At 36.0% G+C, this 72,089-nt stretch overlaps 4 protein-coding genes and 1 long non-coding RNA gene across 17 annotated transcripts in view; all 5 read left to right on the top strand.

Moving 5' to 3' along the window:
- The window catches only part of LOC103955879, an 8,149-nt gene extending 2,500 nt beyond the window's left edge, over nucleotides 1-5,649 (top strand). The window contains exons 5-8 of the mRNA XM_048584381.1: nucleotides 211-342; nucleotides 3,908-3,955; nucleotides 4,062-4,531; nucleotides 4,937-5,649. Of these exons, the coding sequence (XP_048440338.1) occupies nucleotides 211-342; nucleotides 3,908-3,955; nucleotides 4,062-4,531; nucleotides 4,937-5,143 (857 nt within the window). The 3' untranslated portion in view covers nucleotides 5,144-5,649. The remainder of the gene's footprint in view (nucleotides 1-210; nucleotides 343-3,907; nucleotides 3,956-4,061; nucleotides 4,532-4,936) is intronic.
- A 17,320-nt stretch (nucleotides 5,650-22,969) lies between these two features.
- LOC103955814 (protein tas) lies at nucleotides 22,970-27,160 on the top strand. Its single transcript, XM_009367711.3, has 7 exons — nucleotides 22,970-23,340; nucleotides 23,446-23,529; nucleotides 23,676-23,836; nucleotides 24,664-24,781; nucleotides 25,169-25,304; nucleotides 25,848-26,026; nucleotides 26,627-27,160. Exons 1-7 carry the CDS (start codon nucleotides 23,023-23,025, stop codon nucleotides 26,861-26,863), a joined length of 1,233 nt encoding a protein of 410 aa, XP_009365986.2. The 5' UTR covers nucleotides 22,970-23,022; the 3' UTR covers nucleotides 26,864-27,160.
- Nucleotides 27,161-27,225: 65 nt separating this feature from the next.
- On the top strand, nucleotides 27,226-34,128 carry LOC125467846 (PH, RCC1 and FYVE domains-containing protein 1-like). 2 transcript variants are annotated; one of them, XM_048584483.1, is made up of 10 exons: nucleotides 27,226-27,617; nucleotides 27,710-28,122; nucleotides 28,844-28,930; nucleotides 29,074-29,163; nucleotides 29,296-29,382; nucleotides 29,468-29,572; nucleotides 30,145-32,196; nucleotides 32,318-32,464; nucleotides 32,652-33,109; nucleotides 33,720-34,128. In XM_048584483.1, exons 2-10 carry the CDS (start codon nucleotides 28,075-28,077, stop codon nucleotides 33,907-33,909), a joined length of 3,264 nt encoding a protein of 1,087 aa, XP_048440440.1. In that variant the 5' UTR covers nucleotides 27,226-27,617; nucleotides 27,710-28,074; the 3' UTR covers nucleotides 33,910-34,128. The 2 variants fall into 2 exon arrangements, with proteins under 2 accessions (XP_048440440.1, XP_018505087.2); XM_018649571.2 differs by lacking the exon at nucleotides 27,226-27,617 and having other exon boundaries at nucleotides 27,638-28,122.
- An 8,659-nt stretch (nucleotides 34,129-42,787) lies between these two features.
- LOC103955811 (putative E3 ubiquitin-protein ligase XBAT35) lies at nucleotides 42,788-48,546 on the top strand. Its single transcript, XM_009367708.3, is given in 11 exon segments — nucleotides 42,788-43,217; nucleotides 43,393-43,507; nucleotides 44,115-44,195; nucleotides 44,333-44,421; nucleotides 44,558-44,649; nucleotides 44,931-45,012; nucleotides 46,753-46,855; nucleotides 47,026-47,100; nucleotides 47,355-47,440; nucleotides 47,574-47,807; nucleotides 47,809-48,546. Coding segments are annotated over 11 exon segments (1,527 nt in total). The 5' UTR covers nucleotides 42,788-43,115; the 3' UTR covers nucleotides 48,277-48,546.
- Nucleotides 48,547-56,279: 7,733 nt separating this feature from the next.
- Nucleotides 56,280-60,290, top strand: LOC103955809. Of its 12 annotated transcripts, none has more exons than XR_007258452.1 (9): nucleotides 56,281-56,692; nucleotides 57,147-57,179; nucleotides 57,489-58,386; nucleotides 58,594-58,668; nucleotides 58,764-58,841; nucleotides 58,987-59,148; nucleotides 59,237-59,323; nucleotides 59,405-59,502; nucleotides 59,809-60,290. It is a non-coding gene; the product is annotated as an uncharacterized LOC103955809 (long non-coding RNA). The 12 variants fall into 12 exon arrangements; XR_007258444.1 differs by having other exon boundaries at nucleotides 56,285-56,692; nucleotides 57,489-57,580; nucleotides 57,657-57,718; nucleotides 58,230-58,841; XR_007258448.1 differs by having other exon boundaries at nucleotides 56,285-56,692; nucleotides 57,489-57,580; nucleotides 57,654-57,718; nucleotides 58,230-58,841.
- The last annotated feature ends 11,799 nt before the right edge of the window (nucleotides 60,291-72,089 follow it).

Raw genomic sequence — 72,089 nt, 5'->3', positions numbered from 1 at the left:
ATACTCATGTAAACGTTCGAAAAAATGAAGGTGATCATAATGAATCAAATTAATTGTCATTTAGTCATTTATGTGTACAGAACAAAACAATGATTTGATAACAATTAATATGAGACACTAACATTAAAATAAATAAATAAATAATAAAAACTTGCTTCAAAAGAGTATTTACTTGATTAATGATTGGGCTTGTGTTCTTTATCTTGATAGGTATACACATAAAACGTCTTCCTTTGGTCAACAAGGATAATCATATAAACGTTGAAAAACATGAAAGCGACCAAAGTGATGAAGGGCATCTCTCAGACCAAAATGAGAATCAAAGGCATCTCATTTCCTTAGGTATTTTACATATCTGCAATCCAATTTGCTTTTTGTTAATGCCACGGTAAATTGTTCCATAATGCTACTACAAAAATATATGAACATCTTTATTCCATAGTTCCTTCTTAGGGTTATAAATAAGTCGATCCAAACAAAATATTATGCTGCTCAGGCCTGATTTATTGGCTTGCTTATGATACAAGCCTAGCTAGAGTGAGCTTAGAAAATTCAGGATTGATACCAAGCTCAAGTTGTTTGGAGTCATTTACTAGACACATCAATTTTTACCCCTTTTTGTTTTAAAGAAAACAAAAGCATAGGTTTTATTAAATCAATACAGTACATTAATTTGAAAATACTTTTAAAATGACTGAAAGTGCTTTTGGTGAAAATATTTTTAAAATCAATATTTAGTAAAAATCCAAGTGGATCTTGGAAAAGCACTTTAAGTGCTTCCTGCAAAAAGCATATATTTAGTGCTTCTTCTAAAGTGCTTTTGGAACCCAAAATTAATACCACCGAAAGTGTTTTCAGTCATTTTAAAGGCATTTCCAAATGAGTCCAAAAACTTTTTGAACTTATTCTACATCAATTACAATTTGGAAGCCATTGTACACGTTACAAGCAAGTAAAGAAACTTTCAATTTTAATTTCGATATCAGCATAAAATGCTATAGTGACTTAATTGAGGGTAATTTGGGGAACCCGAAAAATGTTAAATATGACACAATCTCATTTAGGTAATTTGCTTAGGGAGAGTCTAGTCATTGGGTTTTCATTAGAAAAATAGTTTATGGTGGGTTTCATGTAAAGAAAATTGAGTTTGAAGGGTTTTTAGTGATTTTATTTTAACATTTAGCATATGAACAGTGACTATAAATTTAAAAGCAACTGTTGACTTTGCTATTATATAGAGTCCTTCATAGAGTCGCTTAGAGATGAGTTTTTCATATTTCACTCTTTAAAATAGAGTTTTAAAGGTTTTACAGTTTCTCTTGGAGATGCTATAAGGGGTAGGGCCGGCCAAGGCTCAGTGCAGGCAAGGCAATCATCCAAGGCCCAAAAAAAATGGGGGCACCAAAATTATTAGGGTGATATATTTATATATGTTTTCATAAGAGTATAAATTTATAAAATTTGGTTCAATCACACAGAAACTTAACTAAAAGTGATGGTTTTGTCATTTGAAAATAAGGAGGAGGTCTTGAGTTCAAAACACCATATGTGCTTATTTACTTTCCAATTTTTACAAATTTCTTTTCATAAGAGTATAAATTTATAAAATTTGGTTAAAGGATTAAGAAGTTTAATTAGAAGCAATGGTTTTTGTTGTTTAAAATTGACGAGAGGTCCTAAGTTCGAAATGCTATGTGCATGTTTATTTTTTTCAATTTTTACAAATTTTTGTTTGGTTGTTAACTTATTTTTAGTTATTAGCTAGTAGCTATGTGGGTTGTTATTTTTAAATATTTGTTTCAATTCAAATCTAATCTTCAACAATGAGTAATACGTAGACCAAATTTTTAGAGCAAATTTGCAAATTATATGATGTGTCATCAAAATGTTTAATTTAGTGACTATTCATTACTAATACATATCAATTAAAGACTCGAAAACATCATTATTTTTTTAAGTCCCATATTGACAAGGTTAGTAAATAAGAAAAAACGCCTCACGATTTGTACAAAAACAGATGGAAAACAAAAGTCATTGAGTTTGAAGTACTTTTCTAAGTATAATTAGTCTTTCTATGTTTCTAAATTATTGAGTTTGAAGTGCTTTTCTAAGTATAATTTTATTGATGTCTTACGTGTAAAAATAAATAATTTTCTTATATAAAATTAGGGCACTTTTTTTGGCGTTGCCCTGGGCCTCAAAAATCTCTGAATCAGCCCTGATAAGGGGTAGGGTAGTGGCTAAACCTTACAATGGATAGTCATAATAATTTGGTTCAAATTTGCCTTTGACAAGAATCAAATCGAAGACCTTTCACTTACAAGTGAAGATGAATATCACTAAACCTTAGTACTATGTGATTCCACCAATATAATTTTAAAGGTTAAAAAAGGCAAGAATTGAGGAACATAATAAAAAAAAATTAAATAAAAAAGTACTTTGGATGCAGTCCCTAGTCTTAATACTCTTTGATTAAAACCTTAATGGTATTCAAAGTTTGATCAAAGCTCTTTGACTTTGTACACCTCATTATATTACTATTAATATTTATATTTCTATAATCTTGACATTAATTGTTTGATATTTTATGAAATTTATAATCATAAAAATTTAAAATCCCTTATTATAATACTATTAGAAATGGCTACAATAAAAAATTCAAACACTTTGATTGAATAAATAGTTAAAAACTACGTAACAATATGAAATAATAAATGGTAAAAGAATGTATCCATTGTGTTAAATAAAAAATTGGTACATTTTACAAAAAGAATTGGTACATTTTACATATAACAAAGTGGTACATTAATAAAGAAGAATGGGTATATTATAAATAAATTACAGTACAAATAAAAGATTAAACAAATGAAATTTTAAAAAAAATATGGGAACAAAAAGAAATTAATACATGGGTACAAATTAAAACTAAAAAAACATAGTACAAATTAAAAAAAAAAAGGTTGCAAATTCAAAGTGGGTATAAACTAAAAGTATAAATATATGATACAAATTTTAGCCATAAAATATAGATATACCATATGTAATTTTTGTAACAATAAATGAATATTTTAGAAATTTAATGTAATTATGTTGTATATTGAAATAATGACATTCAGTAAAACCTAAGGACCTTGATAAAAAATTACAAAGAAATAAGGTTTCAATCAATAGAATAGAAAAAAGAGGAATGAAAATCTAATTTTCTCTACCGAGAGATAGGATAAACTGTAAATTGAAAGACTGAAATATGAACCTGACTTGCAAATTACAAAGATGTTAATGCAATTACCACTCACTTAGCTCTGATACCAAATGGGGGGCGGAAGCTTACAGTCTATTGGTAAAAATCCAACAAGAAGTTGGAGCACCACCGCACAGGAAAACCAAATAAAAAATCGTTTTCCAATTTTTACTTGCTTCAGGATTTTGAATTGGTAAGATGAACTTAGTCCTTTCGGGGAAATCCAATAAAACTGGTCAGATGAATTTAAATTCTTATAATTTTTTGCCTTTGCATTGTTAAAACATTAATTAAGTTTGAAGTTTCAATGACTATGGATTATATGTTTGGTACCTAAAATATGATTTTTGTTTTTTTTCTTCATAATATAGAATATGAATTTTTATCTTCCATAAAATACAAGTTTATGATTTTCTTTTTTTTTAGATGGTTAAAATGTTGGAGCTTTTTTTGTCTCTTTAGTTAGTTTATATATCGGCCCTGCACATTTCTCTAATAAATGTAGGTTCATTGATTCAAGTGTGTCTCATCTTAATTAGAAAGATAGTACAAATATGATACAACAAATGTGATAAAAATAACATTTTTGTAAGGAGAAAAAAAATAAAAAATAAAAGGCAAAGTAATACACATAGGTGGGTTTGATAAAATTAACTTATAATGCAGGAATGGGTTTATTCCGAGGACTACTGACGAATCTCCAAACACTTTTGGGTAGGCCACATACACATTCCTATCATTAACTTTTATGATTGTTTTATTAATAGTCAATATTATATTAAAATGATTGTAACTTTGTATTTACTTTTAATGAACCTAGGAATCAATCATATATATCAGATGAAATTGATGCATGAGCGGGTCAAGCAGTTTTTACCTTTCATGTGTAAAGCAGTGAAAGCACAAGGTATGAGTTATTATAAAAGAAAGAAATTGAACGAAGCACTGTGCGTGGCAGCAGAACGAGGGCATGTGGAGTATATTACTCATTTTTTTATAGATTCCTCATATCCTGTAGATGACGTTAAGAACGAAAAAGGCCAAACCTTGTTGCAAATTGCAACTGAATGCCGTCACCACAAAGTTTATAATTTTATATATGATCAGTTACTTAAAAAAGAAAATATACTTGGCCTTGATCCATCCGATGAAATACGGGAAAGAGTGGGGTGGAGAGATTACTTTGGCAATAATCTGCTACATACGATAGCAAGAATTACCCCATTGTCACAAATTGATCACATTCAAGGTGCAGCTTTGCAAATGCAAAGAGAACTACAATGGTTCAAGGTGATTATTTATCTATATATGCTTATATTTATGAAATACTTAGCCTATATGTTGTTTATATATATTTTTGTGCCTATAACTTTACTCTCATTTTCTCCTACTGCTTCACATATTTTTGTTATTCTATTTATTCAATTTCAAAGAAAAAAAAGAGAATGCAAAAATTATTCTCTTTAAAAATTAAAAATAAAAACAAAAGGTTTGTCGACATACACAAGCATTATGGGAAAAAATTGAATTAAAGGAAAACATTATTATTTAACTACGTACTGTACTATCATCCTACATGCTTAACTAATGATTTTGGGTTATGTGGTGTCTCAAATGTCAAAAGTTGAGGGATTTATACGAAGGATAAAGATTTCAGAGTCACATCCATAAACAATTTTGTCAACAAAAATGCAGGAGGTGGAGAGCATAGTGGATCCCAAGGATTGTGAATCTGTAAACAAAGATAATAAGACACCACGAAAGTATTTACGGAGAATCACAAAGAATTGGGGAGAGAGCAGAAAAATCAATGAAGGAAACATCAACTTCTTGTACAGTTGTAGGTGCTCTTATTGTCACCATAATGTTTGCTGCAGCATTCACAGTTCCTGGTGGAAATGATGAAAAGACAGGTCTTCCTACATTCTTAACCAAAAAGGTGTTCACAACATTTATAGTGTCAGATGCAATCTCACTCTTTTCTTCTACAACTTCAGTTATCATGTTTTTGGGAATTCTCACATCACGTTACTCTGAAGATGATTTTCACAAATTTTTGCCAACAAAAATGATAGCAGGCCTTTTCACCCTCTTTTTATCTATTGTCACCATGATGATTGTCTTTTCTTGTGCCCTTTACATTATGCTTGACGGGAAATCATCAATTGTTGTTCCAAGCATGCTACTTGCCAGTGTTCCAGTTACCTCTTTCATATGGATGCAATTTCCGTTACTTGTTGAGTTATTCATTTCTACTTTTGGACGAGGAATATTTGATAGGAACCAGAAAACTTTGTTTTGAATTCTTAGGTTATCTTTAGTTAGATTCGGATTTGCTACTTTCTATCAAACTTGTAAAGAGAAGCCAATGTAAGTGCTTTTATTTGAGAATTATGCGTGCGCTTTCTATTTAACAGTTGTGTATTCACTTTCGATCCTAAAAGAAAGTTCCAACTTCAAATTATTCTTTTCAGTTTTCTTTTTTGATGAATTTCTGTTTTGAGTTAGTTACTAAGACAAGCTCTTTAGAAAGGCTTTGTTTTTAATCGATAAATCGAATTCATTGTAGCAAGATCAAAAGGGGGAAAAGTACAACAATCTTACCTCAAGTATGGAAAAACATAACCCAGCAAGTTGAGACTAACAAAACTAAGCCATGCATACAAAATGAGGGTAGTAGAAGTCACTGCCTAGCCATAACAGTTAAAATACTGGAGGACATGGTAATCCATCGCATGACAGGAGTACAAGACCAAGACCAAAGACATCATATTTTGAAAATTACACATACATCCAAAAATGTTTGAACTTTGAGAAGATAATTCACGTTTTAGTAGTTTAAAAAGTATTTGGAACATGAGAAACCCTTCCACAACTATTATTAACATTGGCAGCGATGAATGCACTAGAACATTGTATCGGTTCATATTTCGAATACACTAAAAAGTCTATCCCCACGAGGGCCGCAATACATACATTAACCACCATCCACAATTGGACCTAGCAAGACATTTAAAATTCCTTGATAGAATTCTCTACCAACTTCCAATTTCAATGTCTGTTTTAAATTTAGGTTTGGAAAGAAGTTCTGAATTTACTTCAATTGCATTAATTAAATTGCACAATACTACATCTATATATAATTACAAATGATTTCTATAAACTAGCTATTTGTTATAAAGAAGGAACATGAACAATTCCTTTATATTTTTTGACTAATTCACGTTGATTAAGGATTGAATTGTGAAAGAGTGGATGACTACTCAACACTCCCCCCTCAAGTTGGAGAGTGAATATCATGAACACCCAACTTATATAACAAAGAACGAAATCGTCCCTTGCCCAAAGCTTTGGTAAAGATGTTGGCAAGCTGTAACATGGATGGAACAAATCCCGTGATGATTTTTCCTTCTATGATTTTATCTCAAACAAAGTGACAGTCAATTTCAATGTGTTGTGTTCTCTTATGAAACATTAGATTAGCCACAATACGAAGAGCAGCCTGATTGTCACAAAATAAGGTAGTCGCCCCTTTGTTGTGCATTTGTAAATCACAAAATAAATTCAGTAATCATGCCAATTCACAACATGTTGCTGCCATGGACTTTTACTTCGCTTCGGTGGAGGAAAGAGAAACGGTTTTCTGACATTTGCTTTTCCATGAAACAAGAGTCTCCAAGGAAAATAAAATAGCCAGGTGCACCTTTCAAATATTTTAAGATACATAAGACAGCTTCATAATGCGGCTTTCGAGGAGCTTGCATAAATCTATTAACAAGTGGACTTAATATGTGATGTCTGGCCGGGTAATAGTGAGGTAAATTAGACGACAAATCAATCTCCTATACTTGGCCAGATCATTGATCTCACCTTCATCAGGAAGTAATTTTAGATTTTGCTCCATAGGAAAATTAGTATACATAGATCCTAGAAATCCCACATCATCAAGAATATCCAATAAATATTTCCTTTGTGAAATAAAAATCTCTTTCTTGGAGCGTGCCACTTCTAAACCCAAAAAATATGTTAAATTACCAAGATCTTTGACATGGAACTTAGTATTTAAAAACATTTTTGTGCTATTAATGGTGGTCAAGTCATTCCCAGTAATTAGAATGTCATCAACGTAAATAAGAAGAACAATAAATGACTTGCCTTCTCGTTTGTTGAAAATTGAATAGTCAACTTATGGTTGAACATAGCCAGCAGACTTAATGGCTTGGGAGAACTTGAAAAGCTATGGTAGAGAGGCTTGTTTCAAACAATAAAGTGACTTGTTTAGGTGACATACCAAATTCTCTCCTGGGCACTGAAGACCAAAAGGTAGATTTATGTAAATTTCCTCTATGAGATCATCATGGAGAAAATGCATTATGAATGTCAAGTTGATGAAGAGGCCAAGAATAGGTGGAAGCAAGAGTGAGAATGCAACGGCAAGTGACTAGTTTGGTAGTGCGAGATACCTTCGTGTTGAGTATACCCTTAGCAACCAAACGAGTTTTGTAACACTTAATAATACCACCGGTTTTGTATTTAAACCAAACGAGCTTTGTAACGTTCAATAATACCACCATATTTGTATTTAATTTTGTATAACCATTTAAATCCAATGAGTTCCTTACCATGCCCCAAAAGAGTAATGCTTCATGTGCAATTAGCTTCTAAAGCCTTGATTTCCTCGTTTATGGCCTGCTACCACTTAGGATCTTGATTAGTTTCGACATAATTGGTAGGCTCAATATGGGTGAAATACTTACAAGAAAAGCCAAATGAGTGGGTACCGTGTATTAAGACTGACAGACGAGAACTGAGCAGGGGCAACGTAATATTGGAGAAAACATAATTTTGGAGTTTTATTGGTGAAACCATAACAAGACCAAATTATCACAAATGAGTAACAGGTGTAAGTTCATTTGCAGAATGTGCTGATGGCTCATCATGGCCTATATGAGTGTCATATGGACTTGAAGCAACTACTACCAAGTCATCTCGGGGTAGTTGTAGGCTTAAGGACAGGTTGTTTTGAGTGTGGTGAAGTGGAATAGGCCATTTTGTGAAATTGTGGTATTTGTGTTATGATGTCTGATAATGGTAAAGTGTTTGGAAGCTCAGCAGATGCTACTAGGACTGGGGATGATTAAGTGTTGGGTTATGACAAGGAAAAATAACGTCGTGAAATACAACATCCCAACTGTGGGACCATGATTTTACAGGCCGAAGTAAGGCTGATCTGAATACTGTTACCTCAAAAGGCCAATCATAAAATCACCAGCTTCAAGTGGAGATGTATTAGACAGAGTAGGGTGCCACCATCACTCTACTCCGGGGCAATAGGGGGAGCCTTAACGACTCCGTTGGATGACCATCCTTGTTCTGTAAGATAACGACTTGATCCGGATATGGGCACAATTAAATCTTATAAGTCTTGGAGTCCCTACAATCTATAGATATACGTGTGCCACAAGTATTCACACTCCTAAGAGGATGCAATATCTACTTACTAGATATCCTCTACGATTCTCCCGACTAAGAACAAGGATTCTATCCTAAAAATGCCTTTCTCCCACGGTATAAATACACCCATGAAGGTTTATCTACGGTCACACAATCTATACACATGAATTCTCTTGCCCACTGCTTAAGTCTAAAATCATTCGCTAACTTGATTGTCAAAGAGCATTTGCCAGCACACACACACCCCCCTCCCGGCCTAAGGTTTGTTTACGGTTGTTTTACTATTTTCCAAGTTACTCAGGATTACACGAATTTGTGCTTAACCGCCGCTCATGAAGGTGCGGGGATTTGGTTTCAACAATTGGTCCTTTTATTGAGAGAGAATTCATATTTCTCTCGACCAAACCATTATATTCCATGAAGACCACGTTGAGGAAATCGCTATTTTAACAAACCATAAACCAAAATGAAGAAAAGACTTATTTCACCAACGAGGTTTGGAACAACATCCTAAAGGTACATATGTCGGTGAAAGACCTCAAAAAGAATTTACAAATCAGAGAAAGAATGAAGCTTGCCATTCTGAATGAGACTATAAAAACTATAAAGGAGGACCTCACCCGATTAGAGAGTCATATTCCAAAACGATTGATCTCTGAGCCCTTCCTAGTAGCACATCCAACAAGGCTACAAGAAACTCTAGGATTGCCACTTCACCAACACTCAAGTAAGAAGTTTTTCCCATACATCAATCGCATAATAAGAAAACAGGAATATTTCAAGAAAGTAAAAAGGAAAAAGAAGATGACCCAGGGAAAACCTTAGGCGAAAAATCCTTTAACCAGGCTAGGAACTGCTTGCCCGCATTCTAATGGCACCCTCATCGTCAGGTTACAAATCCAGCACGCCATCGTCGGAAAGGTTTTAATTGATAACGGGCCAGAAGTCAACATCCTCTTTGGAGGGGCAACTATAAAGATAGGCATCATGGACGAAGTTAACTCGAGAAGATCTACTATCCAGACACTTAAAGGGACTCTACTCAACACTCTAGGCACAATACATCTCATGTTTCGAGCACAACCATCTGAGTATATGATAACTTTCCATGTGATGGATAACCCGTCTCCATAAAATGTTGTCCTTGGTTGAGAATGGTTACATGTCATGGGAAAAGTTCCCTTTAAAGATAGAATTTCGCTCGCTATCCCACAATGTTACCAAGCAATGAAAGATTCAACAACAAAGAAATTGCCTATGCTAAAAGATGGAGTCCCCACTATAGACAATCAAAGCCATTATATACTGCGCCAGGTGGCCTGAAACAAAGCTAATCACAGCATGAACTACACGTGATTTGATTCCCTTCTCATGATTTGTAAGCAGTCATTTCCGGACTCAATCACAACCCCGCCATCTGTGCGAAGACAAGTCCACGGAGAACTCATCTCCTAACACCCTACCATATGCTTATCTTCAAAAGTGATCCCTAATGTAATTTTTATGCCATATCATATTTTCCTTATAACTACACTAGTGGTTGGATTCTCCATCCCGAATACGAAGGCAATCATTTTCAGATTCAATCACACGCCCCCTCATAAACCAACTTTACTTGGATCATGAATAAATAACATATGTTTGTCTTAAATACGTGTTCTTTCTTTATTTTTTCGATGATGCAAAGAGTACCCTACTCATTCAAAATAGGGCACAAACTTTGTAAACTTCACAGTAATGCAAGTTTACAAACGTTCAAAGTTCCACTGTCAAATGAGCCTCCTTTATCCCAATCCGTCTAGAATGGTTAGCAACTTGGAAGACTCAAACCATAATAAGCGCGGTAACGATTAACGGGTTACGGCCACGAGCACATGGCGCCTTAACCTAGAAGTCCAATACATCATCTGGCCTCTGTAAAGTTTATGTAACCAGCAAGGTTGTAGGTTATAACATTTAAACCCATACTCTATGCCATTCGAGGGAATAGTCGAAGGGGTAACCCAGAACTCATTCGAATGTCGCTCTAAAATTTGACCCCAAGTACAACTACTTCTATCTCAGACCAACTTACTATATCAAGTGAGCTCCGCAACACCAAGTGTTAGCATGTCTAAATAGGGCATCCAGACTAGGCAATGCCCAAGAAGAATTTATTCCAACATAGCTCCAATACACATAAATGCTTTGGCTAAGCCAACCAAAGTAATCTGATCGGAAACGCTCAGGTCCGAATCAACAAAAGGATTCAAAAGTGTTTTCGACCCACATGTTGATGTCCAAGTTTCCAAAAGAACTTTCACTTAAGATTCACAGGGAACGAACATGTAATCCAAACTAAGGGAAACCCTATTGGCACCACATTGCGAGAATTGAGGTCCTTGCCCCAAGAGTCGAGCATGGCTTGAAGAAAAAAATCCCCATTTGTACAACATTATTAGGTAAACTTTGAAACTCTTACATCCGATGGACGCATTACAATAAGTGCGGGAGCAAGGTGTTCTCGAGGGTTTAATATATAATTCTTGGTATGGGAACAATGTGGTGTTTCGGGTATCGCGATGAGAATACTCTATGAATACTAAGTTTGGGAGGCAACATTCCCCCCAAATCAACATTGCCAAGGGAAGCTGATGAGCTCTATCATGGGCCCACAAACTTATTCGTATGCAGCTCTACCACTCATTTCTCACACGAAGTTTGTTTACTTTAGAGAAATTCATCGGGTCGTGATTTCTCCCAAACAAATTAAGGAGCGAAAGAAAGAGACTTGTATTACAACAAAAAAATTGGGAAATGGACATGCCCTCTTTCTGACCATAAGTAAGTTCAAATCAGTCTCTTATTGAAGCGTCTTTCTCTTTAAGGGTAGCAGAAGACTAGCCAACGACATCAGGTGCCAGGTAACTCTCAAGGTCGCACTTCCCTTGCTCCGCCTCAAACTCTGCCTCTAAGTCTGACCTCTCATCCAACAAGTGCTGAGGAGAAGGAAAGTCCATGTGCTTAATCTCCTCGTAAATTCTGAAAATGCTCCAACCCCTAGTCTAAAGCCCCGCCCCAAAAATTTACTTATTTTTGGGAAATAATTTTGGTGATAGGCCAAATTAAACTCTTATTGCTTTAACTACTGTCACATCCCCGCCCGGGACGGACACTTCCCGGGCCCACTCCACCACCGTAGCACGATATTGTCCGCTTTGGGCTTACCATTCCCTCACGGTTTTGTTTTTGGGAACTCACGAGCAACTTCCCAGTGGGTCACCCATCATGGGATAACTCCAGCCCCCTTCTCACTTAACTTCGGAGTTCCTACGGAACCCGAAGCCAATGAGCTCCCAAAAGGCCTCGTGCTAGGTAGAGATGAGAATATACATTTAAGGATCACTCCCCTGGGCAATGTGGGATGTCACAATCCACCCCCCCTTAGGGGCCCGACGTCCTCGTCGGCACACACGCGACCAAGGTTAGGCTCTGATACCAAATTGTCACATCCCGGCCCGGGACGGATCACTTCCAGGGCCCGCTCCACCACTGTAGCACGATATTGTCCGCTTTGGGCTTACCATTCCCTCACGGTTTTGTTTTTGGGAACTCACGAGCAACTTCCCAGTGGGTCACCCATCATGGGATTGCTCCAGCCCCCTTCTCGCTTAACTTTGGAGTTCCCACGGAACTCGAAGCCAGTGAGCTCCCAAAAGGCCTCGTGCTAGGTAGAGATGGGAATATACATTTAAGGATCGCTCCCCTGGGCGATGTGGGATGTCACAACTACCATTAATCGCAATTCTTTATCTAAATTCCTTAATTCCTCACATTTCTATAACTATATTTTAAAACTTCTAAAACATATGATTCAATTATGAATTTTATCCTCAATTTCTTCTATTAAAATCACTTCTCAACAAAAGATTAATTTTCGAGTATTTAAGGCTACATTTAACTCTGTTAGACTACCTACGTACCCTTGAATGAGATCAAGCCTTTCGTAGTTCACAATTCAATAACCAAACTCATTCCGAAAAATATTCAATTAATCAAAATATCCAACATTTGTGTTAATAACCAAAACACGTCAAATAGATACCAAAAACATAATTGGAATAACAAAATTCACATAAAAACGCAATGTCAGCTCATTGACCATGCGCTGCCGCACGAGCCACCATGGGTGGTGGTCGACCGCCCCGACTCGCCAGAAAATTTCACAATTTCTAAAAATTTTCAAATTTTACAGAAATATAGAGCAAGTTAAGGGGAACAACTTTTATACCTAGGCCGAAGTCCAATTCGGTTGGGAAAAGCCTCAAATCATCGTGAACCCATCAGAACCCTAGAATTTGGGTAGTGATCGAAGGAATTTGTTTCAGATTCAGTAGATCGTCATCTATGAACTTGTGCACCCACCGATGCGGTTTGCACAATTTCAAGGCAAATTTTCATCTAATTTATGGCGGAATAGGTAGAGGGAAGGTCATAGAATGTTTTTCAGGTGATGAAGGGCTTCAATTCACCAGAAATTGACCGGGAAACGGCCAGAGTTCATGGCCTCCGCCAGTCGAGTCGAACAGGTCCAGAGACTCGATTTTCGCCCCCTTTTCTCTTTTTCTCCTTTCCCTCATTTTCCTCCCTTCTGATTAGTCCCTCTCTCTACCTTTCTTCCTTCCTTTTCCATCACAGCCATCCATCTTTTCCTTTCTCTTTTTTTTTCTCATCTCAGCCACCCACGTGGCATAATCTCAGTGCTCCAGAAAATCTGGAGCCTTCTAAAAGGGATTAAATTTACAAAAATGTCCCTAACTTTAAATGCTAATAACTATTTCGTTATAACTCCGTTTCACGAACGATTTTCGCTTACTCGCTCATAGGATCATCCTTTATCCAAATATGTCAAGAAATACAATAAAATATATAAGAATAAAATACCTCCTCGTATAATTACATTAAGCCAACTATGAGCATTTCCATCTTTTCAACCTAACGATAAATTTCAAAACATAATTTATAATAATTTCCAGAAAAAAAAAACTTTAAAAGTTCTCAATTCAATTTTTCATACCCATAAATCGATTTATTTTTTATTTTTCTCCGCATATTCATATATTTAAATTTTCAGGGTATTACACAATTAGGGTGATCTTGCTGGACGTATGTACTAAAGAATCCGACATCAAACTCCTCTTCAAGCAATTTCTTATGGTCTTCTCAAAGTGCATACTCCTCAGAATAGTATCTGTCAGTGAGCTGTTGAAGGTCCTCGATGTGCTTGTCGTCTTTACAACCGACCTCATAACGAAGATCATCAACCTTCTTTAAAAGAGTTTCTTGCTCTGTAGCCCAAGCGTTTTGCTCCGAAGTTAGCACACGCTCTAACTTTTCTTTTAAGATAATAAGAGCTTGGTTCGTTTCCACATTGGCCTGCTTCTTGAGCCTCAATTCCTCTCTAATTACCTCAAATATTTCTCCATAATCCTTGACCTCACCTCTTCAAAAGTAGCGAGGTCGATATACCAAACTATCTCTACCTCATGGGTAGAGTCTGAGGCTTACTGCTTGGCGTGTGCATTCTTAAGTTCTTCAAATTGGGTTAATAACTGCCGTTTTACCTTAATCCTTACAGCTATATCAAAGCCTGCAATTCCCTCAAACTCTTGGATTCGCCTTGCTTATTGGAATAAGGCGACCTTCGTCCACATGTTGGCCTATCACAAGGGCTATATTAAAAGAAGATTCGTGAATATCAATGAAGTAAAATGGGGGGAATCAAGATGAATACCTCATAGCCGCTTCTGTAACATCGCATCATGACATCGTTTAGAGAAGTACAAGCTTTTTTGAAGTTAGTAGGGGCAATCGCGACTTCAAGCAATGCCCGAGCATAATCCGTATTCCAAAGACCGTTGGCATCTGAAGAAAGGGCAACTCGGTCAACCAAATAATGGATCACAAGAGGAGGATAAGTTGTTCCCTCTGACCTCAACAGGGTCGTTGACGAAAAACCATCATGACGAGAAGGTTCATCAACAAACACTTGTAGTAGAGGAACAGAAGTTGATGTTGAGGTGATAAATGGAGCAGTGGCTTCATCAGCACAGATGGAACGGTTGGCTGAAGAATCAAATGAGGAAAGTGGGACTCTGACTCCGGCAAATAGAGCAACATTTTAAAAGAGCAGAGGTAGCGAAAAGGGCGGTTCATTTACCATGGATACAAGGGTAGAGGCATTAGAAGTTGGTGGCTCTAAAACAGTGGCACGTCTTTTTATTCGAAGAAGGGTTTCTTCTTCTTCTCCAAGATCTTTGGAGGGCATGTCCTTAATCAACAATTGAGACTGAAGAGTCACAATCAGTGGACGAGAATAAGGACTCCCAGGATAGTTTCGCTTCTTTGAGAGAGGTGGCAAGGCCACTGCTAGTCTAAAAGAACAAGTCCTTCTATGGGCATTGCGAGCATTGACCCACTTTGGGTTCTTTAGAGGGAATCTGAACGGTGAAAAGCGTCAATATGTTTTCCCCGGTCATTGAAGTGCTCAATGGAAAATAGTCATTTCCAGTTACGATAGATGGCCAAAATTTGCATTGTCGACGAATCAGGTCCAGACGACACACTCTAAATCAGGCAACTCATCTTTGAAATTGGGAACAATTTAAGGGCTTAATCTGATCCAAATTCCGCTAATATCCTCTTCCCATGCTCCATCAACAACCAGTATGTCCCCAAACTAATCTTTGTCATGACAGAGGATGTCCTGGATGTATGTCTCCTTAGCAAACTAGCTCTGGCCCTAAAGTAATAATGATCATCCGAACCTGACCAGATGTTGTGCAGCATCCTAAACTCGGGGATGTCCAACTTAGCCCTGAACCACTGATTCAACAACTTGAAGCAGGTAAGAAATCTGAAGGCGGCAGGAGTAAGATTGCAAATGGCTATGTCATAACACAACAAATTGCCTTTCATAAAGGCAGAAATGGGAAAACGCAGGCCCAAGTCCAAAAACCAGGGAAAGACTTTAGTACTAGGAAAATTGGGATTAGACGACGGCGGCATATCAGTGTAAATGTCATGGCCAAGTTCCTACCAGACGTTGCAATCATTTAGGATGTCACGGTGCATTTAGACACCCTCCTCTTGATTACGAACTCTCGACAGAGGGAGATCGTATAGAGAAACCTTGACTAATTGGGATTTCTCACTTGAAGACACCATGGGTAAAAACTCAGAAAAAAGGTAGAGAATTTTGAAATAAGTATGGATGAAAAATAAAGCTTTTTTTTTACAACAAAAGTTTATGGTGGAGAGCGTAAGAATGGTCAATAGCAGGAAGAACACTAAGCAGTTGATAGACCTCCCCACCAAACTCCCACAAAATCACCATTTCGCATGCCGACTGCATCTAAGATGTCGCGTATTCTAGTCAAGTGCCCGACTTTTGCAACTGTGCATGTACAAATTAATTGCTACTACTAGCCTCAGTTCATCCTTGTTGTATAAGAGTTATGTATCTGCATACAGAAAATGCATTGGCATACCATGATTGGTTTCTTTTCTGATCATGGAAATGTATACAAGAACTTCATTCTTTCTTTCGACTTTGGAAAGGAAGAGTTCGAATTGACTACTCGTCCCAACTTGCCAAACTACGAAGATCGCACCCTACATGATTAACTGGAAAATGATCGTTAACCATCCAACATGTCTTCAGTAACAAAGGATAACCAATTTGATATATGGTTGTTGAAGAATTATTATGATAGGAAGAAACTCGTGGGAGAAAGACTACAGCATCCACATCAAGGTAAGTCCTAACAGGATAAAAAAAATTCACACTCCTCTTTGTTTCGTGGGTACTCTGCGTGATCAGTCGTAGGTATTTCAAAGGATACTACCCCAAATATGAAAGTACAGTCTTCTTTTTCGATCTCAACAGTGGAAACATTAGAATTGTACAAGTTGGAACTTTGAATGAGAATTGCAATACCACTCGATATATTCAATTATACCACAAGCTTGACTCCTTTTCGGAAATATGGTAATTTGATCTAAGTAGATGTAGACCAGGGAAATCTCTTTGACATAGGAAAGTTACAGAAGTCTACTAATATGGCACGGTATTGCAGGGAAGTTGGGCAGAGAAACAGCACTGCAAGGAAAAACAGTTTTTGCGTCAAACTATTTGGCCACTGAAGTAGGATTTCAACCCCAAAGGTATAGAACGCGTGGCAGTTGGCAGACTGAGAAATAGAATAAGGTTAACAGGCCTGAGGTTTTGGGGGCCTGTGCGAGACTCCAAGAGACCCTTAGAAAATAGGGAATTTTAACGAAAAACTCATGGTACTCTTCACTTTAACGAAAAAACACATTTTTACATTAAAAAATCAATTCTGGTATTATTCACTTTACCCTTTATTTTGTCCTTATCATTAAAACTCAAAGTTTTCAAGCTCTTTTCATTAGTTTTTCTTAGAAAATATAGGATTTTGGTTGCTACGTTTTCTTTTACATTTTAATTTTTATGATTATGTATAAATTGAGATAAAGAAAAATAATTGGTGTGGTGGTTAGGTACTTTTTTGTGGATATTTTTTTTATTTCGAAACTCCTTATTTCTAAGTACTCAAAAATAAATAAATAAAAGCCTTTAGAAAGTCTAACTTTGGTTGCTATGTTTTCTTTTACATTTTAATTTTTATGATCATGTATAAATCGAGATAATTAAAATTTTTAAAAAAAATCTCCTATTTGCATCCTTATGTTTTTGGGTTTGAAACACCATGCTTTTATATGCCAAAAAAAAAAATTAAATAAAACACAAAACCATGCTTTTAAATACCAAAAAACTTAATAAAACACTAAAAACGTCATTGGGAGGACTCGGCACCCACTTGGTGCATCACGAATAAGACGCTCAAAACAATTGCACTCAGAAAACAATTTAGAAAATTGTTACAGATTTAAATATATATATATATATATATATATATATATATATAAAGATAAAATAGAATCATAAATTGGGGGCTCTTCCGAATTGGAGCCTTATGCGGTGACACCACTTGAACACCCTCAGAGCTAGCTCTCAAGGTTAACTAATAAGTAACTTCACTTGAATCTTTGATTATGTACATGCACTTAATTACCATGTATCTTGCTTTTACTGCTCTTGTTTGTGTTTATTTCAGTTTGGTGGATTCTGTGTTGGCTCTGCTTGTTGAAGCTAGCTAACACATGTTACCATGAGTACTTGGCCACAGCCTTGCTTCTGAAGCAAGTTGAGTCATCATCTGTCAATTACCATTTAGCCCCTGAAAGCTGTCTCTATCAAATTGGATAGGTTTTATAGCATATTTTAACATTCTCAAATCTTACCTCTTCACCTAAGAAGTTAAAGGAATTTACTTAAAATTTTACATATAATATTTAAAAATCAATTAAACTCTATCAAAATTCATGAATTTATAAATCCATCAAAATACCTCAAAATTCTCTTCACTAGCCACAATAGGCAAATTTCAATAGGGGTGGGTAAATGAGGGTTATACCTGCGGGCTAGGACAAGTTCGGGACTGGTCCATAATTAGTAGAGAAGAAACGGGGTTGGGTGGGCCCAAGGTATTTACGACGCATGGCCAATCCAAAATTTTAGTATCACGAGATTTTCATACCATCCCGTTTATTACATATAATTAATGAATCTAATTCAATATCAGTAAATCTCCAGCATTGGATTGGATTTTACTTTTCACTTGTTCAATCTGCCCACTCCCCACTCCCCACTTTATCATTTCTTTCTCCTGGCTAGACCTGGCATTCAAATCGTGTTTTCTATGTTTGTGTCACTTTCACGCCATAACGAAGATTTTAACGGGTTTTGTCATGTAATACCTGTTAAAATGAACAGATAATATGATCCGAACCGAACTCGGCCCATTAATATTAATGGTAATATGACTTGACCCGTCACCTGTTAAAGAAAATACATTTTAATCCAATAAATAATCAAATGAAAAACATAATACTAAATTAGTATATATGTACCACATTGTCACACAAATATTACTTCAAAACATAATAACGCATTTGTATTTCAATTATTACATACCCCAAAATAAGAGGCCTATGAAAAAAAATTAGTACATTACAAAATATCAAACGTTGAAGGATATGTAAGGTAAAGGGAGTTGGTTTAAAGGTTATGGAACCTTGCACGTTTTTCGACAATAAAACCCTTTAATTTTCATTAATTACTAAAAGAAATGGTATTAGAATTCTGACTTGATATATTGTCTGCAAAAGTTATATTGATGATGTTTTCAGTAAGACTTTCCACTTTCCACATTAGCACTCTCTTCCACATAAACTAAGCATAGAAAAACCAAACATTGCAAACCATTCAAAATATGAATACCAAAAATAATTATGAAAAGAAATAAAACGATAATATTGTATTATATAAAAGATACATAACCTCCTCCCCTAAAAATACTACTCATGAGGGTTTGTTGGGTTTTAAAAATTCAAACACGATGTACCCATCCACAAAGCGTAGAGAATGGGAGCACGTGTATTTGCATATTTTTTTTCACTTTTTTTGCACTTGTATATTAGTTATTACAATGTTTTAATGTCTTTGGTAATTTTTAATTACTTTGGTATTTTTATTTTTAATGTGTTTTCCAATATTTTAATCTCACTTTTAAGAGGATAAAACATTTATGATATGATTGTATGAGAGTAAAAACTTTGTTAGGTCATTAACTCTAAAATTGAAAGTTTGAATTTCTACCTCTATTAATACTATACTAGTTGATATGGATTTTGGACAATATGTCAAGTAAAATTTATCCCAGTAATAATAATAAGAAACTCTCATAATAAAAATAAATAAATAAATAAAACTTACAATTTAAGTTATATAGAATAATAAAACAATAATACATATTTAATATACAATATGTACACTATGGCTATTGTATTTTAAAATAAGTTTTTAAGTAGTTTACCATTAAAATCATCAAAATAATTATTTACGGATCGAAACAAGTTGCCACGTGTAAACTCATTAAGAACCCGTTATTAATAGATTCTTAACAGGTGACTCGATAACGACCCGATTAATTATCGTGCTGATCCAAAACCCATTATTTTCGTGTCATGTTAATGGGTCGTATAAGAAATTGCCAAGTTTACTCCCAGCTACCATCCCTACATGACTAGACTCCCTCCGTGAGTGTGATTGAGTCTCTCAACCTCGATTGTGTCAACATTACAGCAGCTAGCTATCATCTTCTATCTCTCGCCTGGTCCTCCCAATTGCAAGTTATGACCACCACCACCCCATCCCTGCCATCGAGAAATTCACCATCATCCTGCAAATCCCTAGGTGTATTTGAATTGCGTGGGTTTCTGATTCAGAAATTTAGGGTTTTTGCTCAAATTTGGGCTGCTTCAATTTATGGTTTTTGAATTAGGGTTTTTATTCAATTTTGGGGCTGCTTCAAATTAGGGTTTTTGTTTGAATTGAGATTTTTTGTATTGTCTATTGTAGACTTGATGAACAAGGACTACAACACTGAGTCACCGTGCAAGGGATCTTGTTGTCTTGAACATAGTTTTTATTTTGTAAAGGTGAAATTTGAAGTTTTTGGTTAAAAAATTCTATTTTGGGTGTACAATAGAATTGCATGTTTGGTTTGTGATTGAAGTTTTGAGAGTTGGGTTCCTTTTGGATTTGGAAATTGAGGTTCTATTTTTGGGGTGTTTTGATATCTACAAATTCAAATTGCTCTGTTTTTTTTTTTTGTTTGGTAGCTTTTCCCATAGAATCTTATTATTTTTGTCGGTAGAATTTTTAGGGTTCTGTTTCTGTATCGAAAGAAGATGCATGTTGGAAATGCGTGTTGAAGATGCGTGTCGGCAATATTTACAATTACAAAGGAGATGATGCAGATATACCTATTCAAATAGGGAAATTTTATTTAAACTCATCTAACTTCTTTCTACATCCAATTTAAATTTTAAATATTAATTGTCTATTTTACCCTATTGCATAATTACTATTAAGTACAAAATGAAATTAATAATAAAAATCAAATTTATCAATAGACCCACATACTATAACTAAACCCTAGCATCACTCTTTGTTTATCTTGCGTTCATTCCGACTAAAACCCTAATAGCTCTGATAGAGAAAAACAAGCTTTTCTATTGATGGATGGTGATTTTGAAGTTTTTAATCCTCCAACTAAGGTATGACTCAATTTATGGATATTTTGTTTGTTTCCTTCTTATTTGGATTAAATTTCATACTTTTTATATTATATTGTATTTGTTTCTCTTTGTCGTCTGTATGCGCCCCAAAACACCAATGCAAAGACTTTTGATTAGTAATGCAAAGACATAAAACTTGATTATTGGTGCAAATAAAGATTGCTTAACCTTAACCACGAACTAGCGGATGGCATGTCTTGCACCTTTTTTATTCGAAATAGCTCCAATTTGTTTATTTGTTTATTAACATAGCAGCAAAACACCCAGCCTTATATCACTTCAAAGTTTCTTAAAAAGTACATGAAAATGCTCAATTTAAAAAGGACTGAACTGGAGCTTGCATAACATTCTCTTGGCAAATTCAAGTCTATGGAATGATCTCTTGGATCCCAAGTCTATGGATGGGTTGTGGTAGCAGAAAAAAAAAAAAAAAAAACAACCATGGAAATGCTAGTCCTATACGACAGATGCAATTATAGGTGGTAAAGGACGCCTCTTTGAAAAAAGGAAAAAAACATTCAATTAGGGATGTTATTTTATAAAGAGAATGTGTGTAAAAATAATTTTACATTTTAAATTGGATTTGAGAAGGTAGTTTAGGTAATATATTTGGGTTTAAAGAGATATTAATTATTTAATAAAAAACAATATGGGTGAAGAGAGTAAGTTGGGTGTTAAAAGAGGTTAGATGGGTTCAAATAAAATTTCTCATTCAAATAATATGGTCTAACAATAAAAGTGTAATTGGACCCATGAAACCGGTCCGTTTCAAATGAACTGGGTTAGGTTTCCAAAGTTCAAAATCCTTATAGTCAATTTGGCCCATTCTATTGTATTTTAAAATGGGTTTGGGCTTGGCCTGTTCCCACCCCTAAATTTCAGAATTTTCTTTTTACAAATTCCGAATGCCTTTATCTCTATCTTTGTTCCTCTCTCTCTCCCTCTCCTCTCTCTCTCTGTCTCGCTCTACCTCTCTCTCTCCCACTCTATCTCCTCTACCTCTCAATTCAAACTTGTTCATCTCCATCTCCTATATTTTTCCATCTCCATCTCCATCTCCTCCCCCTTTTTCTTACCCTCTCTATCCAATGGGCGCGGTAACTTTTACCCTCTCTCTTTTGTAAGTACAAATTATGTACGCAGATGATGGTTTACCGTAGTAACGAAAACCAATTATGCCTATGCACCTTGATGCGAGTTAAATTAAATTTGTTTTATATATCTCTACCATAATAAAGTAAGATCCCCACTTTGCAATCACAAGGTTTCATTAAATTAAAAATTATTGTGGGTGGGCAATACGATCGTGCTTTTTCTTTTGGGGAAATTACATTTTACTTCCTCGTATTTGGATGCAATTACAACCTCATACTACATTTTAAAGCATTTCAATTTCATACATTTATTATCATTTCAATGCAATTTTATACATCCATTAATCAAGTTATCCATTTAACCGTTAAGTGATAACGTGACAATATCAAACCCATTTATTTTGATGACGTAGCAAATAAAAATAACTAAATATTAAAAAAATACAGTTCGAGAAAAAAATTGAATTAAAACAAAGTGGGCCCCACCCACCTTCTCTAAACCCTATTTTATTTTAATCATCTCCTTAGTTCATCACACCATTGTTTAACTTCCGCCTCTTCCCCGTCCCTGCATATTGTCACCGCCCTCGTCCAGTTTAATGTCTCAAATTTATTTATTTTTTTCCTACTCATATTTTACAATTACCACATCATCACTTAACGGCTAATTTAACAAATTTTTTAGCAGAGGTATGAAATTGAACTGAAATAAAAGTAAATGTATCATGTTTTAAAGATGTTGTATAAAGTTATAAGTGATGCCAAATTTGAGAGGGTAAATTGTAATTCACTTTTTTGTTTTTCGGCTACAATTCGAATTATTGGGCCTAGAGGTTGTCAGTGAAGACGAGCTAATCCAATTACATAGGTCCGGCCCACATACCCAACCAACTACTTCCTCTCAGTTGAGATCACCACCAGTCACACACACCTCATCACCGGAGCAAGAAAGCCTTATTCTTCGCCATGGCATTGGCCTCGTGCTCCAGTACCTTTCGCTGCAACCACGCAGCGGCAGCGGCACCGTGGTCACATCCCAGAACTAGACCCAGAAGCTTCCGGGGGCGGAGGAGCTCCATTATCAAAGCAGCCGTCACCACCGATGCCAAGCAAAACCTGAAGACCCCATTGCAGTACAGGAAGCTCGGGGACTCGGACCTTGTAATTAGCGAAATCACTCTCGGAACCATGACATTCGGCGAGCAAAACACAGAGAAAGAAGCTCATGAGATTCTCAGCTACGCATTTGAAAATGGGATTAACGCATTGGACACTGCCGAGGCTGTGAGTGCTTGTGAATTGCTTGATTAATGGCTTCAATTGTGCTTTGTTTCGTTTCATTTCGTTTTATCTCGGTTTTGATTAAGGTTTAAATCTTTGCTGTTGCAGTACCCAATTCCCATGAAGAAGGAGACACAAGGGAGCACTGATCGCTACATTGGCAGTTGGCTCAAGTCTCAACCCCGCGATAAGGTATTCGGACATGTTATGTTGCGAGATTTGCAGTAAGAATGTTGTGGATGAGGTGCAATTATTATCGCAATCTAATAACATAACATGCTAAATATATTGCAAGAGATAGATTTTGTGTTTCTAACTCAATAATATTTTCCAAATAGGTTGTTTTGGCAACAAAATTAGCTGGCTATTCAGAGAGGTCAAGTCATTTGCGTGACAATGCCACGGTTTTGCGGGTGGATGCAGCAAACATTAGAGAAAGTGTAGAGAAAAGCCTAAAGCGCCTTGGGACAGATTACATTGATTTAATACAAATTCATTGGTAAGTTTATCGACCAAATTCCACACGTTATACAAGCTTTAACATGCTACATTCTCAAATGATTTTGTGATTGTAATTAGTATTACAGGAGATGGACCTTCACGCTCTAATTGCAAAATTGTTCTTTTCTTGACCCTTTTGTTGTATCACAGAACGACTCTTCAACTTAGTTTAGGACTGGGAGAACTGTTTAGTCTGTCTTGTATTAGACATTTCAGCTTCTTGTAACTCTTACCGTTTTGTATGGATGAACTGAAGATCACTTTTTTCTGTAAGAAGTAGAACCTTTTCACATTTTTTATTTACTTTTCGTGTCACCTTCTCCTAATTCAGCAATGAAGCCAACCATTCTGCTTGAGAACCTTTTTGATGATAATTGGAAGGTGGTGATGCGTATTAGCACTTTGCTCATCATTGGATATGCTTGTCCATTTTGTGTGTTAAATTCACAAGTAACTTGTAGTAAATAAATAAGTTGAATGATTACATTGGAAACTCATTAATTAACCTAGTTTGGGAGTGCAAGAAGTGATGATAATAAAAAGAGAACAACATGAAAAATCTATTTTCTCCGTTCGTTTTGTCTGAAATCCGTCCAAGAGTATTCACATTTTAGAAATCAAATATTAGCTGAAATAATTACTATTTGTAGAAATTAGAACCACTTAAATACAGGGTAAAGACGAATCAAGCTAAACCAAGAACACATATTTAATGTGTTGGAATGCCACATTAACATGTTTTCCTTCCCTTTTCAGAAGAGAATCTGGATCTTAAGTAGGTTAATGTGGTGGCTCTCGTAAAATAAAATAATTTATTTTATGCAGGCCAGATCGCTATGTGCCATTATTTGGTGGGTATTCATATGAATTTTCAAAATGGAGGCCAAGTGTACCATTCGTGGAGCAACTGAAGGCTTTTCAAGAACTCATTGACGAAGGAAAGGTAACATAACAATTCAAACCAATGAAAGTTTTGACTTTCAGGCTCAATATTAAAGCACTTGGCATGAGAAGTGGAAGTTAGATACAAATTATTAAATTTTCCAAGACCTGTTATAATGTGGATTGGAAAAATAGTATCATAGTGTTCGTGAGTTTGTTTGTAAGTGAATCACTAGCCGCAACTGCATCGATTTAGATGAAACATATTGTTGTCATATGAATTGGTATAATTGTAACTGGAGGAAGAGTGAATCTTTGATTCTTGAATATATAAGTTCTTAGATGATTAATGAGTGTTGTTAAATAAATGGAGTGTCACCTATTCTGTATAGCTTGAAATTCTAAGATTTTAAATTTACATGATATATAATCCTTTTGAACTTTATAGGTACGCTACATTGGTGTTTCTAATGAGACTTCATATGGAGTGATGGAATTTGTACATGCAGCTAAAGTTGAAGGGCTACCAAAGATAGTCAGTATCCAAAACAATTACAGTCTTCTAGTTAGAACTCATTTTGAAAGTAAGTCACATACCGTGAGGAGTGAAATATTACTTGACAACTAAAGTTTCTGTTGATATTTCTCTTTAGATGGTTATTCTTGTACCAACTGTTTGATAGGTTATCTATCATGTGAATATGCTAGTTGATATATCAGATTATGTTCTGAGATAAGTTTTATCTAAAGTGGTAGGGGAAATGTCTCCATTTTCTTTGATTACTAGTTACAAGCTGATCCATGAGCCACACTTGAGCAATATGATTAAGTTAGATGAATGCCTGCTGTCAGCTTGTTTTCATTTCTTTAACTAATCTTTGATAACTTGTTGACATTACACGACTTGACTTGTTTGAGTGTTAATTATATTTGCTTGACTGATAGCTGCTCATTTGATTGATGTCGACCTGGTTGGGCTGTCTATCCAGATTCCAACCTGTTTCTTTAATTGTCGGCACCTTTGTAGTGTGTGTTGAGAATTTTTAGTGTTTATGTTCTCCCTTCTAGTTTCCCATGTTATTCTCTTAATCCAATGAGTTTCTAGTTCTTTTGTTGATTCTTTGCAGTTGACCTTGTTGAAGTCTGCCACCCAAAAAATTACAACATTGGCTTGCTGGCTTATTCTCCACTGGCGGGTGGATCACTGAGTGGGAAGTACATAGATAGCACTTCCGAAGCTTCTAAAAAAGGGAGGCTAAACCTTTTCCCCGGCTACATGGAAAGATATAACAAGTCTTCTGCTAGGGTATGTTAATATCTTGCATGTCGTAGAGTGTAGATCATGTAAAACATGGCTAAATCCAAATAACATGCATATTATATAGTCATTTTATAATCGTAGAAACAGATGAACTCCTTTGATGTGGCGATTTATCATCACGGTGTTACGTTGTAATTTTGTTGGGGAACAGCAGATTGTTTACAGGGTCTTTTCGTCACTTGGGAAGCAACTTGTTTATTGTTTGAGAAACATTTTCGAACTGCTATACGTTCACCAAATATTGATAAAATTTGCATTTTCTGCAATTAAGGGCCTAGAAGTTAGGACTTAAGAGTGCTAACTAGCAGGCTTAGCACCATCTTTTAACCAAGTTTTAAAGCAAGGTTGAAAAGTGTTTGGTTACCACCCACAACCGCGCAGATTGTTTTGCACGTGATTAAAAACCTTGGCTGATCTTCGGAGTATTTCCGAGTATGAAATTAACTTTGGACACCTGGATCTTTTGGACAGAGGCTGTTTTCCGCTCTTGATGAGTTACCTTATGTTTTGAATATGAATTGCTGAGGATAATTTCATTACTGCTGGTTGGTTGTCTGCCTAATTATTACTTGTTTCTGTTTTTAGGAAGCAACAATAAAGTACATCGAGCTCGGCAAGAAGTACGGGCTAACTCCAGTTCAGCTTGCACTTGGATTTGTACGGGACCGTCCATTTGTGACAAGTTCAATCGTTGGTGCAACTTCCGTCACCCAACTGAAGGAAGATATTGATGCTTTTCTGTTGACTGAGAGGCCTTTACCGCAAGAAGTGATGGCTGATATTGAAGAGATTTTCAAGAGATACAAAGACCCTACCATTTGAAAAAGTGGCCTTTGGAAGTGTAATTATTACTTGTCTTGCAACATCAGCTTAAGATAATGATCGAACGTCGACGATATCCCTTGTTGGCGTGGGCAATTCCGATTTTGCGGTGACCAAAAACCATGAGAGAAGGAAGCCTGAACTTCCCCTTTGGTGTCTTTATGTATCCCTGTAGTTTTTCTTGTGTATTTTCCTCCAATGTTTCTGTCCTTGGATTGAACCTTGTATATTTTCCTCCAAATGAGAGCCTGGGTCGCATATGTCTGAGTTATAGATAGAAAGTTACGAGATTGTCAATTTTGATGTGCGAATTTCAGATTCGTGTGGTTGCATCATGTTCATATCCTTAACTCCAATGTTTTGCTCCCTGTTTTCTGTTGTCTGGCACGAATTTCGTGATTTCTGGAACAAGAGTCCTCGACTTCTAATCCGTCCAAGAAGAGCGTCCTTCGAGTTGTTGGCAAAGGATTCCGACCGATGATAGTCGTGCACCTTCAAGAGTCTCTTCACATTATTCTTCCAAAGCATCGTCGCCAAATCCATGTTGCAGTGAATTATGCCTTCCTCCATCAGCCCCTGTTTATTCTTCACTTTCCGTATCAAGCCACGTGGCATACTCGGGTTGAGTGTAGCATTTTCTTACAACTATATTTTTGAAAAGTAGTTTAACTCGTTGGTGGGACGTGGAGGAAGAGAAAGAGGCGCGCCAATATCTCGCCTTCTTTTCTTTTGACCTGCAAACCATCCTAAACAGGTGAGATCGCTTACTGCCCTCTCATTTCCCACTCCTCTCTCTCTCTCTCTCTCTCTCTCTCTCTCTCTCTTATTGATCTGCGTTGTCTTCAGGGTCAATCTGCAAGACCCAATTCGCCAGAGCGCTCAGAAACTCGATATTCACATCTTTTGCAGAATTTTCCGGTGAATATATGAGGGTTAATTGATTTCCGTGAGATTTCGTCAGGAGGGCCGCTTTGTAATTGGAGAAGCTATTGATTTTCGACAAGTTGGTGACTGATTGAGGCTCCCAAGTTTTTTGTTTTGGGAATGTATATGGTTCTTGTTTAGAAGGATACTAGGAATTTTGATGAGAGGCCAAAGTGGGAGAAAGCATATGCATCTATGAAGACTGGTGAAGGGAAGTCGCCGATGCAGTTGTCCGTTGAGCTTGCTTCTTCTTCGGCGTTTAATTCCTTACGCAAGTTTCAGATGGAATGGCAGATCCTGCTAGCTATGGGAATCATGAGCGTGATATTGAACAAGTCAGTTTCCCATCACTGCCCTCTTTTCTTTTCCTTTAGATTATTTGGTGTTTGGTTTTGTTTACCTAGAAAACAAAGAGACCTCGTACATTTTCCGGTTTGCATACATTTTTCTGTTTTACTCACCCTCTTACGTTTTCTTTCCGAAAACACGGTAATTGAATGAAATCTTGGTCAGAGTGTTATTTTTGACGATACGGTTATACTGTATTAGGTAGATCAGCGCGTATGTATATTGAAATTGCTACAAAACCAATTCTAATGAGACAAAGAATAATGTAAATGCTAGTATTTTGCTAAGTTTTCAACTAATGAAGGATGACATAGAGGAAAAAGAGACTCGAATTGTGACGTCAAACTAAGAATTTAATGGACTGCACACACGAAAAGGAGAGGAGGAGGATGAAACTAGCATCTATATGTATGAATATTTCGATTAAAAAGCCCTTTTCTCATACACTGACCATCTTACTCCTTTGAAGCTACCTGCATCACTCGACAATTTGCTTTTCGATTCAAGAAGGGAATTGATGAAAACCCAATATCTTTGTACAAAATTTAATTTCTAGCAGTGAAAATGTTGCCTTTTCTTCAGACTACACCCTTTCACACTATCATTTTGATATGGTTATATATATATATATATATATATTCAAGATTTTGATCTGTGTGTGCTTTGGCAGTACTTTTCGCCTAATATTCCTCTCTGTTTCTCATGAAGGCACTCACTGCATTAAAAAAAGGTTCCCAGTTAATCAAGTATAGCCGGAAAGGGAAGCCAAAACTTTGTTCATTCAGAATTTCTACTGTGAGTAATTCCTTTACTTATCTTAATTCTTAACCACTTGAATGCGTTTTTTATGTTACACCTTCTTCCTATTGCAGCATCTCCACAGTCATTACTACATATCTTAACCGCTTGAATGGCTTCAATTTTCATATTATTAACAGGATGAAACTACACTAATCTGGTATTCACATGGAGAAGAACGAACTCTGAAATTAGCTTCTGTCTCTCGAATTATCCCTGGACAAAGAACGGTGAGTTAAACAAAACTCCCAAGAAATAATTGATATTGTGGTGTTTCAAATTTTTTGATTATGCATCTATAATTTTGAAACTGCTGTTGTGTCCTAGTTGACAGAATAAATACTTTTACTGCTTCTTTATAGGCTGTATTTAGAAGGTATTTGCGCCCAGAAAAGGATTACTTGTCATTTTCTCTTCTATATAACAACGGTGAACGAACACTTGATCTGGTAAGTAAAATCAAGTATTGGTTTCAAGTTTTTCTGTTACGGTCAGTTTAGACGGAAAGTTTAAACTCAGCAATCATCTTTATAGATCTGCAAGGACAAAGCTGAGGCAGAGGTATGGTTTGCTGGCCTTAAGGCACTAATTACTTCAGGACAACAACGTAGTAGACGTACTAAGAGTGATATTTATGATGTAAGTTTCTATTTTAACAAAACGCATTTATAACTGCTTATATTTGTACTTGTTTTTATGGTTCCTAGTTCTTTCTTATTGTTCGAAAGGTTAATTTTGTAATGAGTATAATAAATTAGTTGATATGAGTTTTTGCCCTCAAAAAGGGCTGAATATTTCTTGTGAAATTACCTGCAGATGGTGAGAAAATATCTGCCACAAAATTGCATGACAAGCATTTTATATTTAATTGTTTGTCATTTAGTCTGCTGTTTACTAAATTATGAACATTTATCCGCATGAAATAAAAAAGGAAACTTTTACGCAATATGTATTAGAGGATACAGGTTTGTGCCTCTCAAGCCTTTAAAAAAAATACGGAAAACTATCCAGGAAGTAGAGTAGTATGGGATGTCTAGCAGATGAAACTTAGCCCTCACCATATTCAGGAACATTAATTTTTCTTGGGATAAGATTTGACCAGCACTTATATTGACAAAGTAAATGCAGCGCAATTGTCTGGATCCACTCAGAATTGTTCTGCATTAATATGTTTTCAGAAGATTCAATGTAGTTGCTTGCTTTACTTTCAGTTGCAAGACTGTGCTGAATCTGTTAATGGTCGTCCTTTTGGTGCGGCCTTAGAATTCACTTCGAGCATTGCCCGTGGTAGGGGATCCGTTGATTCTCGTGAATCAGTGAATTTTTCAGGCTCAGATGTGGGTTCAGAACGTGCAAATATGCAACTAAGAACAAGTGCAGGAGATGGTGTTCGAATTAGTGTTTCAAGCACTCCTAGCTGTTCAAGTGGAGGGTCAGGACCTGATGACATTGAATCACTAGGAGATGTTTATGTTTGGGGAGAGATCTGGTCTGATGGAAATGGACCTGATGGGTTCACAAATTCAATCCCTACAAAAACCGATGTGCTGATTCCAAAGCCCTTGGAGTCGAATGTTGTTCTTGATGTTCAGCAGATAGCTTGTGGTGTGCGACATGTTGCTCTTGTAACAAGGCAAGGGGAGGTTTTTACCTGGGGAGAGGAATCTGGGGGAAGACTTGGTCATGGAATTGATAGAGACTTTAGTCGTCCTCGCCTTGTTGAGTTCCTTGCAATTAATAACATTGAATTTGTTGCATGTGGTGAGTACCACACATGTGCCGTATCTACGTCAGGTGATTTGTTTACGTGGGGTGATGGTACACATAATGCTGGACTTCTTGGTCTTGGAACAGATGTTAGCCACTGGATACCTAAAAGGGTTACCGGTCCTTTAGAAGGACTTCAGGTTCTATCTGTTGCGTGTGGCACGTGGCATTCAGCTTTGGCAACTTCAAATGGAAAGCTGTTCACGTTTGGAGATGGAGCGTTTGGTGTTTTGGGCCATGGAGATCGAGAGAGTGTTCCGTATCCAAGGGATGTACAGTTGTTGAATGGGCTAAAGACGATAAAAGTAGCATGCGGAGTTTGGCATACTGCAGCAATTGTAGAGGTTATGGGCCAGTCTGGTGCAAATGCTTCATCTCGTAAGTTGTTCACCTGGGGTGATGGTGACAAACATCGTTTGGGTCACGGAAGCAAGGAAACTTATCTGCTTCCCACCTGTGTCTCTTCACTTATTGACTATAATTTCCACCAGCTAGCATGTGGACACACTATGACTATTGCCCTCACCACATCAGGTCATGTGTTTACCATGGGCGGAACTGCTTATGGTCAGCTAGGCAATCCAACTTCTGATGGGAAAGTACCTTGCTTAGTACAGGATCGATTGATTGGTGAGTTTGTCGAAGAAATATCTTGTGGGTCATATCATGTTGCTGTCCTGACATCAAGAAGTGAAGTGTTCACTTGGGGAAGAGGGGCTAATGGAAGGCTGGGACACGGGGACACAGAAGACCGGAAAACTCCAACTTTGGTTGAAGCCCTGAAAGATAGGCATGTGAAAAGCATATCGTGTGGCTCAAACTTCACATCTAGTATATGCATCCATAAGTGGGTCTCTGGAGCTGATCAATCAATTTGTTCAGGTTGTCGACAGACATTTGGTTTTACTAGAAAGAGGCATAACTGTTATAACTGTGGATTAGTCCATTGCCATGCTTGTAGTTCCAAAAAAGCACTGAGGGCAGCATTGGCCCCGACTCCTGGAAAACCACACCGTGTATGCGATGCTTGTTATGCAAAACTTAAAGCTGCTGAGGCTGGTAATGCTTCCAATGTTAGTAGGAGATCTACGATCACACGTTCAATGGATAGCAGGGATTTTCTAAATAGGGGAGAGGTGAAATCTTCAAGGATTCTTCTCTCTCCCACTACAGAACCCGTTAAATACCTTGAGATCAAGTCCATGAAGCCTGGGGGTGTCAGATCCGAGTCCCCTTCTATAGTCAGGGCTTCCCAAGTTCCATCCCTTTTACCACTAAAAGATATTCCGTTTCCAAGTTCATTGAGTGCACTTCAAAACGCTTTGAAGCCTGTCATGACAATGCTGCCTCAGCCCAATTCAAGATCTACTTCACCATATTCGAGGAGACCTAGTCCTCCGCGGTCTACAACTCCTATATTCTCTAGGAGTGTTATTGACAGTCTTAAGAGGACAAATGACACTCTGACTCAAGAAGTAGTGAAGTTGCAAAACCAGGTACTATTTTACACCTTTCAAAAATTAACATTTTTGGTTGCGTCATTATATTGGCTTGTGGTATAGAAATGTCAAAACCAAGACACCTTTCTTTTGGTAAACTTTCCTCTCTTTACTTCAGGTTAAAAGTCTGAAGCAGAAGTGTGATGCTCAAGATGTAGAGATACGAAAACTAAATAAGCATGCCAAAGAAGCTGGCTCATTAGCCAATGAACAATACTCTAAATGCAGAGCTGCCAAAGAACTTGTCAAGTCCGTCGCTGAACAGGTTTATAAAACTTACTCAATATTACAATGTCACTCTTTCTAATTGTTCTTTGTGGCATGAACATTTCCGTTGACAGCATAACAATGACCTGGAAAAGAAAATCTACTCTTTTTATGGCCCTGCCATTCAGTTATCGGTGAAATATGCTGATGTTTTGTGTGCTTTCTGTCCTTTCTTTATCTTGCAGATGAGGGGGTGGGAAGACAAGATACCTCCTGAGATTTTTGACAGCGATACTTTCAAAGCATTGCGTACGCAAGCTAAAGATTTTATGAACATGAATATTGGAAGCTCAAGCTCAGAGCTAGGCCAACACTATGCAGCCGATAGAACTTCCTTGGTTGTTGAGTCTTCTAGAATGGAAGACAATAGAGCAGACGACTCTGCAGAGGCTGAACCTCAAAACAGGTCAGAAAACCGCTCGAGGTCACCTGAATCATCAACACTGAGGACAGAAAACAACAGAGCGGAAGACTTTGCAGAGGCTGAACCTCAAAACAGCTCAGAAAACCGCTTGAGGTCGCCTGAATCATCAACGTCGCATAGAGGACAAAAGGAAGTCATTGAACAATTTGAACCGGGCGTTTATGTAACTCTCCTTCAACAACAAAATGGTACTAGGAATTTTAGGCGTGTTAAATTCAGGTAAATATTTGATCTTATAACATTCGGTAATTATATGTTTGTGTTAGACGGCCACTGGACCCTCAAGCTTTTGGGGTTCAGTGGTTGTCTAACACTGTATCAGAGCTCTTGTTGCACGAGGTCCTGAGTTCAAAATTTTCGATCCTCATTCCCCACTGCTTTCTTCATTTTCAAGCTGCACACTGGGATTGCACCTATGTGTTTCTGTCTTCATTCTTAGCCCCTCCACCTGCAGAATGTGGCTGCACGTGAGTGAACGTGTTAGCTAGGTATATATTGTTGACTCATTAACTAACAGCTTAAACTTATGGGGTTCAGTGTCTGTCTAACAAGCTACGATGCCATATTACAACTAATGGATCTCAAAAGTTTAAGCTGTTTGTAAACTGATCAACAATGTATATCAAGCTTACGATCTACATATGTATGCATACTAATTGAAACAAAACTTGTTATAAATTATTATCAGAAAGCCATTTTGTTTTGTGTTTCATTTATTTTCCATATGCTAACTTTGTTTATGATAAGCGTAACACACAACAAAGTCTTGGATCATTTCAATGCAGTTCCCTTCTAGTTTTCTCACACCGGTCTCAAATATTTTCTGCAGCAAACGAAAGTTTAGTTCGGAACAGGCAGAAGAATGGTGGAAAAATAACAAAGATAGGCTGCTTAGGAGATATAGTCAGCCGAGTGCAAGTCCTGCTCCGAGTGCAAGTCCTGCTCCGAGTGTACCACCAACCAGCAGTCCTGTACCGCCGGAGGAAAACAGCGAGGCAGCCGCAGCTTCCCCGACTTAGTTTCATAACTTAGTCTCTTACAGTATGGTATAGAAATTTGGTAAGTAGGATCAAAGGATCTGCTTTAGAATGGCAGTGTATGAATCAGTTAGGTGTAAACTTATCTTTGTTCAGAACAGAACAAAATAGAGCAACATCTTCTTCTTTTTTTCTAATGGAAATATTGAGAGAATTTCTCCTCCTTTGAAAAGAAGAGCTTCAATATAATTATTTCATCCATTTTAATTTGTTTTTCTGTTTTTTACGGTTATCTAATCTTTTCGGGGAAGGGGATGCCAACTTTAGTGGGAGGGGGCGGGCACATGCACATAATCATGATCAACTAGTCTAGCCCACGTACATATATAGTACGTAGTCAGGAGGATCCACTCTTGGACTCGGGTGGTTCTGAGACCACCCAGACATTTGAAGAAGCGCCTTTGAGGATTTTTGCAGACCACCCAACGGTCTGGACATGTGGTGGAAGAGAGAATACCATCATAGTTGTGTAGGTGTTCTACAACAGAAGCTTTGAACCAAGAACCAAGAAGAAAGATCTAATTTCAGACAAAGTGCAACACAAAGAAAATGGCTATAGTGTTCTTGGACCTTGATTACAAAGAAGAATAAAGACTTTCTCTCTCCATTTCCCACATGACCATTTCCCATTTCCCTATTCTTTTTTCTTTTAATTGCTTTCCAATCAGGTTATGTTACCCTAACAATTTAATAACTAAAGGAATGGTGTATTACTCAACTAATATTTTTAGGGAATTGTTATTAATATTCCAAAAATCTCATTCTACTCTCTAAACTTTCTATATTAAGAAAGAAAAAATACACTTGTGAGGAATGTAGAATGAGATTTTTAAAGTACCAATAACACTTCTCTATTTTTATAATATATGTTTAACATCGTTATTTAAAAAAAAAATCCTATAAATTCATACGACATCTTAAAGTGTTTTGTAAAGTACTATGAACTTGTAGTTACTTGCATTTTCATTTCATACCATCAAATTTACTAAAATGCTAAAGCAAAAATTCTAATATTTTCGTATATTATAATTGAATAATAAACCTAATTAAAATAATAAACTCCAAATTCTCAATACAAATATAGTTCTTTTGTAAGTATAAGGTACTTACTTGTATGGTACATAATAAGTTTATTTAAATCCGCTTAGTCCACCTATGCCTTTGGTTAGACCCCATCTAGGCACATAGGCGCCCCAGCTCGCTGCTGGAGAACCGCCTAACGTCTCTTGATTAGGATCAACCGATGTTAGAATCTTAGATCTGCCACTGATAGTAGTTGATATTACTAAAAATATGTGTTTAGTCTCTGAAATTCAAATTCTTTACATAAAACTCCTTTTTTTTTTTTTTCCTTACATTAGTAAAACTCATTGACTAGGCTCCGAATAAGCAAAATAATTAATTATGTTTTACTTCACACATTTTGCAATTTTTGGGTATCTAAAATACCCTTAATTACATTTTTGACATATACAATTAATTATATGCAGATTGAAAAAGAAAGGGATTTATGTTATAATTTAGGGTAAATTACACTTTACCACCTTAGGTTTGAAGTCTATTGCAATCTTCATACAATATCTTCAAAACATTTTACTTTCATATCTCAAGTACTATCTTATTTCAATATAATACATCCGTTACATTTTCCATCCATTAATCCGTTAAGAGCTGACGTGGCTGCCACATTTGTGTCACATGGCTGCCAACTTTATACCATGTGGCAAAAAAATAATTTTTTATACATTAAAATATTATAATACTTTACCCTATTAAAAAAAATATATTGAAAACCTAAAATCCTTACTTCCCCCGCAAGTCGCAACGCCCCACCCCTAGAGACCCATTTCCCAGAAACCCTTTAGCTCATTTATTTCCCTCTTCGATTCTTTGAACTTGTTCTCTTGGTTTGTTCCGATTCCCATATCAAAACCCATCTTTTTTTTCCTCAATTTATTCTGATTCTCACATCAAAATCCTACCTATTTTTTGCTCTGTTCTTGCTCTGTTTTGGCTCGATTTTGGCGAAGAAAACAATGATTTCTTCAGAAATTAAGACATGGGTTTTTCGAAGAAGTCCCATGTGGTGGACGGAGGCATGGAATTCAAAGGCAAGAAGTGGGTAATCGCCGGAATCTCGGTACGAACTTGCTTAAAGCTAGTAAAGAGAGTGGAAGAGAGGGAGGTGAAGAGAGTGAGGGTGGGGTGAGGGGTTGCGGGGGAGGTGAGGGTGGGGTAGGATGGGGTGGGTTTTTGGATGGAAGGGGAGGTGAAGAGAGTGGAGGAGAGAGAGATGGTCAACGGAATGGGATTTTGGGTTTTCAATGTTTTTTTTTAATAGGGTAAATTATTATAATATTTTAACATATAAATTTTTTTTAAGCCACATGACACAAATTTGGCAGCCACGTGGCACAAATGTGATAGCCACGTTAGCTCTTAACAGATCAATAGATGGAAAATGTAACAGATGTATTATATTGAAATAAAATAGTACTTGAGGTATGAAAGTGAAATGTTTTGAAGATGTTGTATGAGGTTGCAATAAACCTCAAACCTCAAACTTGAGGTGGTAAAATGTAATTTACCCTATAATTTATTATTTGATTAGTTTTTTTTTCCTCAAAAATGGTTTTCTTTTTATTATTTAAGTAGCGCGCGAGAGCAATCCCAGGATGGGTGATACATTGGGAAGTTCTCGTGTGAGTTCCCAGAAACAAAACCATGAGGGTATGGTAGGGGCCCAAAGCGAAGAATATCGTGCTACAGTGGAGTTGGGCTTAAGTTGTGGTGGGAGCCCGGGCGGGGATGTGACAATTTGGTATCAGAGCCAATCCCTGACTGGAAGTGTGCCGTGAGGACGTCGGGCCCCTAAGAGGGGTGGATTGTAACATCCCACATTGCCCAGGGTGTGGATCATGTAAGCCTTATATGTATATTCCCATCTTTACCAAGCCAGTGAGCTCCCAAAAGGCCTCATGCTAGGTAGAGATAAGAATATACATATAAGGCTTACAGGATCCACACCCTGGGCAATGTGGGATGTTACAAAATATGTTTGGTAAAACAGAAAAAAAAATTGTTTTTTTTTATAAAATTATTGTCAATGAAAGTAGAAAAGTTTACAAAAGCAAAAGCAGGTCTACCATGCTTCTAAAAAAAGTGTTTTTTTTTTTTTTCAAAGCATTATAATCAATGCTCATTTAATGAACTTTTCAAAAGGCAAGTATACCCCACATGTTTTACAAAATTACAATCTTTCCCTACATTATTATCTTTGACAATTATTATATCACATTAAATACTATATTCTTTTTAGTCATTTAACATATTCAAAACAATTTATATAAAAGTTTACCAAACACTAAGTGTGACATCCCACATCACCCAAGGGAGTGATCCTTATATGTATATTCTCATCTCTACCTAGCACGAGGCCTTTTGGGAGCTCACTGACTTCGGGTTCCATGAGAACTCCGAAATTAAGCGAGTAGCGCGTGAGAGCACTCCCATGATGGGTGACCCACTGGGAAGTTCTCGTGTGAGTTCCCATAAACAAAACCGTGAGGGTGTGTTGGGGGCCCAAAGCGGACAATATCGTGCTACGGTGGTGGAATGGACCCGGGAAGTGGTCCCCCCCGGGCCGGTATATGACAATTTGGTATCAGAGCCTAACCCTGGTCGCATGTGTGCCGACGAGGACGTCGGGCCCCTAAAGGGGGTGGATTGTGACATCCCACATCGCCCAAGGGAGTGATCCTTGATGCGAGATTTATACGCACACAAATTAACCCTCTTTTTGTCAATTGTAGTATAAGTATAAGTAGGGATCGTTCTAAACCGGGGATTAGGAGGGATTACTAATCACTTGGAAACTGACTCAAAAATGTAAAACAAACATTAAAACACTAAAACAAATCAAAAGACTCAAAGAATACAAAACACTTATAAACACAAACTAAGACACTTTCTAACTAAATTGGACACTAAAGTAAAGGGGGATTGAGATTTTGACGAAAATAAATTAAATGCACAAATTGTAATTTAAAGGTAGAATTTAAATATGAATGTGATGAAATATGGAATGAATGCTAGCTAAGGGGTTCTTCTCCACACATGTTATACTTGCATACAAGATTGATTCTCAGTTGGTCTTTCGATAAATTATGAAACTCAACACTCCGGATTAATTAGGTCCGCTTAAATTAACCGTCAAGTTTTCCTTAAGTTAATGAATTGGATGGGTTTGCGCAACGCAATTCACAACATTCTCCAAAAGTCCTTTACGTGAACAGCACAATAAAGATACAATCAAAGATCATTAAGTATTATGAAAACTATAAGTGTTGACGAGGCATTCGTTACTATGATGAGCATGAAACTCGTGCCAAGAATTCATTTAACGCGATTGTTTATAAGCAACCTCCACTACTTGTGAATATAAGTTCATAACGATTAGGTGAAAATCACTTATATTCTAGCGTCATATTTATGCATGAAAATTAAGCGCGCATTCTTAATAAACATTCATAAATAAGTTATCAATCAAACGGTTAAACAAATTGAATCCACAACTTATGAAATTCCAACGAAAGTTAATCAATTCATATTGCAAATATAAACATAGTTTTGAATCACCCCCTAGCTAAAGGGGGATTAGTTCCTCATACCTTTGAAATCAAAGAAACACCTAAACATTCCAACAACTCAAAACTTGAATTGTATGAACGTTTAAGCACTCTTCTCTTCCATTCCTTATACGTACAAAACAAAGAGAATTAAAATGAAACTTTGAAATCAAAGAAACACCTAAACATTCCAACAACTCAAACTTGAATTGTATGAACGTTTAGGCACTCTTCTCTTCCTCGTTGTTGTAGCACAAGGTTTAAGGATAGGTTGGTTGGGGGGATGGAAGTGTGGAATGGAGTGGAAATGGAGAAGATGGAGAAGGGGAAGTGTTTGTGTATTACAATGGAAAATGAGATGATTTGGTGAATGGAATGAATGGGTATTTATAGGAAGAGAATGGGTGTGAATGGATGTTTGTTTAAGGTATTTGGTGGATGGGAAAAGGTGTGGATGGTGGGAATTATGGTGGATGGATGGTTTAGTGGATGTAATTTAGGGTTTATTTAGGTGAATGTGGATGCATGGTTTAGTGGATGTAAAGGATAATGGGATGGTGTGGAATTAAAAGCTAAAAAAAATGGGATAATGGGCATTTAAGTGTGAATGGAATGGTGGGATGCACTAATGGAAATTATGGAATGGAATGGTGGGATGCACTAATTAGGAGGAAGAATTAGGGTGAAGGGCTTAATGCATGGATTTGGGCCAATTAGGGTGAAGGGCTTAATGCATGGATTTGGGCCTAAAATGCCCCCCCTTGCATGGCAAGGGAAAGGACTTGGGCTAAAGCCCACGGCAATGGCTCTAAAATGGGCTAAGGTTAGGGTTTAGGTGCGGCATAGGCTTAGGGTCCACAAAGAGTTAGGGTTTAGGTCATCTAAAAGCCCAAAGCCAACAATAGAAACTCACGACAATGGAAACCTCCAAGAATAGAAACTTCCAACTTTAGAAACTTTGGTTACCAATTCCGACTTCCTTGCTCTTCACTTTCATTTCTTCATTTCTTAAGCTCCTTTGACCTTCAACCTCGTTCATTCCTCGTGCTCCATTTGCATACACCACATTCCAGCTCAGTTTTGCTCCAAAAGCTCCCAATTGCATCATCTTGCACACTTTGTCCTTATAATCTGAAAATACACAAAAGTGGCCTTAAACACTAAAACAACTAAGTAAACACAACATAAATGCACGAGAACAAGCTAATTAAGTCGCATGAATATGCTCCTATCAATCCTTATATGTATATTCTCATCTTTACCTAGCACGAGGCATTTTGGGAGTTCACTGGCTTCGGGTTCCATGAGAACTCTGAAGTTAAGCAAGTAGTGCGCGAGAGCACTCCCATGATAGGTGACCCACTAGGAAGTTCTCGTGTGAGTTCTCATAAACAAAACCGTGAGGATGTGTTGGGGGCCCAAAGTGGAGAATATCATGCTATGGTGGTGGAACGGGCCCTAAAAGTGGTCCCCCCTGGGCCGGGATGTGACAATTTGGTATCAGAGCCTAACCCTAATCGCGTGTGTGCCGATGAGGACGTCGGGCCCCTAAGGGGGGTGGATTGTGACATCCCACATCGCCTAAAGGAGTGATCCTTATATGTATATTCTCATTTCTACCTAGCACGAGGCATTTTGGGAGCTCACTAGCTTCGGGTTCCATGGGAACTCCGAAGTTAAGCGAGTGGCGCGCGAGAGCACTCCCATGATGGGTGACCCACAGGGAAGTTTTCGTGTGAGTTCCCAAAAACAAAACCGTGAAGGTGTGCTAGGGGCCCAAAACGGACAATATCGTGCTACAGTAGAGTTGGGCCCGGGAAGTGGTCCCGCCCGGGCCGGTATGTGACATTAAGACACTATTTTTTTTTTTTTTATTAAAAGCACTTTAAAAAAAATTTCTACCAAACACTTAACAACTTTATTTTACAACTGTTTATTCTCATAGCACAGCAGAATCATTTTTTTTTTTTTTTAAATCATAGCAACACCAAACACCAAACTAGCCCTTAATTTACTTATCTATATGTTAGTGTATCTATTTAGAATAAATATATTGTAAAAATAAATTTACCTCCTCATTATAGCTATATACATAAAGAAAATTTTATTTTATTTTTTGAGAAATTTGCACAAATGCCACCTAGACTTTTGTTGGTGTGCGTACTTACCCCTGAACTTTTATTTTTTTTTTATTTACCACCTAGATTTTGCATTAAGTTGCAATGTATCACTTAGTGTTTAAATTTCTATTACTTGATGATGTGGACAAATAAACCTTACATTTTGGCTGACGTGGACCCCAGGTGTGCAATAATGGCAGTAGCTCCTACGCTTGCCCCCTTTAATCTCTCCCGCCAACTTCCCCCCTGGGCATCGCAGGACGGCGGTTGCAACACTCTAATGGGGGAGGTGGGCTGGTTGATGATAGAAAGGTATCATGAGTTTTTTTTAATTTTTATATTAATTTATAATACTTTTAACTAATACATATTTATTTACCAAAGGGCATTGACATTAGCAAAAAAATTGAGCCCTATGTTGTACATGTTAATTAAAATTTCTAAAAGGTAGGTGGTACATTGCAACATAATACAAAGTTTAGGTGGTAAATAATAAAAATTAGAAGTTCAGGTGGTAGATTGGCACACCAACAAAAGTCCAAGCAGTATTTGTGCCAATTCCCCTATTATTTTTTATTTGGTTCATTAGCTATATATATTGCAATAAAAATAATTTACCTATCCCTTGAAAATTAAACAAGATAAATTAATATAGCTAGATATTTATTTTTGTATAAATTAATTTACCTATATATTGTTTGTAAAAATTAATTTACTTATATATTATTTATACAAATTAATTTGTGCTACAATTAATTTGGGACGGAAAAAAATCATACCTACATAAAGTTGTATCAAATATTAATCTCTGGTTAGATTGTCTGGATGTTGTCATACTGTGAATTTAACTGTTTTTATTTTAAGACGTGAGTCAAACTTTTAATCTGATAGTATAAGCATTTGTTTGACAAACGAGCATTACCAATACATTCAAAAAACTAGAATGATCATTTATTGCCTGTAGATAGTTCTTTTTTTTTTCTTGAACTGGTGCCTGTAGATAGCTAGCAGGTTCATCTTGATATTGTATTGTGCTAACAAACAATATTGTTGGTAGTTCAGTGTTGAACTTCTTAATTCACATTTGTTTGCAAAAACTAGTTTAAATTGGTTTTTAGAAATTATGAGTTTGGTGTGGATTCTAGGCACAAAAAAAAAAAAAAAAAAAAAGAAAAAGAAAAAGGGAAGTTTGGTGTGGATGGTTGAGATTAAAGGGTTGAGAGTCATGACTTGGTGTGTGTGGGCAGGTTGAGAGAGTTATGAGTTTTGGTATAGGTGGTTGAGTCTTGGGTTGGGACTTATCAATTTTTGTTTAGGCATTTTTTAATAATTAATTTCAGAAACCATATCCTCTAAATAATTTATTATTTTTATCTTAGGTTAAAAGTCAGCATTTGGAAATTCATGCCACTTGTTGTCCTACGTCCACAAAATTATTATTTTTATTTTGTACAAAATTATTAAATGAAGTGAAATTAAACACAAATGAAATGAAACTATATTCTAAAACGTTTACTTATTTTGTTTATTATTAATTTATTAGATTGCGTGTTCTATTTCACAAGATTTAAATCCAATATCTGTCCATTTCTTCTGTTTATTAGCAATAGCAAATTATTGAAAAAATAGTGTTAAAGTTCATACTCCAGAGAATGCTTATTTCACTTCTATTATATGAGTGGAAAGAATAACCTAACTCTACTTCATATCAAATGACATTTTGATTTCTACCAATTCACTTTTTCATCTTATTGCAATATAATTATTACATCTTTATTATAACACAATGATTTATTCATTACTAGCAGAGAGCACACATTTGTGTGTGAACAATTTCTCTTAATATTACATAATTACTATTTTATCCTTCTTATGTAAATATTGTGTATTAAAAGTAAGGGTAAAATTGGAAAAATAAGTATAAAAAGAGGGGAAAATAGGAATATAATTGTTATTTTGTCAAAATGTACAAAATTACTATTTTACCTTCTTTTTGTCAATAGTATGCATCAAGATTCAAAAGTAAGGGTAAAAAAAGAAAAAAAATGGTAAAAAGTTGACGAGTATGGATACGATATACAAACGACGATCACCTTAAATAATTGCTTCATCCCGTGTTTGTTCGATTTCGTTTAAAGGATGTCGAAAATCTTGTTAGCCAAAATTTTCTCCAGAAAAAAATTTAATAAAATAAAATTTCTTGGTACGCAATAAAAAAAATATCTTCGTTGCTAAGGAATTCAATTAATTTCATCATCCACTTGCGTTCCGTTTTGACCAAGTTTCTTTGAAAGCACAGCCCTCCCCATCCATATTCTATGATTTTTCCGGAAATTTTTTTTAGTTTCTTATATTTTTCCTCCTGCATTTAACACCCTAGCTCCTCAAGTTTTGCTTCAAAACCCACAAAGGGTAATTGCAGTTCTCCCCGGGGATTTCAATGGGACTGCAGCAATCGAAAGATGAGTTGCTCCATCAGCAAGTCAGCTGTGGAAACATCGAAGGGATTAAAGCACTCTGCAGAGACGGTGCAGGCCTGGAGGTAATTAAGGGAGATTAATTTAAGATTTTTGTTTAAATTGTAAGCATAATGTGATTGTTGGTAGTGATAATTTGTTTTGTTTTGTCAATTGGTAGTGATAATTGTAGAATATTTTGGATTTTTGGGGGTTAGATTTGCTGAATTATTGGTTAATTGTGGTGATTTTGGTTGTCAGTGGATTGATAGAGAGGGGAAAACCCCTTTGATTGCGGCCTGTATAAATCCTGGGCTCTATAACCTTGCAAAAACCTTGATTGAACTCGGTGCAAACGTCAACGCCTATCGCCCCGGTACGTTTCCTATCTTAATCATCACGATTTGATAACTTGTCAGTTGGGTTGATCTCATGTTGAAGTTTATGTACTTGGACAGTGAGAAGAAAGAAAGAATAATGAAGATAAAAAATGAAAATTGGTATTTTTGGGTTCATAGATATCGAAGAAATGTACCAATTGGCAGGGTAGAGTTGTCACCAAGGACCAGGAAAGTATTAAAAGAGTGACCTGGCTATAGTTGGTAGCCACACTTGTTGTCTGAAATTTAGGTTTTTGGTCCAACTTCTCTCTACAAGTATTGCCCTTTTATGTGGAGCTTGCGTTGGATCCAAATTTATACTGCAATCGTAATGGAAAAATATCACCATTGATCTAAGTACCACTTTCGTACTGATTTTTTTCCTTTGCAGAAAATGGAACACTACGATTAGATATGCTTCAAGTGTTATTTCTTTCTGATCCCCTCTCTCCTCCCCAGAATTTTGTTGTGTTTTACCATATTTATTTATTAAACTCGTCTTGTAATGTAGTCTTGTTAAAACATGCTATTATAAATGCACGCACCTTGATCTTTGGCTTGCATTAACAATTTCCTTTTTGTTCTTTTCTCAATGCGCTGTAGGTCGTCATGCTGGGACTCCTCTACATCATGCAGCTAAAAAAGGCCTAGAAGATGTTGTTAAATTACTTCTTTCGCATGGAGGTGTGCAACTCTATTATCCATTCATCTGTTTGAAAGTCTTAAAGAATGGAGTATAAAACTTATGATTTTACAATAACAAACACAGTTCTTTTTATGCGTTCTTTATAGCTAATATATAATTTGTTCAAAATTTTCAGCAAATGCTTTAATCATGAATGATGACTGTCAAAGTCCTCTTGACGTTGCTAGGGCGAAAGGGCACACCAATGTTGTCCGCGCAATTGAGGTAATTAGTATGCAATGTCGTTCTGTGCATATTTTTTTACCATCCGGTGTTGCAACTTGTTTTCATCGTCTTCTCTGATAGTTCTTCATTTTTCTCTTTTAGTTTGTCTTCTTAACCCATTTCCCAATGTTTGTAGAGGCATATTTGCTTATTCTCTGGTTGGTTGCGGGAGTTTTATGGTCCTGGATTTCTCGAAGTACTTGCTCCTCAGTTGGTTTCAAGAAAAGTGTGAGTGTTATTTAAAAGTGATGTCATCTGGAAGTATTTCCGTGTAGTTGTTTTGCTTTTGTCTTCAATCATGATCTATGCACCAAGTTGTCAAAGCAATAATATAGATTGATTGGTTTGACCTGTTTTGAAGAAGTTTATATCTCACTTGTTTTAATTATTTATGTATAACTTTAATTAGTGGGATAAGGCTTTGTCGTCGTTGTTGTTCTTGTAACTTTGATCGAGTAATTGTCTGAAATTTTACTTGACATGTGTGCCTACTATTGCATACTTTGCAGTTGGGTTGTTGTTTTGCCATGTAGTTCTCGCAAACCCACCAAGCCTTTCAAGTTGGAGCTTGCCATGTATCCTACCATGCAGGTATTGCTAAATACAGCCTTCTATTCTTAGGTTGATTAGGCTTAATATATGATTTTAAATGATTCTAGATTTAGTTCTTCTACTCATACATTGCATTCAAGTCGCTTTTAATTTAGGCTACATTGAGTGTTTGCTTGCAGATTACATTCGCATGAATTCTTTCCCAAAAAAATAGCACTCTAATAATTCAATAAACAAAATACAATGCCTGCGTGAGTTAAATATGATTCCCATAGCTTTGCATTATATAGTTTGCTAACTTGCCATCAATAATGTTTCCTTTTCTTTTATAGTGCACATTCTTGAACTGCCCATTCTTTTTTGTCATGTAAATGATAAAAAGCATCCCCACTTAGTTGGATACGGCGTTGTTGTTGTTTGTTGTTGTTGTGGATGATAAAAAGCATCAATTTAATTTCCAAGCTCAGGCCTTTTTTAGGAATGGAGATATATTAGATTATAGTGCTACCACCTCTTTATTGTCTTCTTACTCATTTAATATTTTATGCATTTGGAACACTCTGACCAAATTACAAACTGAAATAAATAAATAACCTCCATTAATCTTTGCTTGTGTCAAAACTCAACAAATAACGATGTTATTTCCCATGGGAGTTGGTGGGTGGGTAGCCTTAACAAACCTTTTTGATATGGATCTCCTTTACCCTTCTTTGCCTATTGTAGAATTCTTCCTTCCATCAAATAGCTCAATTGGAAATTGTGAGCCAATGTTTCTTTATTTGCGTAAACTTGAACACAATATTAAATTTGAACCCTAGTCTACCAGTTGGGTATAGCACTCCTAGTCAGGAAAAATAGTGACTGAAATACTAAATAAAATAATAAGGTCAATATGTTAAGTACACCCAGGTACTGAACTACACTTTCAGAGAAAACAAACTAGTACAGGTGGTTTCTTCTCATTAGTTAATCCCTAACTCAAAACCTGTGTCCACCCGAGTACCCCCTAGTATACTAGGTAACTCAAGTTCCAGTGAAGTACAGTCCTTTTCAACTCTTACTGCTCAGTTCTCTACTGTGATTCTTGGTTTTGAGAAGCTTTCAAGGGCTCGTATGGTAGAGAACTTCTTGTACCCTCTCAAAGTAGAGATTCAGAGGAGTTCCCCCTGGAGACACCAAGACTCTTTGTTCTCTGTCAAGTTCAACCTCTTTTGGAATTTCCCATGTGATTTACCTGAGGGTCCTGATACTGCTGTTGCTTTCCTTTGGTGTGTCATGTGCTCACAACCCTGGGCTATCTAGTGCTACCATCTTTGGTTCTTTCCTGAGAATTTGTCAGGGAGGGCTTAATGTCCGGTGTTCATTTTACATGTAGCCAATGCTATTATGTCCCTATTCAAATACTATGGGTCTAGAAGTTGTCATTGAAAGCCTTGTGTTTGCAACATAGCATAGCCGTAGTACCTTTATATTTAATTTGTACTGTGCAGAATACAAAAGAGTTGAATCTTGTTATGTGGTGATTTGTAGCTTAATTTTTAAATTTTTTATATTATTGTTAGTCTGCTTGTCTAAGTACATGCTAGATTGGTTTACATTGTTTGCTCATTTCCTATTTTCCAAACACTTTGATAGAATTAGTTGTCCAACATCATGTATGTCTACCTTTATCTACTCCAGATTGATATATCTAGGATGCACATTTGTTTTATGTTATGCATATTTTAGGTTTGGCTAATATTGCTAGTGTCCATACATTAAACTCTTTCTGATAAGCAGGATGCCAAGCCACGGACAGTTATTGCATTGTGGAAAGTCAATCTGGAAGAACCAAAGTTACACCTGTCTGATCCTTCAGTTGTGATTCACGATAACGCCGCAAGTAATACCTTTATTCCAAAACAATTATGTCTGAGTAATTTCAAACTATATTTCTTTAGGCTATAAATCTGGGGTTGATGTCACATTGACTTCGTATCCCCTTTTTAATTGAATTCTATGTCACATTGACTTCGTATCCCCTTTTTAATTGAATTCTATGTCCATGCATAGTCCCAAGAGGCAGGAGGCGGAGAAGAAGCATGTACATCGCCCAAGAGGCTAGTAGTAGGCATCAAAAACTTAGGCGTAAGTATGATATTTGTTAATTACTTCCAATCAATATAAATCATAGAAGTGAATGAGAAGCACTTTAGCAGAAGATTTTGGATATCTTCCACATCGAGTGCTGCAGTAATGTACTGATGCCATCCTCCGGCCTCCAATCTATATTAGGCTTGCCGTCTAGCTAGGAAGAAAATGAAGTTTAATTGTTGTGTGCGCGCGTGAGTTAGGTTTCTGTTGTTAATATCCCATTCAAACTCTGCATTCCTTCTTTGCAGAAACACGTGTCAAACTTGCAGCTGCAGATGAAAATGACAAGCAACAACTTCAGTTGTTTTGCAATGCATGCAAAGGAATTCCACAGGTAAATTTCATCTTATCCTTCTCTGCCGTATACATGCTGTTTTTAACTCCCAGCCTCTCTCTGTAAGCAAGCAATTAATCTTTGGCAAGATGCTTGGGTGGCTATCATATGTTACATTTGTGGAATTTTTCAGGCGTGTCCTGCGTTTTTGGGTAACAACCAACCCCCAGTTGCTCCAGCAACGGCGCCACCAGCTGCTCCAGCAACGGCACCACCAGCGGCAGAAGATTTAGAGTTGGCCATGGCTATTAGTGCTTCCATTCAGTCTGCTATGCAGGAGAGAGCATCCTTTCCTGATCCTCAGCCAACCTATGAAGGAAGTGCATCCAGTAGTTATAATGGTTGGGCCGGAGCCTCTCCGAGTAATGTACAGTTACAATGGTTGGGGTGTACCAACTGCCGCTGCTACTCCAAAAGTAAGTAGCAGCAAGTGGTCAGGGACTGAGAGTAGCAAAGTTGGAGAGTCATCTCAGCAGGTGGAAATCCAGGATACCTCTTCTGTCCAAACAGCTCCTACCTCAGATATAATCCTATCAGCCCCACCAGTTGCAGATGATAGTCTAGATGCAGCTCGTATTCACTATCCTTCAATTGATTTCAGTCCTATCGATATCCCATCCCCAAGCCTTGAAAGCAAACGTGCTAAAGTTGAAGAGAAGAAAGGTGAAAGCGGTTCATGTGTGATTTGTTTGGATGCTCCAGTTGAAGGAGCTTGCATCCCTTGTGGACATATGGCTGGATGCATGTCCTGTTTGAAGGAGATTAAAGGCAAGAAATGGGGATGCCCCGTCTGTCGAGCCAAGATAGACCAGGTTATAAGGCTGTATGCTGTATGATCAGTTATCCATAATATATATAAGTTCAGCATTGTTACTGCAAACACCTTGAAAGATATGTTTTTGTATCATAGTATGTACTGGATGAAGTTGTGTGTGACTTAAGGTTTCTGTACATGTTACCACATAGTATTTACGTTTCACTATGTTTCTTAAATATCAGCGAGACGGCAACCTCTGTTAATTTTGATTTTCCATGATTTTTTTGTAAGTTGTATATGTGAATAAACAAATTTCCCAATTAACTTTGGGCTGGCTGTTCAAGTTTTATTTTCATCTCTACTTTTTTTGGTCAAACGATAGATTTTGTTAGATTAGCTACCAACGGGATTCAAACTCACGCCGTCATGCAAGGGCTCAACTCGTTTCCACCACTATGGTAAAATGTCACTTGCTATTTTCGTCTCTACTTGGATATTGTGGAATTTTACTCTTAAAGTTACAGTTTGCAAACCATAGGTCACTTGCTATTTTCATCTCTACTTGGGCATCTGTGGGATTTTACTCTTAAAGTTACAGTTTGCAAATCATTTTAACGTACTTTGTAATTTGGGAGAAGTAACTCATTTTACTTCTCAAGCTTTCTATTAGGGGTTGCAACTTAGGCGGGTTGGAAGGTCAACCTACCACTAACCCATCCTTTACAATTGGGGTCATTGGATTGGATGTTCCGGTATTAGTATTCGGAAAGCAGAAGACAAAAACACAGAGAGAAGCAAAAGTTTGATGATATGAAATTCGGAAACGAAGAAATGGGGAACCAGTTTGAAACGAAGAAATGTGCTGAGCCAACTTGCCATGACTCCAAGCACTAAATAAAATTTAGGGAGTTTTAACGAAAAGCTCACAGTACTAGTTCACTTTAACGAAAAACCATATTTTACACTAAAAAATCAATTCTGGTACTATTCACTTTACCCTTTATTTTGTCCTTATCATTAAAACTCAAAGTTTTCAAGCCATTTTCATTAGTTTTCCTTAAATTTAAGGTACCATGTTGTCTCCATTGTTAATTTATATTGAATATTTGGATTGTCAGCCACAGTGTATTGTTGGAATGCTGATAGCAATGTTTCCTTGATTGCCACTCTTCGTTTAGGGTTCCAATATTTTAAGAATGGCCAAAAAGATTAGTGTGATACAGAAACTTTACGCGAATTTCAAGTGGATGAGATTAGTCGAGTGGTCTCCGTTGGATATAGGATTGAGTCCGTAAGGTAAGGAAGGCAGATTTCACCGATTATTCTTACTTGACGTTGTAGACAAGTATTTTCAAAACCTTGTACCCCTATGGAAAGTAACTTTCATAGCACGAATATATACCATCACTATGATGTTTCGTACTAATGATACAATATTTGAGAGAAAAATTTATAATTAATGTGGGACACCATGGTAATGGTATACCCTTGCTATAGAAGTCTTTATCCTAGTTATGAGGCACACATGCATAAAAGCATCTTAAGGCTCGTTTGGTGGGTCGGATGAGTTGGACTTGATATTTAGGATAAGATAGGATTGGGTTGGAGTGGTTAGGATGAGACTATTATCAAGCGTTTGGTGTAGACACTACTAGGAATAACTTCTTGGATGACGAAGGGGAAAGTGTTACGCAAAGACAAAAATCGTTGCCGGAAATATTAGGGTGGTGAGGAGAGCGTTGCGCAAATTCTATCGCACAAAGCTCTTGACGTCAACCATTGTGCGACAGAGGGATATTGTTCATTGCGCAAAATGAAGATTGCACGATGGAATTGGTGGTCGTTGCGTGTACCGAGCGACGAAACAAGGGTTCGACCCCAAACTCTTGCACAATGGACATTCGGGTTTGATCCACAAACTCTTGCGCGATGGACATACATGTTCGACCCACAAACTCTTGTGCGGCAAATATAAGGGTCGTCCCAGTAAGATCTTAAAATTAGTTTTTTAAATAATTTATTATTTATTTTTAAATTAGGTTTTTAAATAATATAGTATTTAATTTTTTTTTTCGTTTATTTTTAAATTAGTTTTTTAAATGAATTTAGTGAAATTAAAAATAGAAAATGTAAAGAAGGATATTGAATTAATAAATTATTGTAAATGTACATACAATGGAAAAAAGTATTTTTAAATTTGAAAACAATTTAAAACAAAACTAAAAAATGTAGTCATCGATGTCACAATCGCCAACTAGTGGTGTTGTTGCTGTGTCGGGGGGTTGGGAGGTCGTAAGCTGCTGTGGTGGGGGGCTGGGAGGTCGTTTCTGGAGGTGGTTCAATGTTGAGGAAGTGAATGCCAGAGATTTGAAGTGGGCGATGTATTTGGTTCATCAAATTGTTTTGTGCCGCAATCTGAAACTGCCGGGCAGCAATCTGCTCCTTCAAGCCCGCCACTTCAGATGTTAGCATTTGGACCTCTTCAGTTCTCTGCTTGGAGGATGAGGCAGACGAGTCATGAAGGAGGGCTTTCCTAGGCCCCCGGTGAACATTCCCATGCAGTCTCAGGGGGAAACACCTCATCGATTGGGGACTAATCAAGTGTGTCTGTCATGATCTGAAACTCAGCATCCTCAGGGGGAAACACCTCCTCGATCGGGGTCTCTAAGGGAAGCCGGGAAGCCATCTCCTCTAGAACGGTCTGGCCTTTCTCCACCATAGTGGACTAGAAAAATGAAAAAAATAAATTAATTTGAATATACATGTAATTAATATTAATACTAATTGAATGTTAAAAAATTGAAATAACTTACATGAAGCTGCTCCGTCAGCTCATCCCCTGGCCGAACGTACACCTCCTTGAACATGTCAATTTCAGGAAACTTTGACCCCCTGAAAAAATTTATAAAGTGTTAACATAGATTACCAAATGTGTAATAAAGAGTAAAAAGATTGAAAACTTAAAATAAATATACAGTTATCTTACGTTGCTCCTCCAACCTATAAGAGAAGCGTCGTGAGCCGGATCGGTGAAGAAGCTTCTTCTTCAACCGATTGATCGAGTTTGCCTTCACTTTTTTTTGTTGAATTAAAAAAAAACATATTAGTTTAGATATTTATAACAAATGAATGAAAAAATGAAAATTTTATTTAAAATTGTAAATTTTTTTATTAATATATTATTGAAATATATATTATATGTACCAAGTATTTCTCATCTTGAAAATGGCCGTAGAGCCACTCCCATTCATCTCGACGGTCCACCAACTCTATAGGGCACCCAACTTCTAGAGCGACCTCCGGACTGTCATATAGCTCATAATGCTTGTAGAGGTTGCTCTTCCATTGAGTGAACCTACTAGAGCAAAGGTCGTTGATATATTGCAGTTGATTGGCATCGAGGTTGGAGAGCTCATAGTGACGCTGCAAAACTCAACAAATAAATAGTAGTTAAAATTTATAATCTTTGTATACTTTAATAAAAATTTAGTATTTAAGGTTGAAATTACTTACCGATAATTCATGAAAAATGGCGTCCTTGAATTCTTGTGGGACACGTGAAGGGGCAATGGTTGCTGATAACCTACCCGACGTTAGTGGCCAACGCACTGTGCCGCTCTGTTGTTGCAGCCGCATGATGTCGGTGATCTTCTTGGTCGTGGTGCGAGTGGTCTGTATCGTCTTAAGAAGTTTGCAAGGGCCTTTTTGACCAACCAAATAAACAAAGTAAACATTAGACGAATTCTAGTTTGTATTGAAATTTGGCAGAACTCTCCCTAAAACTATAACATTTCCTAAAACCTGCAGACAATATAACAACAAAAAACAACACATCCACCCAACAGTTCAAACAGTTTATACCATTTGGGGACGTTAAAACAAAATTTACATCTTGTTTATATGACTTCAATTTACTCAGTGCTACTTAATAATAATTAATATAGGTCAAAAGCACAATTCAAATTAACTAGCTAGCATGCATGTTATTCTCTGCAAAAAAGGATCATCTCATTGTTGACAAAGAAAGACGTAAAACAGGTTGATTGCTATTTAGCTTAGCATATTCAAAAGAATATAAGAATCTTTTGTAGCACATATCAAATTGTTCAATCCAATAAAATCCACACCAATTTTGCTCTATAAAATTAGTTGGAAAAATGGTTATATGTGTGTGCGCACGCGTGCATGGGACTAACAGTTGAAAATAATACAAATACTCTAGTTGCAAGATAGCTTAAGACTGGAAAACATTTGTATCCATTAATGGAGACTATTATGAATTATTGTTTGTGGTCAATTTGCAAGCCAAAACTTGAGAAAATATTACAAACCACATGTGCCACTCGTATATTTGTAAGGAACATATCATTATGGCTATGAATAAAGATGGAACCATAAGCAAGCTTATCAATTAACAGAACAAGCTTACCTGTATAGGACCCTTCTCCATGGATAGAGGAGGCCTCACCAGATGGCTAAGCCTCCTCAGAACTCCGGGGTTGTCGATGAGTCCGTCGAGCGCTTAGGATAGGATGCGTCACCTAAGAAGTTGATGACGCAGGAGCAGTAGACACTATTGGCCCCAAAGGCGTGATTGAAGGGACACCCGTCATGCCCATATCAGGTGTGGAGGTGGCAGCAACATTACCTTCTTAAGAACGTGTCTGACTACCCTTACTAGTTGTCCCCCGGTTTGATATTAAGTTCAACATCTACAAAAACAATCATAAATCTGTTTAGTTGGTCATCTTATTATATGCATTTCATTTCACATATATAAGGTGAACAAAAAATGAGATAGGAATAAAATTGAGTATTGCAAGGAACATGTTTTTTCATAAAAACAAACAAACAAATTGACCGATCTACAATAATCTTGAAATGCATGCCATTACAAAGTTAAAACCAACATATTATCAAATCAATAATCTTCAAACACTTTTGGGCATACAACATTTTTATGCACCGAAGAAGATCACTTATATATAGATGCGATGAAGAACTCAGAGAAAGAAAAAAAATGGAAGAATCTTGCAATCCTTCTAAAAAATCTCAGAGTTGGTTACAAAGAATATTTGAACAACTATTTATACTAGATACACAGCTTAATGACTAAGCAATCCTTATAACTACCAACTCTCTAGATTATGACAAATGTAAGACATTGACCAATGACCCATGTCATTATCTAAAACCATCCATATCACTCAATACCTTGGTGCGAATTTGAATAAAAAAAAATGGAAAGAGTATGAGGACATGAACTTATATATCATTTATTTGATTAAGAGGCAAAGAATGAAATTATGAAATTAAGTACTGAACCCCCAACCATGAGCAAATTACATTTGTGAGGAGGAAGATGCTATTTATGTTACATCCCACATTGCCTAGGGAACAGATCCTGTAAGCCTTATATGTATATTCTCATCTGTACCTAGCACGAGACCTTTTGGGAGCTCACTGGCTTTGGGTTCCGTAGGAACTCCGAAGTTAAGCGAGTTCGTACGAAAGCAATCCCATGATGGGTGACCCACTGAAAGTTCTCGTGTGAGTTCCCAGAAACAAAACTGTAAGGGCGTGGTTGGGGCTCAAAGCTGACAATATTGTGCTACGGTGGAGTTGAGCCCGGGATGTGGTGAGGGCCCGGGTCAGGATGTAACAATTTAGTATTAGAGCTAATCCTTGGCCGGATGTGTGCCGATAGGGACGTCGGGCCCCTAAGGGGGGTGGATTGTTACATCCCACATCATCTAGGAGAGTGGATCCTGTAAGCCTTATATGTATATTCTCATTTTTACCTAGCACAAGGCATTTCAGAAGCTCACTGGCTTCGAGTTCCGTATGAACTCCGAAGTTAAGCGTGTTCGCGCGAGAGCAATCCTATGATGGGTGACCCACTGGGAAGTTCTCGTGTGAATTCCTTAAAACAAAACTGTGAGGGCGTGGTCGGGGCCCAAAGCGGACAATATCGTGTTACGGTGGAGTCGAGCCTGGGATGTGGTGGGGGCCTGCGCCGGGATGTGACAATTTAGCCCATCAGATAATAACCATTTGAGATTCTAAATTTAAATCGCTGCAATTGACAATCGTACGATTAAAAAGTTGGATTATATACCTCATGTATATATAGCCAATATGAAATTTAAAGGCATCAGAGAATCTGAATAACCAACAAAATGCCATTATCATAGTCATGATTGATCCCTAAGAACATCTGATATGGATTTTAGGTAGCTGATCACAAGGCATATCTTATTAACTTCTTTACGTATATACATGTTATGCTAACAAGATCCCAAGTTAGGTAAATATGTATTGGAGCACTAAATATATTAATGGTTATCTACATGTACAACTATGGATTTGAAAGAAAACTATGAGAAGAAACTAGTTTTTGAAAGATAACTATGAGAAGAAACTAACAAAAAGTCTATGTGATGAGGTTTCTTTTCAGTGCAGGAGTGTGCTAGGAACTTGAAGACTTATTTGAATGCTTCTTCCCATGTTGTGTATCTGAGAGCACTACTTGGACATATACAGTGTCTTCTTTATTCTTAAAGTTTCCTATTTATACTCCAACAAACCATCAAAAAGAAACGTCGAAAAAGCACAATTTCACAATTTCACAAGGTCATCAATATCTTGTTCTATTAACTCAAGGAGGCAACATCATATGTTAAATAAATCTCAGGATTAGAACTTGACATGAACATATATAAAAGTTGTTAAAAACAATGTGATGAATAAATTATGAACAATTAGCTCTAGAAGGATAACATATAGCAATGGGAAAAGTAAGCATACATGCAATATCCTTCAGTACCAGAAAAGTTGCTCAGTTGCTTGGTAAACTGTTTAACTCCTTTATTAGAGAAGTGGTCTCCAATGCCTGTCATGATGAATGAAGCATTAGAATGCAGCAAGAGCGTAAGAATGCAATAGTAAATAATGGTAAGAGAAGAAATGAATTCTTAGTTTCAATGATCTTCAAAGTTAATAAAATCCAGGAAAGAACCACTCAAATATATGACAGGAGACTAAACGAAGAACTAAAATGGATGATGTTCATAATCCAACCAAAAACAATTGACAACTAATATTAGATTGGCCAAATTCAAAGGAAACTAGGCGACGCTATAAATGTCAAACTTCTTTTCAAACATACAACACATGAAAAGTTGAAAATCATCTACGAAAGTGCTGCAGCGCATTCATTATGAAACTTTCATTCCCGGAATCTCGACTTGAATGCATTGTCGGTAGCCTTCAATAGATTTGGTTGTCAATGTCTCAATTGGGATGTCATGCAAAAATTAATAAATTAAAATCTCACTATTATATTATATTTAACAAACATAATTATTATTTAACTAATGAAATTAACACATACAGCTAACTCATCAATCATGTGCATCTTCAGCTCATCAGGGATGACTCTCCAATGCTCCCAATCCGCAGCACATTTGATACGCACTAATCCTCCTACATCAAACCAAAAGCTGGCGCACTTATCTGACTTCAAAACCCCTATTATTTCGTTAGTAGTGATTTGGTAACGACTCCTATCATAAGTGTGTCGGGCCCGTACCGCAACTCTTTTCTTCTTGTCTATCAACAAAATATATTTTCATAATACTGAAGCTCAATAAAAAATTTATACAAAATGCAAAATTTTCAGCGCAAACCTTTTCCAGAACCTTCGCCATTCGGTGTCTTTGACAAACGCGCACCACTGTCAGCCATCATACCAACACTCAAAGAACAAACTGATTATAATCGTCAGAATTGTAAAGCATTTCCAAAACAAAGTGTGAAGAATAAGGAGAGCAGAAGCGCATATTTATAGGAAGGTTAGAGACTTTGTGCGACGAAGAGTTTGTCGCGCAAACATCTACCGTAAATACAGTATTTATTTGTCTGATTCAGATGCACCAAATACGCTGACCTCACCACAACAAATTGCTCCTTTAGTGAGAAATGTTTCAGTGAGAAACAAATTGTCCTCGTTGTAGAGTACATTTCAGTGAGGAAAATTTTGAGTTCTCGCAAGAATTGAGTTGTACATATTTTTGTTTCTGCGAGGAAATATTTTTGTTGTACATATTGCTAGTGAGAAAAATTTATTATCTTGTTGTAAGTTAAGCAGAAATTATTTTTCCTTTCCTACTATAGCACTCCCGCTATAATTTTCCAGAATTTTTCAAGTAAGGCGCCCTTTTATTCAGGAGTGCTATAATTTTCCAGAATTTTCAAGTAAGGTGCCCTTTTATTCACCTTTTCCCGCTGACAACCCAAAACCATTTCCAAGTGTTTGAAAAAAAAAAAAAAAAAAAAAAAAAGGAGAAAACATGAAATCCCGGATAACATCATTTAGTCTCTCTGATTCAGACACTCTCTGTAGAACGAGAAAGAATTGTGGGCGTTGCACTCTTGAGTGTTTTGAATCACTCTCCAAACCCAATCTTGCTGGTCGACGACGATAGTGGTAACTGGTAAGCTCTGGCCCTCTTCTCTTCTCCAATCCCCCTTTTCTTCGTTCTTGTTTCTGAACCCTAACTTTGATCCCCTTTTCTCCTTTCTTTTGTAGCTTTGCACTCCAATTCATGTTTTCTTATTGGGTTCACTTTGTTTCTCTCTTTCTATTTCCCTTTATGTGGTAATTTTGTTCATAAATAGACCCGATTAAAACTGAATTTAATGTAATTTTTGAGATTTTATGCACGAATGGTTGTAGGTGAAATTTTCTTGGGATTTTAACCTACAACACGAATTGCCCAATTGTTTAAAATAACAAATTGTTGTCTCTTTCCATTTCACCTACATTACGAATTGCCCATTTATTTAATTAAGCTTTTTCTATGGGATTTCATCTTTATGTTGTAACTTTTGTCCTTGCTAATGTTTTAATTGATATGATTCTAACTAATATTTTCATTTGTTATTTAGGGTATAATCGTGCATTCTTGGAAAAAGGTTTTGGTAAGTTCTCTACAACTTTGTTTTAATGAATGGAAAATTTCATTTGTCTATCTATTTAATTCATGTTTGGGTGATCAGGGTTTGCATTTGTTTACTAGGTATGTCATTTATCCCACTGAAATTCCTTTTCACTCCAAACACTCTAAATCTTATGCTCAATAGTTTTAATTTTCCTAATGAAAACTCCATATTTGATATGTAGTACAATTGGAGGGTTTAAAGTCTTTTTATGGTGTTCACAACTAGAGGTCACTCTCTCTGCTCATTCTTTTTATGGTTATTTAACCTTATGTTTGTTTTTTATTACAGTGATTAGTCATTCAAATACATGACCACATGTCACTCTCTGCTCATTGTCTCTCTTTCTCTCTGTCTCCCAACCATTTCTACCATGACCTCTTGTAAGTTTCAATTCAAAACAGCTGATTTTGATCAACTAAGGGTTGTGTTGTTAACTTATATTTTTTCAATTAGCAGTAAGAGAACTGTAATTCTAGTTGGAAATCATTGAGTATACCATCTGCTTTATCTCCTCTTAGGTAAGTTGTTTGACTTCTAATTTTATTGTTTTAACCTCTCATGTTGTCCATGTTGGGAATTATATGTGGATTTTGATTTATAAGATATAGATAACAGTTTTTAGCAGTGGATCGAAGTTGGATGTTCCTTAGATATAGATTTTGTGATGCATCCACTGCTAGTTTAAACTCGTTTATATTGGTTGTAAACAAACATTTGAATGAGAATCTTCATACAAGACACGTTATCCATGTAGAGACTGCCTAAATGGGAATCTTCATTCTTTGCATGTTATTCGTTCCCATTTAAGAAAGTGAATCAAGTGACCTAATAGAGAATGATAGTGATAGTGAGAATCATGATGATCACAAGACGTTTGAGATGGTACATAGTTTTCAAAGGGCAGTAGATATGGAAACTAATGTGATGTACTTGCATGTTTTGATTTTTGCATTTTCATATAGTTATGGCAAAATGGAGAAGCTACTAATGTGATGCATAGTTTAACTTTGTTCATTTTTCTTCTCGAAGAATATCACTATGGCAAGAAAGAGGAAGCAAGTCCATTGTGACTTTTCAAGTGAGGCATCAATAGACAATGTACAAATTAAGGTTGATGCTGTTATAACTTCAAACAGTAGGGTTGATGCTGTTATAACATCAAGCAGTACGTAGGGGAGTGCTAATGGTATGCCTTTTTATAAATCTCAAAAGGTGTTATGTTTTATAGCATGAAAATGTTGCCCTTTTCTTTTAGGCTGTTATTGGTGTTTTCAATTGGTTCTTCTTACATTGGTCCTCGTCCTTCTTGTTCCTCTTGTTTTGTACTTTCTTTGTACATGTAAAAGGTTCTTGTATCTTATGTAAAATAAAATTTGCATTGATGATATTTTAGTTGAACAAAAGAAAAAAAAAAAACAATCAAAGACCTGTGTAAAGAATTCTGATAAACTGCAAGAGCAGCTTGGTGGTAAGAAAATACCAATTACTTTGACAAAACTAAAAGGGAAGCCCACAGGCCTGAATTCCTCATTTCTTCTGAATGATATTGGTTTTGTGGTTCAGACCTATGCACCACTAAATGTGAAGCAATGGAGGAATGTAGAAAAGAAGGAAGTCGATAAGATGATTGAAAGAACAACGGTGAGTAATATTGTTTTTTTCCACATTACTTTTACACATTGAGTATATAAAAATCTTCTTAAATTAGATTTACCAAGGACTTGATTCCATATAAAGTAAGTACGATATTGATATGTCACTCCCTCATGTTGGTACATATATTAAGAATGTATTACAAAGGCGGTTTGTTGATTTTCGACCCAAGCTGAAGACGCATTTTGATTCCTATCCAACTCTGGAGGAGGCACAACAAAACAAACATGAGGACGTAAACAGTTAGGAGGAATGGAAGTTTCTTTGTGATCGTTATGCGAGTGTTCAATTCAAGGTACACATGTATATTAATGAACTGAATTGTTGTTGTCATGTGTGTTGTTTATTTTCTTCATGTCACAACGTTTAATTTTGCTATGCAGGAAGATAAGAATGCTATCAATAGGTCTCATTTGACTTACAATCATAATGCGGGGTTAAAATCCTTTAGGGCCCATGAATATGAGATTGTAAGATGTGTTTTTCATAATTTTAGTCTAGATTCTAGGTGGATAAAGGAGATTAACTTTAGTTTGTGATCCATGTATTAGGAAGCCAAAATGGAGAGTAACCAAGTGCAATTGATTGCTTTGAGGCTGTGCGGACAAACAAAAAAAATGGTTGGGATGAAGGAGCTAAACTGAAGTGGGTAAGTTGGTTGTGTATTTTCTGAATCCTTGACAAGATATGTTACGTGAAGAAATATTCAAGCGCAATTATTTTTACTTATATGTGATCATATTTTTTACTTTTAATGAATCTTTTATGCCCAAAAACAGATTTTTTTGTCTATGATATATATCAAGAGCACACACATATCATCCAAATTTACTTAGTATATTTTGTTGAATGAAACACAGTATTTGTAGTCCAAATTCATTGGCTCCCTGTAATTCTAGGAGATACATGTAGATTGTGTATTCACTTAGTTAACGTGCTGTATTTTCATTTGTAGGAAGAGATGATAGGTACGAAAAATGACACAACTCTTCCAGATGGTAATGTGACATTGACAAATGATGAAATTGTTTTAGAGGTCCTTGGTCATAAGTTTGGGTACTTCAAGGGTCCTTCAAAGTTTCTTTCTTCTGAAGACTCTGTGTTGCGCAAACATTTAGAAGAAAGAGTTGAGACTCAACAACAAGAGCTTGTAACAACAAAACAAGAGCTTGTTGAAACAAAAGAAGAGCTTGATGAAGCAAAACAATAAATCCAAGAATTGAAGGATAATCAAAAGAAATTTGAGGAACCCTTACACAAAATAATGGAAGGCCAACAACCACCTCCATAGGTAGTCCTTTGGTTGTGCTGGAATATGTGAACTTTCATAGTTGCTACCCATTAATCTTCACCAATTTTGTAGACTATGAATTATCATTGTAAGCTATTTCGTGTTTTGGACTACTATAATTAAGTTCTAGTACTTTTCATCATTCATTCTTGGCACTAAATTCCAGTTACAGGGAGAAACCAAATTCTCACAATAGGATACTTATGAGAATGATTATTTTCAACTTACAGCGTGGAATTTTACCTTCATCAAAATTCTCACTAAAGGCTTTGCTATAGCGAGAAAACAAATGTCTTGTTACTTTTCAACAATGAAATTCAGTCTCACAATATATGATCTATAGTGAGAGATAATATGTTCATTGCTGTAAAACTTACTTACAAATTCCTTGCCAAAAATTCTAGAGTGAGAAATTTGATTATTTTTGCGAGGAATTTTGTCCTCGTGCAAGTTATTGAATGTCAATAATTAGGTTGTCAAAAGGTTTTGGCAACCACATTCCTAACCTTTTAGTGAGAAATTATCCCCGCTTTAACTCCATCGCGAGAATAAGTTCCACTATCGCTGTATCATTTTGATGAGGAAAAACTTGCTCGCTATGCACATTCCCCAATGGACCTACTATGAGGAATGAGTGAGGAAATAATTTCCTCGCTAAAAACCTATAGCAACTAAATGACAACTGTTAGCAAGGAAAAAATTTCTCGCTAAACAACTATTTTGTTGTAGTGCCTAAAACTGAACGCCTTTCGCGTGACGAAGAGTTTGTCGGACAAGGTTTTGCACAGGGACGTCCTTTGTCGCACCAACGTTGTAGCGACGAAACTAATCCATTGTAATTATGAAGTTTACGTAAACATAGATATCTATGTTTACGTAAACTTCATAATTACAAATAAATTTTCAGTTATAATATGTATTTTAAAAATATTTACTACCTTAAATAAATTGATATTATATTCCATTCAATTAATACCTTAAATAAATTGATATGATATTCCAATCAATTAATACCTTAAATAAATTGATATTATATTTCATTCAATTAATACCGTAAATAAATTAATATTATATTCCGTTCAATTATTTAAATAACCAAACACCTAATTAAGTCCAAATACATAACTTAGAAAAAAAAAACCTTAAATTTAAATATTGTCATGCAAAACATAAATTTAAAACTACTATTTCAATGGTCTTGGTCCATTCCGCAAGACTTCATAACACTATCGATTGTAAACTCCCTCCAACGCATCCTCCATCAACTTAATCAAATGTTCGTTCGTATCATCATCAAGAGTATACTTACATTGTTACACATATATGCAAATAATTAATTTTAACATATAACAAAAAATTTCACAAAATTAATTATTGATCCATGAGCAGCATACTTACTAATAATTCATCCATCGCCTTTTTCACATTCTTGGGCACATTTTTCCAAGAACGGTACTCAGCAGTAGGACAATTATTCCCCATGGCTACAACAATCGCATGCGAGAACTGAAAAAGCTGTTGTGGATCATTCGGGTTAATGGCGGGCAAGCTCTGATCCTTGTTTTTATCCTCCATCCTAGCACGAACAGAATTGTGAAGAATAAGAAGAGCATAAGTGAATATTTATAGGAAAGTTAGGGCCTTTGTGCGACGAAGTCTTTGTTGTGCAAAGACCCGTACTAAATCCAGTCCAGATTCCTCTGTTTCACACGCACTGAATTGTCTAATTCAAAACTGACAACTTCATCGCGCAAGTGTTCATCTGATTCCCATGCGTTGAACACTGCCCCAAAAACTGAAGGATCTTTGAGTGACGAAGTCTTTGTCGTGCAAAGTTTTCCTGGGAAAATATTCGTCGCACCAAAAAAAAAATCCCCCATGGTTTTCTTACTAAGTTTGAGCGACGAACACCTTTTTTTCATTGTGCAAACTCTCTTGCGCGACCAAGGTCTTTGTCGTGCAAATTTCACCTAGCCTTGTGAACGGAAGCTCTCTTGTGGTTGCACAAAATACCCTTGCGCAATGGATTTTTCTTTGTCGCACCAATAGTTTTTCCTACTAGTGAGACAAGCAACTTGGGCTGGTTATGGATTAACTTACTTGTAAAATAGGAAAATCCAAATTACACCATTCAAGAACACTGTCCGTAGTTCTTTCAAGAACGAAAAAAACCTCAGAATCCGATTAAAGCCAAAACGATCTCCACTAGGGTTGGGATCGATTTCAACCGGTTTGGTGTTTTGCTGAAATTGAAAACCGAAACAAAAGTATTGTTCGGTTAGTTTGATTTTTTCTCGAGTTTTGTTCGCTTTGGTTTAGTTTCAGTTGGGTTTTTTTTTGTTTTTTTTTTTTTTCAGTTTGGTTTGGAGTTCGGTTATGTTTTTATTTTTCATATGATGCCTAACGTCACACAACATTGCAGCTTAGTAAACAAGAGGAACTTAAAAGGCTTTACTACACAATGAACTTAAGATGGCTTATAATAAGGATAGTGCTATTCACACTTACCTACACACACTCTTGTTAACTTTTTACCATTGATCTTCTTTAATTCATTGAATCGATGACAAAAAATTGAGAGGAATATGTGAGAAGTAAAGATACGGGTGTGGATAGCACTAGCCTACAATAATTCACATTGTTTCACCATGCTTAAAATCATGTAAGAAGGAATGCCTCATTACATGTAAATATGAATATGGCTCTTTACATGTAAAGAGCCAAGTATCAACCTTTAATCCAGGGTACAGAATGTGCCAGCTGAATAATTAGATATTAAACTTCTTATTAAGTGAGTCAAACCTTAAACGGTTAAAACCTCCAACTTGTAGAAAGAATATCCCTAAACTATAGTGATACTGACGTATAAACATATTTGCTAACCGCATTGCTAGTAGAGAATATTCCTAAACTATAGTGATACTGACGTATAAACATATTTGCTAACCTCCAACTTGTAGGAAGAATACCCCTAAACTATAGTTTAGGGATATTCTTCCTAAAGTGAATTTTGTCCCTAAGCAGTAAGGACATTAATTTAATATCATGTTCAATGTTTCTTATAATGAGATAGGATCCTCTTTGAATCCTCTTTGTGAGGATTCTAGAGATAAAAAATGCCAATAATTGACATTGCTTCCTCAAACCAAACCTAATCTAATTCTAAGTTTTCATTCCCAAATCCCACAACAAACCTGACTGCACAGACAATAGTTTAGTTAAGTGCATGAAGGTCAGATAAAAATTTGAAAGAACAGTTCACGGTGTAGCATTGTCCATCATAGTTAAACCAAATAGAAGCATCAAACCCCCAACCCAGACCTAGTTTACATTACAAACAAGAAAAACAAAAACACACAATAACCTAATCACATGTCAAAACAAACTATTTAAGTAGATGGAAGATCCGCCCAAATATCAAGAGAGCAGAGTCAGCAACTCAGCAGGCCACCCAAATCTTACCTCCATTTTTAATCCTCCACAACACAACTAATGAAATTGAGCACTCGCTTAATTCGAATTTGAAAGATACCTGCCCAGGAAAAAGTTATGAAATTCCTTTCTTTCTGTGGAAGCCAAGTGCATGCCCAATCCCAAAGGAAATCACAATCCACATGAAATTAAGCCAACTGCATACCTTTTCCATACATACATACATACATATATATACATACATACATACATACATATATATATATATATATATATATATATATCTAACTTGAAAAATAGACCGTTTAGATCATTCAAGTTCAATGTGGTGTAGACCCCACAACTAATTTTCATTTAATATATATATATATACACACACACACAAGCTAGGCCTTGAGTGTAGTGGTTCAATTGGAATTTTATTTTTCATTTTTATTTTCCTTCCAAGAACCATTCGTTGAACTAGCAAGGAAAACAATACAGAGCAAGACAACCTAAAGAATGTTAAGGTTCTATCGTGAAACCAATTATTAATATAGAGAGTAGCCTAACTACTTATTAGCATAAGTTTTTTTTTTTTTCGATGTGAGATTCATACTCTTTCCATGTCCCTTCATGTGTGGCTAATTTTCAAGCTATAATATGTGAACTACACAAATTAGGTGATATGAAACACGTGTCATTGTTAGATTTCACACATGAGACAACCTGTGTTAATATAATAACGAAAGTTGAGGTTTCACCATTAAACAAAAAGAAAACTAATGAAAATGGCTTGAAAACTTTGTGTTTTAATGATAAGGACAAAATAAAAGGTAAAGTGAATAGTACCAGAATTGACTTTTTAGTGTAAAAATATGGTTTTTCGTTAAAGTGAACAGTACCATGGGCTTTCGTTAAAACTCCCTTAAACAAATTGTTAATATATAGAGCAGCTCTACTTATAAGCACATGCTAGGTCCATTCTTTTCTTAATGTGAGATTTATACTCTAAACAAAAAACGGCACAACCCAACACAAAATTGTCATTACTAGAAAAAAGTCTAAAATAGCATTACCTTTTATTCAAGTAATAATTACGCTGAATTTATCTTAAACTATGTGAAGAAAAATTTGAATTCAAAGACAATAAAAAAGCACACTGCTCTAATCTCTAACTAACTTAACTATGTCCAGGCTTACAATTCTTAAAAACACTCTTAGCATACAAGAATTTTCAGTGGTGTCTTGTGTGAGCCTGATATCGGGTCCATACAAGTATTTTTCATTACAATGCAAGTTGGTATTTTGTTACGTGCATAAGTTTAAATTTGCATAAAAAAAAAAAAAAACTTAATATGAGGACTCACATTTAGAAAGTAATTGGAATTTGTCACTCAGTTTTGAGTGCCTTTGAAATAGAACCCAGATCCTTTCCGGATCATTTGAAACCGAACCTAAGGATCAAATGATCCGGACTGTTGTAATTTAATCCATAAGCTACAATTATTATAACTTTTAGAGGGACTTCCTGTTTGTAGCTGTTGGATTAAATTTCAACGGTCCGGATCATTTGATCCTTAGGCTTAGTTTCAAATGATCCAGAGAGGATCTGGGTTCTTTGAAATAAAGTACTTATGGTTAACTACTATAAAATTACACCTACCACCAAATTTACTTTGTTTGCAATTTAAACATGGTTTAGTTTAATGGAATGGTAAACCTTTTTTCTTCACATGAATATTTGAAGGCTTTTTAGTTGAGGTTTACATAAATCTTCACTTGATTCTTCATAATGAAAATCGATAAAAATGTTCTGAGTTTGTCTATCGTAAATCATTTAGGTTCTTCATGAAAAATCTATCAATATCCTCATTAAGCAGATGGGTTTGTTAGACAAAAAAAACCCTTAAAAAGAGAATCACGTTGTTAGTCACATTCCAATTTTACAAGGATATTGATATATATTTCATTGAAGAATCAAAATGATTTATTAGAAACAAATTCAAGAACCAATTCTGTTGATTTTGATCATAAAAAACCAGATTAAAAAGTTATATCAATGTTATAGAATCATTTGTACTCAAGGGCATTTGAAAAGATTGTACATGATATCTCTCTGCTATGGCTACTTTGCTACCTTTCCTTTTTATTAAAAAAGAAAAGGAAACAGGGAAAATGAGGATAAACGAACATATATATGATGCTCTCTGCCCGCTGCCCCTGCCCGGATCTTGAGATTATGATCTCTCTTAGCAGTAAAATTGAAGTTTTAAACCCCTTTCATTAAAGAAGAAACATATTCAATCATGTTTGTACTATCTCGAATATAATCACGATACATGTTTAATTAGTTGTCGTGTAATCAAAGTAATTCTATACTCTCACCTGTTACTATTACAATGTGAATGATAAAGGGAATGAGAAAGAAGAGACAGTACGAATGTTGTCGATGCCTCCAATCTTTTAGTTCGCTTCACTTTTACTATATTAAGCATTTTATGTATGTTTGGGGTGAGGAATTTTCAAATTCCAAGAAACTTAGACAAAGTAATGAAGAGACGAATAACAAAAAGTTAGAAAGAATTAGAAATGCATCTACATAAGCATCACAAAGACATGTGAGAGAAATTTACGAATGACTACTTGAAATGTGTCATTTGCAAATCCTTTTATAATGTTCATGTTTCTTATTCCTCCTATTTAGTTTTTTTAGATCTATTTATTCCTCATTATGCCTTAATTCCTTGAAATTTCCTCACCCAAACTTACAGTAAACAAATGAGAAAAAGTAGAGCTCCTCGTTGTGGTTGAGTCTAAACAAGAATTTATGCTATTAATCCCTGTAGTGTGTGTGTGTATATAATACAAAAGAAAAGTAATTGAGGATTTAGATAGTACTTCACATTACGAAGGAAATACTATTGACGTTTCAAAAAAGTTACTGTACAGTCGTATGTAGACAAGGAAGAAATGACACTTTAAAACTGCGTGACATTATATTGATTACAACTGGTACATTACTTTCACAAGTATAAAATAAAATAAAACTAAGAATAATCACTAACATTAGTTGCATAACTAGAAATAAGTAAAGACGGGACGAAGGCTTTTATTCACCATATTATGTGCAACTAGTGTCGGTGGTATTGTCAATACTTAGTGAAGTGAACTTGAGCGTCAACATATCTCCAAAAATAATAGTTCCAGGGATTTGGAACTAAGGAAGCCTTGTGGACTCCGAGTTAACTGAAGGAGAGATGGTAGGTTGTCCCCAATCTGGGAAGTCAATGTTGTCAGAATTCACAAGATTTATTCAATAATATGAGTGCGTCGTTGAATAAAGTTGCCGACTGTAATATGTGGTCGCAGCTTGCAAGCAGTGTGATGGGAGGGTGCTCTATTTTCAATTTATATAGGTAGGTTAAGTCGCTATATATGCCCACAAAGGTAAATAAAATGTTAATGAGCCATATAGATTTTAAATTCATATATATAAGTTTTTAGTCAAAGTGGCACTTAAAGTCGAGTTTCAATATAAAATTTGAGTGCATTCCACGTTAATAAGAAAAAATTTATCCAATCAAGAAAATAAGATTGAGTTTGGACTTAAACCATCTTTAATTATTACACGTGTACAAATTGTTAAATTCAAATTTGAGTTTTCACTCTTATGTTTCTTTTCCATAATAAAGACTCAAATTCTAAAACTCAAAATGATTTTAAGATTTGAGTCTGTGTTTGAGAAAAAAAAAAAAAAAAACTTTAAAGCTAAAGTTCATCCTCCTTTTTAGACTCAAATGCATCACAATGTAGGTTTAAGAATATAACCTTGGATTAGAAATGACCCAACAATTAAAAAAAAAAAAAAATTAGAGCAATGGTCCTTAGATTTGAATAAGGATCCTCTTTGGATTCTCTTTGTGAGAATTCTTGAGATCCGTGTATCGTGTCTGTTCATCATACATTGTGCGGTCAGAAATCATTTTAAATTTTACTGAAAATATGAGTATACCCCTTGGAATTCAATTTTCTTTAACTAAAACCCATAATTGTAAAATTTTCTAATAAAAACCCAATGACTAGGCTCTAACTAAGCAATATCCATAATTAAGTATGACTTGGCAAAATTGGTATTTTTGGATGTCTAAATTACCCCTAATATCATTGACTTTGGGTCTATTACTTCTTATGTACATTTATTTTATATTATTTCATTCAATTAAACATTTTGAAATGTTTATGCAGATTTGGAAAAGAAAAATTGTAGTGTCATGATTTCAATGCATATTAATAACAAAAATGATATGATATTAGAGTTTTGATTCCTTATATAGTTGTTTTCACATTTATGTAAAAATGAGCATTATTTTTCCTTTTCAAATAATTGTAACAGGTAAATTAGTATTTTTCATAAATGTACAACTGTTATTTTATTCAAAATTACCAAAATTGTACATATATAAAATAACACTATAAGCTCCAAGTAAAATAACAATATAAGTTTCAGGTAAAATAATACATGCAAAATAATTTACCTACAAAATAAATAAATAAATATTGTTTGATTCAAAAGTTAATTAAGTTATTTGCATACACACACACACACACACACACACACATATATATATATATATATATATATATATATATCAAAACGTGCCTAACATATGTAATAATACATGCAAAATAATTTACCTATAGAATAAATGAATGTTGATTGATTGCAAGCAACACATAATAATAACAAATGTGCCTAGTATATGTAATAATACATGCAAAATAATTTACCTACAAAATAAAAGGATGTTTTTAGCCAATTGATTCAAAGTTAATTTATTACCTATATTCTACTTTAAAATATAGGTAATTGATTTCACACAGATATAATAATAACAAAATGTGCCTAATGTATACATGCAAAATAATTTACCTACAATGATTGTCAAACAAATATAAGAAATGGAATAGATGATGGTAAGACAAGTATAAAGTAGATACTTTTGTAATAATAAAGCACTTATTTGCTATAATTAAGGTGAATAATTAAATTCATCAACATAATTAGGGTGTTGTGGCACAATTGTAAATATTTTGAAAATAATAGGTATTTATTTGTTTACATGGAAGTTTATTTCAAATTTGGGTTTTATTTGGATGTTTAAAATGAGATGGGTTTTGGTCAAGGAAATAAGTGTTGCATGAGCTTATATCTAAAGAACCCTAAATTTTATTATTTAAAATTGTACACAAACAATATATGACGAAAACTGCCGTACGATATACGATAAATGAACACAATTCACGAATCTTCGGGATCCTCACAAAGAGGATCCGGATTTCTTGGATTTTAGCCCTTTAAACTAAAAATCAATGAGTAGTGATTTCTAAAATGCAGAGTAGTAGTCTTTTTGACTAATATTGATCGAAATTCCATCTAAAATAAAGCATTAAAAGGAGCAAAAAGAAAGCCGAAAGTTCTAATGAAATTATTCCAAAGAACCATTGCTCCAAAAAATATTATAATATATTCAAAAACCAATCATTTTAATTCAGATATCAAATACTCCAATTAGACTCAAATTTAGCGACGTCTAATTATTGTAACGAAAAGTATTACCTTGATCCTCAATCCAATCACCGTAAGTGGTAGCTCTTTTTCATTTGAGAATGACTTGTACGTGCTTGACTATCCCTGTTCATTTGGTTCCTACATTAATTGCTATTTTCTCATTCAAACTAAGGGATCTTGATGTGAAAGATGACCTGACAAATAGGAAAATTAATCGCATAAACATGGATATGATCTTAAAGAATTCCAACGTTCATTCTTTGATCTTGAGAATGCACACTTGACGATCCTCAGAAAGCCGGTACATATATGATAGAATTATAAGTAACTGATGAATGCTGAATATTAGAGCAGTATTACATTTGCTATCTATTTGTATTACGTCTTTAATAGAAGTACGATTTATCATCGCATGTGAATTTCATCTCTATTAGAATTATATGATAGTATTACATTTGCTATCTATTTGTGTTATGTATTTAATAGAAGTACGACATATCAACACATGTGAATTTCATCTCTGTTAGAAAAATAGTATAAATAATAGTATAAATAGATAGTAAAAATAACATGTTGGTCCCATTCCTAATTAAGTTTGCAGGCATGCCTGCAACGTACGTACATAACTTTAGGAGTTTGGTGTTAATGTTATCAATTTGATATTACAAGTCAGAATTAATTTATCATTGGCTTTGGCTCTATATAAGTTGATGGATTAGGTTTCGAATTTAACAACTAACCAACACACGTTAAATAGTAGGGAGATTGTCTCTCATGCATAAATTCCAAGTCGATTATATAACTCCATGAATAACGGACAAACCCATACCCAAACTACACATAGATATTGATTAAATCTTGAAATAATCCAAATCACTTCGTAATCCCCTCAACCAACTCATTAACTGGAGTATATAAATCTCCTATTGAAATTGTACTACAAATTGTTCGATTAATTTCCCAACTAAAAATTGGCTCTATTTAGAGGAAAAGGATCCTTTCCGAATCCACTTTGCATATCCTAATCGTACATCATGTGATCAATTTTCGTCAAATATTATTTGTGTTAAATTTTAAAGAAAAAAAGTCAAATAATTTTTAACCGCACGATACACTGATGAATGGTTATTATGTAGAGATCCCTATGATCCCCACAAAGTAAATCCGGATGGGATCCAATTCCCTATTTAGACCTTCATGTAGTAATTAGCAAATTAATTATATACTTATAGACTAAACATATCATACATTAATTGAGATTTCTTAAAAAGCACTTTTGGAGAATTTTAATTTTAAGGTTAAACTCTGCTTAGTACTCTGAAGTTTTGTGATTGTCAACATTTAGTACATCAAGTTTTTTTTCATCTTAGAGTCATCTCTAAAGTGTAAATTTTGGAACAATCTTATACATCCTTTAGTCAAACTGTTAAATCTTCCGTTAACTGTGACGTGACGCTCACCCTCCTATCACCCACCTCTTCGTCTTCCCCAGATCCCACCCGTGCCACCCTCTCCCTCCCTTCTCTCTTCTGCAACCCACACCCCTTCCCTCCCTTCTCTCTTCTACAACTTGCACCACCATCCCTTCTCTTATCCTTCCTCCCTTATCCCTCCATTCTCTCATCAGCACCAACCCACCAAACCCTCATCTGCATAAACAAAAAATTACACCGTTTTTGCATTTAAACAAAAGCAATTTGAATTTGCGAATTGTCTTATCTATCAAGCAAACAACAAAATCCAAAGAAAAGGGCAAATAGGAGGGCCACCTATCACCGACACTGCAAAAAGGCAGTGGCAAAGTCGTAATTTAGATAAAAATACAAGCTACCGGATGTGGACGGTCTCGGAGGCGGTTTAGGAACCCTCAGGATGCGAGATCTGATGGTAGCCAGAGCCGACTCGGCTAACTCCTCCGAGTTACACCTCGACAGCGTCGGCCTCTCCGATTCCGGCTCTTCCCTCTTCGACTCGGAGCCGTCGAGCTTTTGATTCTCCGGATTTGTCGGAATGTCGACGCATTTCACTCCCCTCTTTAGATTTCTGATCAGATTCGACCGTCCGGTGACCTCCATCGGTCCCTGAAATCTCTGCGATGACGAAGGCTCGTCGTTTTCAAAACTAATCACACGATCCGACGCCGTTTTCTTCAGCTCCGAAATTTCAGCCTCCAATAGCTAGTTGGTGTGAACCGAAGTGAGGTGCCTGCGAGCAAGAAGACGACTCGGGAGGCGTTGACTGAGAAAGGTCCTTCTTTCCAGTCGGCGGTTGAGGGATTTGGAGACGGTGAGGAAAGCTGCCGTTGTCGGCGTCGCTACGGATAATGTGGACTCCATTGGAAAATCGCCGCTGAGAGGAGAGGAGATGAGGGTTTGGCGCGTTGGTGCGGAGGAGAGAATTGAGGGATCAGGGAGGAAGGAGGAGGGAAGGGAAGGTGGTGCAACCTGGAGAAGAGAGAAGGGAGGGAAGGGGTGCAAGTTGCAGAAGAGAAAAGGGATTTGGGGAAGACGAAGAGGTGGGTGATCGGAGGGTGGGCACGGGTGGGATCTGGGGAAGATGAAGGGTTTTTTTGTTTTTTTTTTTTTTTTTTTTTTTTTTCTCCTAAAATTTTTGTTTTTATTTATTTATTTTATAAATAATTTATTTTTAATTTCCATGTGAATGACATGTGGCGCTCAGTTATCATTCACATGGGCAACGAGAGACTTAACAGTTTAATTAACAGATGTATGAGACTATTTCAAAATTTACACTTTAGATATGACTCTAAGACGAAAAAAAACTTGATGTACTAGATGTTGAAAACCACAAAACATAAAAGTAGTAAATAGTCTTTTACCCTTAATTTTAATGTACACCGTTGTTAGATTGTAAATTTGAACTATTAATCAAGTTAATCATTTATGGTGCGGGATAGCCATTGAAGGTCTTGGTCTTGGACACCAGTGCAATGCTTAACTGT

Source organism: the organism of the source record quoted next, unplaced genomic scaffold, assembly GCF_019419815.1.
Source record: "Pyrus x bretschneideri cultivar Hongxiangsu unplaced genomic scaffold, Pyrus_bretschneideri_v1 Contig21, whole genome shotgun sequence".
Taxonomy (NCBI): Eukaryota; Viridiplantae; Streptophyta; class Magnoliopsida; order Rosales; family Rosaceae; genus Pyrus; species Pyrus x bretschneideri.
The sequence above is the reverse complement of the archived record's forward strand: the minus strand, read 5'-3'. Positions and strand labels throughout refer to the sequence as shown.

Coding starts and splice junctions, on each gene's coding strand:
- LOC103955814 (XM_009367711.3), top strand. CDS start 23,023: ATGGCATTGGCCTCGTGCTCCAGTACCTTTCGCTGCAACCACGCAGCG. Junction 23,530..23,675: donor AGTCTCAACCCCGCGATAAG/GTATTCGGACAT, acceptor TTTTCCAAATAG/GTTGTTTTGGCAACAAAATT. Junction 24,782..25,168: donor AACTCATTGACGAAGGAAAG/GTAACATAACAA, acceptor TGAACTTTATAG/GTACGCTACATTGGTGTTTC.
- LOC125467846 (XM_048584483.1), top strand. CDS start 28,075: ATGGCAGATCCTGCTAGCTATGGGAATCATGAGCGTGATATTGAACAA. Junction 29,383..29,467: donor GTGAACGAACACTTGATCTG/GTAAGTAAAATC, acceptor TCATCTTTATAG/ATCTGCAAGGACAAAGCTGA. Junction 29,573..30,144: donor CTAAGAGTGATATTTATGAT/GTAAGTTTCTAT, acceptor CTTTACTTTCAG/TTGCAAGACTGTGCTGAATC.